The sequence below is a fragment of the Haemaphysalis longicornis genome, unplaced genomic scaffold (assembly GCF_048455015.1).
Source record: "Haemaphysalis longicornis isolate Haplotype H1 unplaced genomic scaffold, Haemaphysalis longicornis Haplotype H1 scaffold_2, whole genome shotgun sequence".
NCBI lineage: Eukaryota > Metazoa > Arthropoda > Arachnida > Ixodida > Ixodidae > Haemaphysalis > Haemaphysalis longicornis.
The window spans coordinates 79554432-79626520 of NW_027526295.1; positions in this window are offsets into that span (position 1 = coordinate 79554432).

The following is a 72089-nucleotide window of genomic DNA, read 5'->3' on the forward strand; positions in this document are numbered from 1 at the left end:
TGGTAGGGTTGGGAGAGGGGGCAGTTGGCGAAGAACGCTTCGAATTATTAACCTATCACTGCGCTTCTTAAGTTGCGGAAGAACAATTCATAGGCATGGCCTCTGTTCAAGTAGGAGTAATTTTTGAGTGTTTTTGATGCAGAAAGAGTTCATAGTACTCTGGACAGTCGTATTTTAAATAAAGGCGTGAACAAAAAGTAATTTTTTCTAGATAGTGCTACGTTTCTGAGAAGAAGAATTGTAAAAAGTATAAGGAAATTTTTTGTCTGGCTATGTGGTCAGCAAAATACCATTTTTTTCTTGTTTTCAAAAAACGCGAAGGCTTCCCTATTTCGTTTTCCACGGACGCTGCGAAATCAAATTGCATATAAATTACTCCTGTTGGCTTTTCTACAGACAGTGCTTTAGCAATATGTTTGCATTCCTTCTCGCAGCAACGTGCCACGAGCGCCATGGACACAATCAGAAGCAAGGGATTTACGGGAGGCGTGACCCTATCCAGCTCTATGGGGGCCATGATTTACGACCCAGGACCAAAGGAGCAGTACATAGTTAAGGGATTCGGCCAAAATTGCAGTTTTGCTATTCTGAGACATGTTGGCATTGTTTGCGACGTTTTGACGCAGCCAAGAAAACCAAACACCACTACGAAGTCGACGCAATTTCTCTTCAGAGGGGCAGGCGCACGCACTTACTATTATGTGACGGATGACCAGATCGACAAGGTAAGGTATTCTGCGTATTGTGTAGTCTTGCAGTACCGAACAATGACACGGAAATTTGTTTTGTGGTGTTCAGTTATGTTGTTAATGAGAAACAAGTGTAGGTTGCCGATTAGGAATGGGTCTCACCGCAGTCCTTGCAATAATAAAAAAGCGCCATAAAAGCGTCTGCGTAGCCCATAGTTTATACTTACCGAGCCCACTAATAAGGGCACTCGAACAGTGCATGTAACTATTCCCATTCGCTCAAAAGAAACAATTTCGGGACGTAAAAACTCACTCATATTGTTACACACTATCTAGCCGATTAGTTTACAGCTGTTGTGCTTAGTGGACCGAGGTGCAACTAGTTTAAACAAATACTTCTCGTTTTGTAGTGGTACCCAGGTTTACTTTGGTATCAGACGTACTGGTGCTCAAAGCCATAAGTGCATCGACACCATTTGTAGTGAAGTTACTCGCCTGGTACGCCACTGAGTGGAATTTTATGCTGCTTCACCACTTCATGTAAATCCAGCACTTAGAAAAACACGCTTTGACGCTTTGGTGCGATGGCGAACTCTAGTATGCAACATTCACTCTTTTGTGTAATTTGCACAAGAGCACATCACTCCTGGCGCCTTTTACATAGCCCTAAAAAACCTCTGACCAGAGGTTCAAAGACTTTCATATAGTTGGTGGGCCAGTAATAATCAGAAAACGAAAAGTTTTATTTCCTCGGCGTGTGCATGGGACGTTCTCGACACACTTCGTCATGATTACCTTTCTAATGCGAAGATGTGCTTCGCAATAAGTTGCGAATGTTCTCTCAGGTTCAGTATTCCATTTTAAAAACGCAACAGTTTAACCCTTCCGTAGGGTGTCCCCCGCACAGAGGAAACCTCCATTTGCAAGTATTTTGCCTCGATTAACACGCGGACGCCACACTGGAATCACGGCCAGTGCCGCGTTGGAAAGAAAACAAACGCGCATGGTGGTGGGAACTGAACCTGGTTCCTTCCGTTCTGAAACCAGCAACCATCCGATTTAGCTAGTGGAGAAAAGCTGCGGCTCTGCGTTTTAATGCAAAGGAGCGAGTAAAATTTCGGGATGAAACCGGCCCTTGGAGACATTCTCTCAACCAAGTTTTCTTTCTGCAGACAGCTGTTTAATGAGGCCACCCTTCGAGTATTGGTCGAGTTCAGAGGCTATTCTTGTCTTTTCGAAAGGTCATTGCTGAGCGCGTGGTTTCTGGGAAAAGCTTTGGTGTAATTGTGTAGAGGCGGACAGTCCAAAACGTGAGATCTAGTACCTAAACTCATACCGTACATTCATGTGCGCGACCTAGCTTGAGGCGAGTATTGGGAAATCCGCTCGTTACGTTGCACCGTATACCTAATTCTAAACCATAGAACAACCAGCTCAATAAAGTGCGGTGTGCCGCAATTGTGTAGTTTTCTAATGCAAACTTACCGCACGACGCTGCGTGGAAATATTTCTGAAGGAGTGGTACTACGCTTTTTGAATTATCAAGCTTTTACACAAACTTTTATTTTACCATGTTACATCATTTTTACATGGGCGGTTTTTAAATTTTTGAGTGCACTCAAGCTTTTACAGAAACTTTGATTTTACCACTTTACATCATTATTACACGAGCCGTTTACCGTAGTGTGTTCAAATTTAACATTCTACCTTGTGTCTGGCGCATTATAGGGAAGTTTGGCTGCTGCGCCAATAAAATTCAAATTCACTCATTTAATTCGTTTTGTTGTCTAAAGATAAGTCTGAAACAAACTTCATGAAAAAAGAAATATTTGTAGTCCATACTGATTCACGGGCTAGCGTGAATATATGCTGATTCACGGTAGGCCAATTAGCGGAAAAATGCTAGCGCAGAAGTGTGGCACATGAGCCACTTCATAGCTATTAAAATCCCATTCAAGAAAGCCCCTTCCGAAAGCATTAGTATTCACGTTACCAAAAGTATATACTGTTAAAGTACGTAAAAATCGTGCAAACTCTGTTATAAGAGTTTTAAAATTTGATGTCACAATACCGCGAGGATAATAAACGAAACTATCTAAAGAGTACATGCGGTTTCAGCGGATACAAAGTCCGAAATTAAACATAACTGGTTTTCTTGTGGACGCTACGCCTTTGCTTTTCCTACGACGAAATCATTCTATTGTCCCCCGTTTTTAACGGGAGGTAGGACAAACAATGACCTCGTTCTTTCTGGTGATATGTGCAACCGGCAAAGTTGGTTACGTTAAGGCAGTGTCAATTGCTAGTCTGTATCTAAAAACATTTCTTCTATACAGATGCGCAGACTAGAATTATTGGTTTCGTAGGAGGCAATAGTATACTTGCATCGCCACCACATACGAGTATGAAGGCTTTGAATGTTTCAAAGTTTCACAGTAGGAGCCGCACAATCGTGTGCCAAAAAACATTTTTCTTTTTCTTAATTTAGGCACCGGAAAGCGCTATTCGCAAAACAGAACGTGTTCATCTCGGAGACCTAGAGTATCAAGGGGTGTCAACAAGCGGAACAAGCTCTAGCATAAGCTTGTAATTGATATAACGAGGCAGTAGATGTCCCAGGATTTATTAAGACTACTTAGGGCGTATTGTTTCCCGTTGTTGGAGCGGTAGGATGAAGTGACGGTGCATGCTTTGTGATCTTTCCGGGGGTATCCTTTTCTTAAAGCAAACGAATAAGCGTCGCCATCCGCAAACAAAAATGGTACTAGGTTGAGCACCCTCGGGCTCCGTACGTGCCGTCTTGGCGCTTTCTCTAAAGCTGGAGACTGCTTTGCGATATAAGCTTAGCTTTACTAAACTTTTCATTGAGTTGAAATGAAAATCTTCTCGAATTGACTCAGAAAAAGTTATTGCGTATTCAAAAAGTGTGAATGCGCTGTTCCGTAGAGGATTTCTTGTGCTTTTGTTGAAGAGTGGTCACGGTGTCTTGAATGACGTTCCGTCGAGTTCATCACGGTGAATTTTTGGTAAGTTTCAGTTGCGTTTCTACTGTATTTCGTGTCCAGTTTATTCGGTTCAGGTGCAGTGAAAGTATTTGTTTAATGTAAAAGCAACCATTCGTAGACTGCTGGGAAGGGATCATCTGGGGATCTAAAAAAACAAAAAATATCGCGAGACGAGCCGGATGCTTCGAAGGACACTATTCACATCTACAGGGCTATAATTCACACGCACCACTTTCTGCAGAGAGTAAACGTAACTAACACGCAATCAGCAAGCCATAGCTGACGCGACACAAACGCAAACGTAATTGAAAGTCGGGAAGTTAGTGGGTATTCGTTTTGGAGTGTAACAACGCAAAAAACTTCCGTCGCATGCCCCCGCGCGAGGGACGCGAGTAAATGCAGAGCATTGGGGGTGGTCACGTGGCGTAGGTTGTGGTAGTTGGCGGTCCGTTGCCCGAGCGAAGGGTCCGCGGCCCGACGTTGACGTTTGGCCGCGGCTTCTCGTGCGCGAAGTTCGGCGTCGGCAGCGCGCTTCAGACGCTTGCGTTCGGCGTCGGCAGCGCGCCGTCTCGCCACCTTGTCTTCTGCCGCCGTCGATGAAGAGGATGGCACGATGTCTTGAACTGGTACTGCAACGCTGACTTTGGCTCGCGTCGCGGTACTGGTTGAAGGTGCTGCTTCCATCGCTTATGAACTTCGACGACGACCAAACTCGAGAGTAAGCAGAACAGAGCGCATGAGTAGAATGGAGTGAGCCGCGCCGATATCCGCTTTATATTCGTAGCGCGCGCAGTAGAGGGAGAGGAGCTAGCACCTGCTGCTGCAACGCCTCTTTCAGTGCCGGAGCACGCGCATGCGCGCCCGCACCTGTTGTTGAGAGCGAAGAGAAGCGGGGGAGGGGCGCACGTGCTGGCTGGCTGCGGACGCTGATCGCCAACGGACGGGTGACATTGTGAGTTAAAGAAATGCTCTGCATTTAAAAACTACGAGTGACACACACTAAAATCGCAAAATGGCGGGCGCTGTTTTGGAACAAGTCATTTATTACAAAGAAGCACAAATATATGGCCGACACGTAAAAACAAAATTTGAAACACCAGAGAAACCGGGTAAAGGCGTGTGAACCGCTCACATAGTTAGGTGGCATCCAAAAACGACTTTTTTCCTTCTACGGCGTCAGAAAAGGCTGGCTTGCCTATTTGGCCCGACTCTGGTTAATATGGAATGATTATACAACTTTTCGTGTTAGCTGGTCTTGGTTGGCGAACAAAACGTCGCGTTCATTAAAACACGGCACGCAGACACATGCTAGGCGGTGGGAGGATGTGTTCCTGATAGGTGGGAAGATGTGCCCTTTGTTAAATTATTCAAATGTTCCTGTAGACGCATGTTGACACATCTGCGAGATTCCCAAATGTACACTTTTTCGCAATCTAGGGGCAAGCAGCATACAACGCCAGCCAGACAGGACACAAACCTGCCACTGTATTTTATTATGACGCCTCTTATTGATTTCCCCGGCTTCTGATCGATCATTCTTAGTATCTCAAGGCAAACAGGAATAATTCCTAAAAATGATTAGCGCAAAAATAAAGACGGTACCCAACAAAGGAAACTGGACGAGCGCTAACTTTGACTTTATTTACCGCCGGAGCCGGTAAATATAGGAACAACTGGAGCATGCGCAGCATGCGCCACACTAGGGTAGCACAAGTAGCAAATCTGTCAACCACCGAAACGCTCGAAAAAAAATTTCTCTGAGTTATAAAGCTCCACCGAAACGTATCGCTGAGACAATGTATCGCCTTTTTGCTTGATATAAAAAGCTTCCAAGAGTTCCCGTGCTGTCAAATCTCTGCTCCTACCAAGTATCTTAATCTACCCCAGAAGTGGCTCACACTTGCAGACATGGAAATGCGCAATTGTGCATTTCTTTTGTTTTTTACCGAGAATTTATGTACCCGGGCTCGGGCGTTGATACATCGGCCAGTATGGCCAACACAGACTTTTCCGCATTTAAGTGGAATGTGATACAGGAATAAGGCAGAGGTGGCTAAGAAGACCCCTACCTTCACCCGCATCTTCCTGCCACATTGTCTATACGATGCGATAAGTTGTGCACGTATGGACTGACGTTTGTCCGGGTTGCGGTAGAAACGTTTCATTACCCTTTCACAGTTTTGCGTATTGCTGTACTCGGGGTACCCAGCTGCGACTGATTGCATTTTCAGAAAACTGCCCATTATTATTTACAAAATACAATACCGGACACTATAAGGACAATTTCTTTGCACGTATCTTCTTTTTTTGCTTCCTAGTCAATATTTGTAACTAAACTGGAAAGTACAGAAAACGGGAACTGCTTTTTAACGCTATGGGCGAGGATAGGCACGCGCGCTGCGCTGTGGCTGAATTGAGTGGTTGACGCCATTATGAGAATCGTGTACAGTAATCTATGGCGAAATACGACCGACATTCCCTCCTCTAGACCTGTGGTTATCGCGACGTTCACGCAAACCCTTTGACACTACCTTTACATCGCTGCCGGTGTTGCACAACGCGCCTGGCTGACGTCACTAGTACCGGAGGGTGGGGGCACCGCAGCAACCGGTGGTTCGTTCTCGCCAGGATGGAAGCGTTGAGCGTTTCTGCTCTGCCTTACCTGAAATCCAGTCCACCCTCCAAACTAGCGGCACAGAATAGCGAGGTGTTGTCAGATGCCGCATAACATGGGGAGAGTCTCTCTTGACTTTGGGATAGTCTCGCGCCGCGACGTTTCGGAAAGCTACTCTAGGCCTGGAAGATGCGGCACGTACGAACGGACGCTTCCGAGGCGAGCTAATAGACTGCAATCGCGACCGCACGCGCTTCGCCCCGCTGCTCCAGTATTCCATCGGTGAGTCGAGCCTTCTCGATCTCTAGAGCTGGGTAGTGCGTCGCTGCCAATGTCTCCGTTACGGCGTAAGATTAGTCTGCATGCTTTTTTTTGCATGCTGCAATAAATGCCGCCCAGGATGTTTTGCCCTTTTCGCCTCTTGCATTTCTCCTTCTCCGTGAACAATGGACCTGTTTGTAGCCGGCTCTCGCTAGGCATGTTTGCTGAGCGCGGATGGTTGCGGGGTGGAGAAAGGGCTGTGGGATGTTTAACCCCCAAAAGCATGTGGACCTTAGTTGGCCTAAACCAAAACACAGTGGCGAGAGTTTGCGAGTATCTGGTACCGCTGACTGGCGCTTCTTCGGGGCCGCTGAGCTGTCACGTTCATTGCCCTAGAGAGTGCAAAAAAGCGGTTACGGAGACACAAGGTTTTCTCGCCCGGTACCCTGCGGCTGAAAGACGAATTGGTTGGCCTTAGGGAGACACTTGGCGGCTCGAGGGGCGAACAGTGAAAGTTGCACCCTCTTTCTGCGTTTTTTTCACAGTGTAGGTTTCATAGCGCCATCACCGGAACTCGATTCTGCGCTGGTCCTCTGGACAAGTCGCCACGGAAGAACTCTGTGCCAATGTAAACGGTGTTCTTGGCCACATTTCTCAAATTCTGGTTTAGGACAGCTCGCCAACAGCTAGTAGTAATAAAATTAGATTTGGGTTCTAAGATTTCACTGTGGCACGAGCAATTTTGAGCAGCTTCTGGATTGGAAACGTCCATGCACAATTCGGACTAGCCAAGCTGACTAAAATAATCTAAATGAGTCACTAAGAATACAGCAAAGCGCCAACAAAAGCTCCACACTAAAAACAATCATTGTGCGGACCGCAACAAAATTTTCGTTAAGTTGTATTGTGCAACTCAATCAGCCTTGAATTTCTAGTGGCATTTTGTTGAATCAATAGAGACTCAACAAAGTGCCTGCAATGAAGCCTCGTCCCTACAGAGTCACCGAAATAGCGAGCAAACATGGTACGGTAAGGAGGCGCAGCGGCAAGGCGTGTTAGGAGCTGAATAGTTGCGAAATATAGAGGGAAGGCGTAAAATCTGCTGAGGGAGGACAAGTAAAGCCTAGGTGAATTCCGTCTATGTTGACTTGCTGGTTAACCTTCGTTGAACTGTAATTCTGCTCTGCTTTGGCCGCTGCGGCCGCTTCCTCCATGGCCGCTTTCTCCCCAGACGGTGGTTACCGCGAGTAATTTAGTGCTGCTCGACGGTATTTATGTACTCGCCTTCATAGACACTGGAGCCGACTACTCAGCAATGAGCGTACCATTTGCATCTGAGATGAAGAAAGTTAGGACCAGATAGTACGGTCCACACATACGCACAGCAGGATGCCATCTGGTAACGCCAAGTGAAACATGCGCATCCCGCATCGCCATACACGGCATGACGTAACCTGCCCCGTTCGTCATTTTGCCTAACTGCGCCCGCGACGTAGTTCTCGGAATGGCCTCTATGACGGACAACGGTGCAATAATTGATCTGCAGACCAAGTATTATATAACGTTTTCCTCTGATCCCTCCATGACGCCGGAACCAAAACATCGTGCTTCTGTAGGAATCGCCGATAATCACGTAACCCTGCCACCCCGCGTAAGCTTGATAATCACTGGCATCTGTGAAGATGCTGTTTCTGACATCACCACAGAGAGTGACCAAAGTTTGCTTCTCGACCGCAGGGTCTCACTCGCAAGAAGCACTGCCGCTTTGAGCAATCCAAATCTCAAGTTTTTTTACTAATTTCACCGAGGAGGACCAGCATCTAAACAGCACGCCACAGTTGCGTTCCTCGAAGAAACACAAGGACCAAGTGATCTCATCGCGGTCGCTGACTTTAAACGTGCACCGGAAGATGCTTTCAAACATCCGAATTTCTTCGACGTGATCCCGGCGCGACCGCAAGAAAAACGGTACAAATTATTAGCTTTGCCGCATCTCTACAGCGAATGTTTTTCATCGAACTGGAAATTGCGTGGACTAACCTGGCGAAGCACCGAATTTTAGACGAAGATGGAGCCAGATCTACCCTACAGTCACCGTATCGCGTGTCTTCACACTAGCAGGAAGCCATTCGCACGCAAGTCCAAGACATGATCAGCGATGACATTAAACAGCCATCGAAAAGCCCCAGGGCTGCGCCGGTAGTACGCATGAAGAAAAAACACGGCACATTACGGTTCGGCGTTGAATCCCGGAGACATGTAAAAGTCACCAAAAAGGACTTGTACCCCCGCCCATGAATTGACGACACCCTCGATCCCCTCTGCCATGCGAAGTAGTGCTCATCGATGGAACTGGACAGGCAACTGGCAAATTGAATTGTACGAGAGAGACCGAGAGAAGGCTGCATTCATTACCCCGGGAGGCCTATACGAGTTTAAGCTGATGCCTATTGACCCGTGCACTATACTAGCAATATTTTAGAGTCATGGACTGGCACACCTTCCTCGTATAGCTCTACGACGTTAAGGTATTAGCCGGGAATTTCGACGAACAGCTTGCGCGGTTGGAGCCTATTAAATTCAAGGCTATTCTTACGTCGTGATTAATGCTGAAGCCTGAAAAGTGCCGATTCACGCACGATGATCCCCAGTTTTTGGTCCACGTCGTCGTCTCCGCAGGAGTACCTCCTAACAGGGCGAAAACTTCAGGCCTAGTGAACTTCCTTATCCCGAAAGACAAAAATAGCGTGTGAAGATTTCTGTGCCAGTGCGCGCAATACAGGCGCTTCCTCCAAAACTTTGCACGCCTTGCACAGCCACTCACGCGCTTGACGAAAGAGAGCACCCCTTTCAGCTGTCAAAACTCCGAACAAAAAGCATTCTGCAAGCTGGAACAGCGCTTACAAAGCCCGTCCGTTCACGCTCATTTCTACGAAAACGCCGAGATGAAAATGCACACAGAAATCCCGTCCTCACCTAAAAGCAAAGCGGTTGCGAGAAAGTATTTGCCTATGCCACCATCTTATGTCGGGGAAGAGAAGAACTACTCATACTCTGAGAAATCATCATAATCACCATCATCATCACCAGCTTATCTGCGCCCACTGCAGGGAAAGGACTCTCCCACTAATCTCCCATTATCCCGGTCCTGTGCTAACTGCGACGAATTTATCTCCGCAAACTTTCATCGCAAGATCTCATCTGCCCGTCTAACTTTCTGCCGCCCTTTGCCACGCTTGTCTTGTCTAGGGATCCAGTCTGAGAAATAGTGCGTCGTTATTACAGTGGAACCTTGATGTAACGTTTCCCGGACCTACGCCGACCCGTTTTTTTACGATGGATCACTCTAGTCCCGGCAAACTCCCCTAGAAACAGTGGATTAATACCCCCGATGATATGACGCTTGGGGGCACGAGGGCCGCTTCATACTACGGGCCCTGGCGCGGATAAACCTGCGCTTTTCCGACATTTTACACCGCTTGGCCGCCTTGTACCGACCCTCGTTATTCTTTCTTTCTTTCTTTCTTTCTTTCTTTCTTATTCGACACCAGACATGTTACAGTTGTCCAGAGCACAGTCAAAAAGCCTCAAAGGATTGGGCTTGGCGAGGGTCTGTGCCCCTTCGTCGTTTCTTTGTGTACTTCTTTATTCTTAAACGGACACTGAAGTGAATTTGTCAAGGTCCCGTTTTTGCTTGCACTGCGTAGACTGGCTCAAATTAGCACACTTTTCTTCGTTTATCCGGTTGACAAGTCGGTAAATATTTTATAAAGCGGGAAAGAAGAAAAACTATCATGCGCGGTCTGTGGTGGCCGCACCAACTAAATGCTGTGAGTCGGGAGGAGGGGGAACAGTGATTGGACGATGTCCAAGGTTAGCACTAAAAGAAGTTTAGGTTTCGGTTCTGTAAAATAACATCCTTGACATACGACGGCATCGTTGGATGGGCATTCTCGATATCTCAGTAATCGTCGTTCCGCGCTTCTGCCATGTTGTCGTAATATGCCTAAGATAAACCTCCCAGGGCGGCTTGGAATCGTATAAATCACAACCGATGTCTACGCAGTGCATGAACGCCCTCCGCGTCACCGCAGACGCTCAAATGCCATGCGCTTTTCCCGCATATTCGGAGCTTGCCTCACGCATGCCCGTATTGTAAAAAGCGTTTTCCCACCAGGCCAAGGGTCTGCTGATTCCGGCCTGTGCCCACTGCCCGCAAGCCGTCGGCGCTTGTGGGCAGTGGGCACGCCAACGAGAACTGGCTAGCGCGTTAGTGTCAGTGTGTGCGCGTTCTGCGAACTCGCTCGTGGAGTAGTGAACGTTACGGCCCAAAAATGGTGAACTCAGGTTAGAAAACATCAGCCGCAAACGAAAAAAATCAACTTACAAAAAAAAGCATGCACCCTCGGGGATTCCAAATTGGAACTTGCAAAACAAAAATTCTAGCGCTTTAAACCACTCGGCCACGAGCCAGCCTTGCCGAAATGGAATATAGAAGGTATATAATGTACAACCAGTTTACACTTTTATTTAGCTTTAGCATTTCAAGTACATTGGGTGACTATTTGTTGTATAGCGCTCCTGCAGTAAGCGTGTCCCAAACTTCAAGAATATCTCACGTCTAGCAATTGCATTTCTTAGATGGAAAAGCGTTCGCAGATGTGTGGTCGTGCTGCTAACCGCGGTGCTTATTCACCCAGTGCAAAAAAGTGCTTCCGGCTCAGAAGTTTTGTGCTGTACGGTAAAAGTTCCAGTTGATTTTATTTCCTTAGTACCTATATTGTCTTCGCTGACTCTTCTCCCGCCTTCAAGTGGCATTAGATTTTCCTACTAGCGTAAAGTCAGCGAAGCGTCGCATGTGCACTTGTGCAGCGCTTCTGTGGAGCGACCCGGACTCGGAGCTTGATACAGTGCACAAACTAACAAAGTAAAGAAAGGCACATTCTTTCTTTCACAAATGTGTTGTGGCTTAGTTTCAATTGATCGAGCAAATTGCGGCGACCCGTCGGCGGCCGGCGGACTAAACGTTGGGCCGACTGACTCGGTCGCGCAAGATCGGCGAGCCGTGCAGTAGCGCAGCCAAATGCGAGCTCATCTCCTGCTGACGTCACACAAAAACGCCACAGAAAATGGGCGAGCATTTTCCGGGCGAGCATGAACAGCATTTTCGAATTGATTTTTCTACTCAATAAATTCGCGCAAACGCGCTCAGAGTGGTCGAAACGCGGCCTATGGACTCCGGACTACAGTTTGCGCTAGGAATCCCGCAAGGTTTACAAATCACTTCAGTGTCCCTTTAACCCCGCTTTGACACTGCTTGATGGGCAAATGTCTTGCAGGCGGGCCAGACCACTTGCTGAAGAGACGCAAGCAAGCAGGCGGGCAAGTGCCCGCCTGCTTGCTTGCGTCCCTAGCTAGTGAGCGGAAGTTAACCTTAGACGGCCCCACTGGTCAGCAGTACGCCAGCGCCCCAACGGCGAGCAATCGAAATTCACGTGGCAGCGGACCGTGAATTTGAAGCTCGCGTCGAGCCGCCGACTAACGCGAAAACACATACGACACAACCCCAAGGCGACTACCGACATCTCTTATCTCGGCTTATCAGTCTTTTTCAAAGCCGCGTTGTCACTCCGCTCCTTCTTTTGCTAGACTGCCACAATTCACGAGCGTCCGCCGCAAGGGTTGGAACACGTACAAGTTGGCACCGCCATTTCGGTCCACTCCATGGGAGCCGCAGCAAGTCACTCTAGTGAGACCGCGCTATAATTTTTGTCGCAACACGGCTTACTCACGAAGTTTGAATCACCTTATCTACTTCGCGTTGCTGGGTCTTCTGGGACACGAAAAAAAATTCCCCCGCATTTCCCCGAGGGGGAGAATGTGAAAGTGCGAATGCACGGTTGTCGGCCCGCTTGCGGCGCTTGCGCTCGGCCCCCGCAGCCCACCGCCTCACCGCCTTCTCTTCCATCTCTTCCATCGGGTTTGTAGTATCACGTGTACACCACGCAGTTATCAAGCCGCTATAACGCCGCTGAGTCGCCAACGCACGCTTCTGACGACGTAGTTTGAATGCGTTAAAGACATAAGGCGCGTCACTAACACTGATATCACCGTCGCGTCCGTGGCTTGGTCGGTAGAGCGTCGCGCTGCGGCCGCAAAGTCCTCGGATCGAAACCTGGCGCCGGATGCTGTTTCTTTTTTAAATATAGAGGAGCACTGCGGACGCCGCCGCCGCTGGCGGTGGATGGTTTGGGGTCGCTTATAAAGTGCATTCGCAATTAAAAAAGCCATGTGTTGTGCATTTTCACCAAATAGCGACGGCTGCGGGGCCGTTCAAAGGGTGTCCCACCATATAAGGCAAAACCGTTTTAAAGCAAAGCTTTTTACCTCTACCCCCCAAGGGTTCTTTCGCGACCGTTGGTGTCACCAGAAAACTCCAGAGAACAAATAAAAGAATTTACTGGCACCGCCGGGAATCGAACCTGGAACTAATGAACTAACAAAGCGAGAGCCCGTTGTTTTACCGATTTAGCTACGAGCGCACGAGAAGACGGGAAGACAGGTGGTGTACCCACCAAGCACATCTACTGGTTTACCCCCTGCGTTTTTGCTGAATGCTGCGTGAAAGCGTCACGCGACCACTCACGCCCGTCTAGCGGCCATGTGGCCACCTTGCTCATGTGCTAACAGTTACAAAAATTAAAAGCTCACACCAATGCATGGCATCTCACTTCTAGTACGCCAGTGTGCTAAAGCCTGTGGCCTCCAGTGTTCACGTAAAAAATCACAGCTCATTGCCGTCCGCCCTCACGCCAAATCAAGGAATACATTCATATACTCCTTGATGGCCAGGCCATCACTCCAAGCCCAAGCATCAAGATCCTTAGCCTACATCTCGAGGCTAACACCAAGAGTGACGTCTCCTTGCAGCGCCTCAAAAACAGCATTAATCAAATCATACACATGATCAGGCGAGTTGCCACCAAGAAGCGAGGCCTAACGGAATCCGGTACCTTTCGATTAATTGAAGATTCTCGAGAGGCACGTCAACCCCCTGTCTACTTCTCAACAAGAAAGACATAAATATGCTTTATATAATGATCAGAAAGGCGGTTGAGCAGGCCATTGGTCTTCTCATTAGTGCGTCCACAGAGCGGCTGCATAGCAGGGGGCTCCACAACATGGTGGAAGAGCTGATAAAAGTCCATCTTTCTAACCAGAAGGCCCGACTCAGAACTAGGGTGGGTAACCACATGCTTCAACAGATTGGCTGCGCGGCCCTGAATGTCACTGCGCTTGACGTACTCCCAGACTCTTGGCGACTAAAACTAAAGATGCTCCCTTTGCTTAGAAATATGAACCCCTCACATGACGTGGGTCACCGAAAGGCACGGGCTCAAGCGCTAAACACCACCCTCAGTGGGGATCATGCAGTTATCTACACAGACGCCTCCAAACATCGAGGGCAGCAATACGCCATCATCGTGGCTACCTCCAGAACTAACCTCCCTGCGTGTACCTCACTTAGGACCCAAGAAATGACGGCAGCAGAAGAGGCAGCCATCAGCCTGGCTCTCACTCAACGAGGGGTTCGGAGGGTAGTCGCCGATTCTCAGCAAGCCTACTGGAATTACCAGTCTGGTTGGGTGTCCTGACCTGCACTGCGCGTGCTAAAAAAACACTCCCCAAATGGTTCCATTCAGCTCATCTTAACACCCCCTCACGCTTCAATGGAGGGCAACAAACACGCCCACCCAACAAGCCTGCGCTTTTACCTCCCGTGCTATGGAGCTGCACGAGGACAGTCACCCGCTTGTCACGTTCAGGGAGGTAACCCAGCCTTCTGAGACAGACCGTACCTTCGCCTTAACTGACCTTTCCAGAGAACAACAAACCACCCGTCCGCTCATACAATCCGGGCTCCTTCCCAGAGCCAACGCGTCTTCACTTAACGCATCCGAATCGCTACGACACTGAATGCAAATTTTGCTCAGAAGTAGGAACACTCCGCCCCGTAATTGGGGTGTGCGACTTTAGCCCTGAGCACCCTCCTCTGTTTCCGTCAACTACCCAACAAAAGAAATGGGAGATGCTGCTGTCGAGGCCCTCTCCACCTACCCAGCTTCAGCAGGTGGACAGAACACAGGCCGCGCGGACTGCATATGGGCCCCACAGAAGAAGCAATCACTCCCCAGGACTGCACTCTGGGCCGTTCAGAAATCTGAACAGAAGTATTTCTTCTTCCTCCTCCTCCTTCTCGGCCGCAAATCTCGTCGCCTCCGTCCGCGGTGCAGAGACGGAGAAGTCAGATCGACTAACACCGGGTTGGAGCTTACTTAAATTTGTTTAAACAAGTTTTCACTCTTGTGCTACACCAATACAACTCAACCAAACACCGTTCATGCATCATGCATTGATTTAACCTTACCAAGAATATCTCTTTGAAGTAATAAATAGTACGGTTAAGTGCTTTTCAGTTTTCTCTGGTTTTACGATTTGTAGAGCGATGTGAGTGAATCTAAGTGACCTCGCACAGGTAATCGTTATGGGTGCCGTTTACAGCTTTGCTTTCCAACCACATTCACGGGGTGGATTGGCGCGAGCTTTTTTCATCTCCGCCTCGTACTGTCGTCATTATCGTTCGTTTCGCTTGGCCTTGGCAGTTTCACACTCGCGTTTTCCCCTCTCAATTTGCTCGACCACGTCGGCCTTATCTCGCGCGCGCAAGGAGCGGGGCTGGCGGGCTATAAATAGCGCCTGACGTCACAGGTGTCGCGTAGCGCGCAGCGCTTGGCGGTCGTGCTAGCTGGACGCCATAGATGCAAGTGGTGCCCAACATAGGAGTGTCTTTTTTTAAAACTTGTCAGTTCAGCTAAAGGTTCGCAAATCACACGAGAAGGCGCTAAATATAGTAGTTTAACTTAGTTCTTAACCCACCTGTCGCGTGAGACCGCCTACTAGGCCCGAATTTACCTGAAGCCCGTTCGTACGACACCCCGGTCATAGAACGCTTTCTCATTGTCCCTTAAAATTCGTATTACCGGAGTTCCACTGTATAAGGGCCATTTGAAAATATCCCTCCAACGTGTATCGTAGACCATTCCAGGTTGTGACAGACCACCATGCGCTGTATTGGCTCGCCAACTTGAAGATGCCCTGCTGCCTTCTTGGCCGGTGGAGCTTGCGCCTGTAAGAATTCGACGCTAAAATTGTCTATAAATCCGGCAGAAAACACTCCGACACCGACTTCCTGTCTCACGTCCCCGTCGATTCACCACCACTAGATGCCGATGAAGGCAACGCGTTCTTCAGAGTAGTGACGGAGAGTGACCTAGCTGCCCAGCAGCGTGCCGAACCTGAGCTACGCGTCATGATCGACTACGTCAGCCGTTCGTAGGGCATTCAAACGCACCTTAGCTGAATTCGTCCTCAAAATTTTGCTTATCGTGATGAGAAATTTCAACCCCCGAATGAGAACGAATTTTCTTGTCATCTCAGCAGAATTTCGGGACAAAATTTCAGTAGCGGGCCACGGCGACCCATCTTCAGTACATCGCGGCACAGCTCAATTTATAGGAAAAATGAAGCCGAAGTACAACTGGCCCCGCTTTACATCCCAAGTGACCAACTACATCCGGAGCTGCGGTGACTGCCAGCGACGACAAACGCCGCCGATGAGACCCGCCTGACTTCTACAGCCGATCGTAGTCTCATCGAGGCCGTTCCAACAGATTTGACTGGACCTCCGTGGCCCATTCCTTACGTCGTGATTCGAGAACACGTTGATTTTAGTAGCGACAGACGACATGACGCGCTACGCAGAGACTGCCCTTCTTCCTAGGTGGACGACACAAGGAGTCGCGCAATTCTTCATACACGAAGTGGTGCTGCGACACGGAGCCCCGAAAGTCCTAAGCACGGACCGTGGAAGGGCCTGCGGATCTTTTGAAAGGACTCGTACGCTAAAGCAACACGGGTCACCGATGAACGACGGACTACCACCCCTAAATGAACGAAGTAATTGAAGGTCAGAAAAAGACGACCGCGGATGTACTATGTACGTTTAGGTTGAACATACGAGTTGGGACGACATTCTCACGTATGTCACGTTTGCGTACGACATGGTTATCCAGGAAACTACGCAGATAACACCCTTCGATCTTAACTACGGAAGACGGCCAACTACAATGCTTGACGGCACGCTTTCACATGTAGAAGTCGGCTACCTTACTGCCGACGTTCAAGAATACCTTCAGCGGTTGGAGGAGGCCCGCCAGCTCGCTCGAGTTCGTGCAACAAACCAGCAGTTGGTGGATGCGAGACGCTACACCCTCCGATTGCGAGACGCCGAATACCACCTCGGGGGTTGTGCGTGGGTCTGGATTCCCCTCCGACGATGAGGACTAAGTCAGAAGCTTCTGCGTAGGTGTTTTGAACCCTACCGGCTTCTATGACGTGTTGGTTAACTTACCTACGAGGTTATCATCGAAGGTGATTCTGGAACATCACGACGATGCACAGGGCCCGAAGTCGTCTACGTTGTTCGCCTAAAACCTTACTACGAATGATGACGGACGTTTTCTCCGTCTGTCCGGACTGTCCTTTTATTTTAACATCGGGTCTAGGTACTCTTACAAGGGGGAAATGAAAGAACCGTGTATTGGTTTTGTTTGTTTTATTTTTTCCGGCCTATGTTACCTGTGCGCCAAGTGAAGCGATTATTCTATCCTTTATTTTTAAGCAGCACGGGTGATCTCATTTTACAGGGAGAGTGTTTCGCCCCAGAATAACTCCCCGAGAATAATCTTCTTTGATCTAAATTGTTGTCGATGTAATTCGACGGTTGGAGAAACACTCGCGCCGAAACAAAACACGCGCAAATCTGGCGCCGCGGCATTTCATTCGCCACCACTCACCTGCGCACGTCACTTTGTTGACTGCTGCTTCGCCGCCTGAGTATTCCTTCAGTTGTTAGGGGAGCACAACTTCGCTGCGATAAACTTGTTTTTTCTCAACCAACTGCGTCATCTTTGGCTTCCTCACAAATGAAAGTTGCAGGTCATTTTTTGGCCATACTTCCCTTTCGTCTCGTCGAAGCAAAATAACTGTCGGCGTGCGGAACTCACAGCAAAGGGTGCAGTAATACAGTGAGTCGAAAGTTGCCCGTCCTTGTGCGCAGCTACGTGCACCACGGCTTCATACGCGGAGCTGGAAACTTCAAGCATGCCTCCATAGTTCAAAACTACTCAGTTCCCTCTTTATAGGATATCATTCAGGGTATAGAGAACCAGCGCAACTACTAGTTTAACCGGATAGTTTGCCGAATTGGGGTGGTATAAAGACATACACGGTCGCGATAGTTTCTAAAGATTTTGTGTTACTCCTGTACGCACCAGTTTCTACAGGCATTGCTAAATCGGAAAACGTGAGCATATACTATTAGTTGAATATTGAAATGAAAGTTTAAAAATGCACACAACTGTTATTTCCGCGCGCATACGTACCCCAAATAGCTTGTATTCGGAGAGATGTTTCATGTTTTCACTCTAATTGGAAGCAGTTAATGAAATTCGTCGGACACAATGCCGCGTATTTGTTTCAAGTTTGTGAAATAAAATTGTCCAGGTTGCGCAGATCACTGATATCGTACCATTGTTTAATCTTTTCTGGCCTGTTGTAATCTTATGCTTTATTAATTCTTGCGAAAGCTCTCCTTAAGTTGCTTGTATACTTTTGTTTAATTACATACTGTTTACTTATATACTTATCTTTGGGCGAAACCATGAAACGGGATGTCGTGGGGGAGAAAACGTTTTAGCTGATATACTTACCTAAATATATTTTTAGTCCTTACTGCCTGTTGTGGAACCTTGATTAGAGCCAGTCTCAACTTCCTTTTTAACTTGTGTTGCCCCAACCCATCAGTTTCAGGGGGGATCTGCAGGATGACAGATCAACACACAAGTATACCGCAACCAGCAAGTTTTGCTGGCTTCAAAATGCCTCTGCAATGCTGTTTGTAGCAATCTTAATTGCATAACTCAGCGCAGTGAGTCGGGAGCTTTCTCAAGAGTGAAGTGGGATCGAATGCTCGTAAATTGCGAGTTTGCTCCGTGACATGCACAAACTCGTGGAAGGGCCGCAGTTGTAAGTGTGCATCAAGTGTAAGCAAGTATTAAACGTTTTCTGGAGCTGAACAGCAGACAAGCTTCACCATGGAACCAATATGACACTGCCTGATCTCACAGCAGAACGAAATTTGGTTCTACCTAAAACATATCCTTTGAGCGGCTGTTGTCTCGCTCACAACTAATTCAGCCACGCCTTTATTACCTTTCAGTGGGAAGGAAGCACGTACCTGAATGCGTCGGACGGATGGGCGATATTCAATGTGGAGTTGGACATGTACGGAGAGTGTCAAAAAAATAAAACGGCGGGTGCTCTGGTAGACCTCTTAGCCAAAGCGGTCAGAAGTCTGCCCTGACACGTGGGAATCCTCGGCTGGACCTCCTACTACCGGCACATACGCCGCTCCAAGAAGACAAGTGCGCTTTAATAAAGAAAAATGTGAGTGTTCGTGTTTCGAGTTCGCTTAAACTGGACGTCATGTTTTTAGATAGTGGTAGTCGGCGTTGCAATAAAAATTTGCGATTGATTCCTGTGAACAGTGTCATTTGGCTTACCTCGTTTTGTATACTGTGCATTGTCTATATCTGCCCAGCCGTAAATGATGCGGAGCCTCAGGTGAAGGGAGGACCGTCAGCTGCAGCCACACTTTTTAGGCAATCTGCTTCTAGTTCTGAGGCCGTGGGTAGCTCATGAGCGTGTTGAAACGCGCGAAATAAACGGGTTGGGCTAAATCAGAGCACTTTGCAGGATTCTGCAGTGAGGGAAAAACTAGCAATAATTCAACCTAAATAAGTACACCGATATCCGTAAAGGCCGTTACATTTTGCGAAGGAGTTTATTTTGGAAGAAAGACCCGCTAACGTGTGCTGGAAACTCCACTTGCGTGATGAGCCTTTGTTGGGGAACGCCCAAAAAATGTTTGCTGAAATTAGTTTGGCGGAGCAGCCTAATCAAATCTGATTTACTATATATGCAGGAGAGAACGTCACTTCACTCAGGTAGGGAGAAATGCCACGGACGAACGCGTCTAATGGGACACTGTTTCAGCTACATTTCAGGAGTGTGGCAGTCTCAGAGCCGTCGTTCACAAGCCCCATCAGATTCTGGTGACGTTCCGGAATGTTCTCGGGAACACACCACTTATCTTCGTTTGATTCCGCCGTACTACCTCACTACCCGACTCGTTCATGCAGGATACTAACCACTTTTTGGTTATTCTAGTTATGGTGTTGGAGTAACACCGCTGAACACGTAGCGCTTGCCCACACAGGAACTGCGTGTGCGCGGCACGTCAGCGCTTGGGGCCCACGATACAGTGCATCTTCACCCATTAGAAAAACAACGAATAACAAAAAACTGAAGATAATATCAATAAAAACTTTCAGGAACTTGTCAAAGGCACTTGCAGAATGTTCTTGTCGGGGGACAAACGTTGAAGCAATCCACTTTGTCTGAGACGCCTTCTCGGTGCTGGTTTGGACGAGACACTTATTGGGAAGCAGGCTTAGCAGGAATTGTGGCATCTGCAAGCCGTCCCCCCTCGTCATCTTCATCGTGATCCTGGTCGTCGCATCGGAAGTGGTCCTGGTGGTGCTGCCCCAATAGGTACCGGCGGTGGCGCCTCAACACCATGCCGCTTTATGCGATGACAGCATATGACCTTGTGTAACCACAATGTTCGTTGACTTGCGCTGTTGTCGCGCTCTTGCGCCCTTCTTGATCCGGACCGATCTCCTGGGTTCAGGGGTACCATTGATCTTCTAGAATGGTCCGTCTAAAGGTTCCTGAGTACTTTGGGAGAGTAGTTGCCTAGAACGTCGAGAATTGTTGTGTAGAACAGTCGCGCCATTAGCAGCTCAGCAGGCGACGTGCATGACAGCAAGCAGCCCCAACCATAACTCTTACTATGCCTCAGTCGTTGTCATACGAATACGTTTATTTGTCCGAGCACGCTTTCGGCCAGTCCGTTAATACGTGGACATCCCAGACTAGACATGACTTGCCCAAAGTGGTACCCCGGTTAGAGAAACGCGAGTTCTGGACTGGAACATTCAGGAGCATAGGCAGAATAAAAGTCTTTGGGTATGCCGTACCTGGCAAAGACTGACCTTGCAACGTATGCAACCATTTTTGCCTAGGTGCCTTTGAGGACTTCGACTTCGGGAAAGATTGGCAGGGCGTCGTGAAGACATAGGTACGACATCCTGCCGCATTCGACCGTATGTTCATTCCGACGCCCCACAATGGTTCATTAGGCACAGGAGCATCTTTGAAAGCTCACGAGGCTGGCTGTATGCATACTTTTGCACATAATACGCCTGGATGAACGATTGCATGTCTGAGTTTATTCCCAGCCAAAACGTAAAACCTTGTGCCCTCGCTTTGCTCTTGTAGGTTTCTGTGGCCTTGGTAAATAATTTCTCGTGTCTCACATTTTATGCTACCGGTTACCCCCTTTGGAGTCTTTCATCAAGAGTGTCTTTACCTGAGATAGCTCCCCCTCGTTTTCATGCCCCCTCCAACCAGATCACTTCTAGATCACTGAGCACATTTTTCAGCTGCTCGTCTTGTACCGTTTCTCTTGCCAGCTGCACCCATGTGTGGTGTCACCAACGAAGGACAAAACTACGCTCGCAGTATGTACCTGTACGCCATCGCTGTACATGTGGCACGCCGTGGTCTACGATCTGGCACGTGACACCACGTCGGCCAGGAGGAGCTGCTTACCAGGAACATATTTCAGGTAAACGTCATTAAAACGGTCAACCGTAGACGAAAATTCTAAATCATTCGCAGCCAAAGACCACGGCCATCGCCTTCCTTTGAACTTCAAAGTTTCGCGGCCGTGTTTCGGTAAGCGCTCTCTACGCAAATGCAACAGCCTTTCATGTGTAGTTGCAACATTGCAACCAGGCGGCACCGGTCGTGTCTTGCAACGCATCACAAGGCACTTTTGTTGCTGTGGCGGGATCTAATATCGACACGAACATATGTTTGCTTAGGCAGTCACACTGGTCTTTCCATTTTTTTGCATGGTTTTCCGTCCCTTCAAAAACGGCACCTTGCCTAATCAAGCTCCTGGGAAGAGCTTTTATCTCAGGTAGGAAAGAAAGAAACCTGGTAAAATATTTGACGACGCGTAAGATCATTTTCACCGCTAGCTTGCCCCCTTGGGTCGGCGTGTGCAGGATGCAGCTTATCTGTGCGGAGCTCGGCCTGATGCCTGCTTTATCGACTTTATCTCCTAGAAACTCGATTTTCTAGGGTACTGCACTTACCCGGGTGGAACCCGGGTAAGCGCAGTACCCGGTTTAAACCGGTGTTCCGACTCTCAAGTCAGTTAATTCTCCATTTTCGAGGCCCCCGTTCATGGGAAATATAGTTTTTCTTTTCTTAACTTTTCTGTATACAACAGTAAGCGTAAAAAATTGACACCAAAGAAAAAACGACGCGTTTAAAATATGCGCTAAAAATTGCACAGAAAGGTTCCAGCACATAAGGTATGAAAGAAAACCAGACCCCCCCGGTTTGTGGGGTTGCCGGCAGAACAAGAAACACAAGACGGAAATAAAGCATGCGAACTGTCCCATGAGAATGGCAGTGGGCAACTCCAAGGGCGCATCATTGAAATGCATTGAACGAATCTCTGCTCAATTTATATTGAGAGGAGTAATAAAGAGGAGGGTGAGAGCATAAGGGGTTGTACAAAAAAGCTGAGAATGGCGCTAGAGCCCGTCTGGCGAATTGGTGCACTGCACTTCGGACAGGTTTTACGTTGAGTAGACCTGCTTAATTTTTTTTTTTTTGCTCTTTCGCCCCGTGCTTTCCATCTAGGTATCGCCGTTAGCGGTGCAAATGTATGCGTTCAAGCTGTGGTTGACTCCTGTGCGCAAATTTCGGTAATTATAATTCTTTGCGATGGCTCACAATATCCGCACCGCTTTCCCTTCGTGTGTAGTGCGCGTGTCCAATTTGGGCACGCCACCAATTTTTGGTTAGTTTACCGCTCGTCTTATAATCGCAGATGACCAAATCCTTTAGATATTTCATGTCCTGCCAGATTATCGCCATGACGTCCATCTCATACTCGACTTCCTTACTAAAACATCTGGGCTCATCGACAGGGTAACATCCGACTGGTGCTGCCAGTTTCCTCCCATATAAGTGAGGAAGTGCAATGCCGCCTCTGCTGAGAAACGTTCACCCATTTCTATCAGAACACTGTCACATACGTTATTTTTTCTACTCCTGCAGTTCCCGTTGCTTCGTATGTCCTAGCCTCGATCACTCATGTTCTGATGTTACGTCAAGGGACCCCTCCTTATTTCTTTATATTCACGAACAATCACGCCACCCTTCCGCTTTTGCACGTTACTTCAGTCCAACAAGTCATCCAGGAGAGAATGACCTTGGCATTTGTCTTCAACACTGTCGAAGTCTGAACGGTACCACCGATCGGCGCCCAGCAGGAAGGCACGACCGCCGGGCTCTCAGGCTTTAAGAGTACTCCGTTACTGTCCATAAGTCCGGGCGGTTGCCCCTGTATGCCGAATCCTTGTCTCCCTATCCCATTTATACCCCCGATGGAATTAAGTATGAGGACAAAGGCTGATTCATCTCACGCCTGCTCAACGTCGGGGACGAACATTGTCGGGATGAGTGCTTTGTGGTGGCGGTGAGTTATTAACAAAGGAGGGAGAGAAAAGGCCTGGGATATTGTTAAACTCAACAGGGAGTTCACCCTCATACAACGCAGTCCAGGGAAGGAGATTGGGGTTTCAAAGGATAGGAAGAGAAAAGGGGGAAGAGAAGAGCGGTAGGAGAGTGGGGGATAGTCTATATCGCGTTCGTTTCGTTCATGACTCGATGGCTGCAAACGCAGCGCTATACCTGTTGTGACCAGGAAGTTGAGTAGGTGGTGGAAGACCTCCTGTCGAATGGCGTCCGGTCCCGTGGAAACAGGAAGACTTCTAGCTTGTGGCTTGGGGCACCGATTCGCTGGAGTGCGGCCAGGACTTCTGCACTCGTGGTGTCGTGCTGGCGGCAAGAGCACAGTAAGTGCTCTAGCATCCCGGGCTCTGGGCAGTCGGCGCAGGTGGGGGACGCTCGGCGGCCTTGGTGGTGCAAGCGCGCTCCCACGTTGCAGCAATTAAGCTGCAGGCGAACCAGGAGCGACCAGGCGTCTCTGCTAATGCGTCCGGGCAGGACCCGTGGGGCCTGGCCACTGACTACTCGAGCATCTGGATGTATGGCCCCCACCACTCATGCCAGGATAGTCCTTGCATCGTCAAATGATATCACATCCCCGGAGGCTGGGGCCCCTGCCTGGCGAGCAGAACCTTTGGTCAAGGCGTCTGCAACCTCGTTGCCCATGATGTTCACGTGCGATGGCAGCCAGTGAAATCGCAGTGGACACCCCTGCGCTTCCGCCGCATGAAGCGTGGCGGCAGGTGCTATATTTAACGCCTACGCTCTTCCAAATGGGATGCTTTACTTCGCCTATTTCTCTTGAAGGGAGGGCCTTATACCGTCGAAAGCAGATGGCCCGAGCTCTTCCTTGTACCTGAGAACTTGCGATTGTTTGTCTTCGACCAACCTTTCGATGAACCAACTACGAGCCATCAAGGCATTCCGCAAACCAACGACGGCATTGGGTGCCAGCTCTTTCGGCCGCACATGTACCGATCAGTGAGCCTCTATGTCCACCTCATGGGATCCCTGCCAAAGACGGAAGGCCTTCTTTGGCCCCAGCAGCCTCTGCAGCCCTTCGACGTCCACAATAAACCAGTTTATGACGTCAGACTCGATTTGCTCGAACATTTTTCTACTGCCACTCTGGGAAACAAATGGGTTTCTTTGCCACTGACTATGTAAACATCTTTGCCTTCACTCGGGCCCTTCCAGCCAGTTCTCCTATAAACGTTTCCGACTTCCTCTTCCACTATGTTATTTCCACCACGGAGCCACTGACCAACTCCTCACAGATAGAGAGCGGTTCTTTTAAGCTAACGTTATCGAGGTCACCCTTCGTTTGTGCTGCATTAAACATAAGTTCTCTACTTCGTATCATTCTCAAATGAATGAGCTCACTAAACATTTCAATCATGCAATCACCAACATGCAGTACATGTATGTTTTTCTGGACCGTCGCGACTGGTACGTATCCCGACCGAATCTGGTGGGACCAATTGTGACTGTACCGATTGCAACCCTGCACATCTGTTCTGTGGTCCCCTGCATGAAACGCCGGTATGGCACTTTTGCCCCTGGAGCTATGTTGCAGAGAACCCCGCCATTGTGAAGCGACGCTTACGAAGCGGAATCCCCGTTGAGGATACATTGCTAAATGCGAGGGCGATGAAGAGAGCGATTGGTGTGGCGCCTGCAGGAGATGTAATGGTCGTCTGCTGTGTCTCTGATCCAGTGCTTTCTTCACACATGTATGTAGTGGAAAAAAGAGCCACGTTAACCGCGTCTACTTCGACTGAATATGCTGGACATGGAAACGAAAGAGCGCTAGATACGGCTGATTCTAATTGCCGCACGGGTAAATGTGCGCCAATTGACGACTTCAGTTATTCGTTTACAGTACGTTAGACCATTGTGGTCACAGGATGTATTAGTGTTTTTTAATAACTTTACAGCCCTCGCGAAATACATGGCCACCTTGTAATTCCAACTTTGTATTAATATTAAACCACTTGATCAGCCCTCTTACCTCAGAAAACTCCCTTTCCCCCCACATCTCCACCCAGAATCTCATTTCACGAGTGGTACTTTAAAGAGTTGGGCAGTTCTGGGAGCCGCCTGATAATCCAGGCGGGGGCTCAGCTACGCCAAAATAAATGCACAGGGCTAAAACCTCGCCTCAAATTCAATTTCTGGAATTCGAATGCCTCCTTTGAACATATTTGTTCCCTCTGTGTAAACATTATTTGTGTTAGACGAGCGGTTTTCTTATGATTTTATTAATATCTACCTTATCATTGAAACGGTGTTCAAGTTTACCTAAACTAGAATGCAATAGCAGCAAAAAGGTTCTGAACCCCTAAGACAGAAATACTACGGAAAAACATTCTGCTTCTAGAACCTGACGCTCACATTTATTCCAGTTTTTTTGGAATCAAAATGCCACCAATATGTCAACTATACGGACGTCAGCCAGAATCAAGCAGCAATCTCGTCGTTGTTTCTATTCGGTACTTGAAGTTTAGTTACGTGCTTACGCCGCCTGCGTTCAAGCGCTCTACCTGAGTGTAACCATGCCCTTCAACAAGGTAATAAATAAGATCTCTACTCACGGCACCGTAAGCAAGCTAGGCCGCCAAACGAACTCTAGTAGCAATACGTGCGACGTAGTGCATTACTTTTTGTCTTTGGAAGTGACGTTTGAGGGGAGAACTGGTATTCTTCCTTCGATAAACCCCTTTGTATTGTGGCGGCACCCTGAAAAGCTCCAAGGGTGATGGTTTCTCGGTGGAGCCACCACGGATGAGTGTTGGCCACGCGCCGCGAGTGTTGCGCCAGCCACAATTTGAGAATAAACAGGCACATCAGTGTGGGGTCGACGGTGTGGAATCGTTAGGAAATGTCCCGTTTCGAATCTCTGCGGCACCTATAATGTTATCAATCACAAGGTATTCTTAAATGACATTACTTTCGTTTAATAACGTTTGATATTGTGTAAGTTACTCCTTGATTGTGTAGAAATGTGCTTGGCCGCGTTACCGCCCTTTTTTTGTGCTGATCAGATGATAATAAATGTTGAGTTCCAAAAACGTAGAAGCTGATTAGCCGAGGAAAACACTTTGTGGGGTGAGCTGCCAGTGCCCTCACCCACCCGATCTAAACATCACCTTTCACTTTGCGCATGCACTCCTTCCACGCTGTACCACTGCCGAGTAAACTGAAAGCAACGAGGACCGACGAAAACATTCGGAAGCTATTTATTGTCCCATGCTACCCTTAACACCTGCTCAGCTAAAGAAGATCCCAAGTATACAGAAGCACATTTTATGTCCCCTCTCTTCGTTTCGAAGAAAAATATCAGGATTCGCCTTCTCGAAGCCACTTTGCATCCCTATTGTGAGAGGCGCACAGAGTTGTCAGCCTTCCGGATTCCTTGCGACTTCTGCCAGAAGAGCCATCAGATAGGAAACGTTTTTGCCTTAAACTGAAACGTAATTAAGAGACATCTGTTTAGAAGCATCAATGTGCAAAGTTTGGCGTGGTGACAGTTGAGTCGCTGAGCCAAAATCGGGCCTTTTGTTCTTAGCAGTTAGGCGGTATTGTGTACATTACTAAACCTGAGCCCGATAGCCGTTCACAGAGCGGGAACTTCATATTTTACAGACTTGTGCGGATAGACGAGAGATCGAGCCACTACATACGTTTCGTAAAATATTCACCATCGCCGAAATTCGGCTATGTTTGCTGCCACAAAGTTTTTCGTTCCCTTTGTATTCACCTAATCAGACACAGACGTTACAAGTCAATACTAAGAAGTTTGCACCCCATGGCCGTAGCTAGCAGGTGTGGAATATTGGGGACTCTGATATTCTGCTCTAAGTATGAACCACCTGAATTGCAGGGGCTGCGAAAAAGCTTAAGCCTTCTCCTGAGAAAGATAACACTCTTGCAGGAGAAGTAAGAGAGTAAGGAGAAGTGTGTAGATGTAAGGCATTTCTTACGCATAAAATACTTGTTAGCGTACGGTAAATCCTGCAAACTTTCTCTCGATGGAAATTTTCCGGAGCCCGGAGAAATAGCCATTTACCGGATCATCTATGTATTACACCGATAATAGTACAAACGTTTCCAGTGCTGGATGGTAATGGTAGAAGATACGCATATCGTAGCAAACTAACAGCGATGTTCGTGTGTTTTTGTTGAGTATTTTGAAACAAAAAACCCCGACCCACGAAAGGTTAGCAGCTTGAATACACCGCTACAGCTCGAAAAAAATTTTATTTTCTATTACGAGCACAGGCGTATGAGAACTGAAGAGACCAACGTTCTGCGCGCGTTTTGCATATGTAAAGACATTCAGTTTATTTATTCAGTTGAAAGCTGTGCCGATCCTAGGATTCGTGTTCGCACGTGTAATCTTTGTACTACTCGCGCTATTTGCAATACCAGCAAACCACCTCACGCGGGAGGCGGTCAGTTTCTCAAAAACTATTCCACTTCCGATAGTGCTGACGCCTCTTATATCAGCCATGTGGAGCGGAAATTGAATTGAAATTTCGACGAACTTCGGTTCAAGTGCCAGTGCTATGACTCTGCCTTCACGTGCTGAAGACAGCGCGGCAAAGCAATAGGTTCGACAACTTGGACCCCATTACGAGCACGAAGACTTGTGCCCAGAGGCACCGCGTCCTGCTTCTACAACTCATTTAACATAGCTGTTAGTCATGTACTCTTTGCGTTTGTGGTACGTACTCTATACAAAAAACTACTTTCCAGGAAGTGTAATCTGAAGCCTGTTGGCTTTACGCTGCTCAGTGCATGAAAATGAAACCAAAGCTGTCAGATTTGTGATTTCTGCAATGCTTTTTTATCGTTCTTTTTGTACGTTAAGGAAAAATGAAATAACTATGTTATAGGCGTGATAGAGCGATCTTGAGTAAGGAACAAGAACAGAAGTAAAGAGATGCTTGGCTTGTAGCATCCTACACAAGCAGCACAAGCAGGAACCACCGAGAAGAGTTTTTCAAATACAACCAATTAACAAAGAAAGATAAAAGCAGAAAAACGGAGACAGAGTGCTTTTTTTTGTTTTTTCTATTATCAAGGAGAGCTGGTCACAACTGAAGCTTAAAGGGGTCCTAAAATACCTTCCGCCGATGTGTGGATGCACATGTAACCAAATAAAGCAATGTATTAGCAATCTTCTCCCGCAAGAATTTTGTTAAAGCGATGAGTATTAGCTGAGAAATCGTAAATCAAAAACCGCGCATTATCGTCGCGCCGCTTTTCCCCCTCCTTTCAACTTACTCTCCGCTGTTGACGGCGAGCGAGCCTTCCCTCCCATGATGCTGCGCTTGTCGGCGGTGGCGTACTTCCGCTATTGCGCTGCTCACACTGGCGTCTGCTACGGGCAAGCTTTGTTGACAGCATGAATTCCGCACTCCGCTCAAGGCTGGAAAAGCGAACGAAAAACCTGGCCGTATGTGTGCGGCGGCCTGGCCTTGCCCTTTCGCGGTGTACGTTGCTGCAGAACTTTGCTATCGGTGGCACGTGACTTTTTATCGGCGGCGAACTCGCAGCCGCACGGGGAGGATCGTGCGCTCGCTCCCTTGGATGCACAGCGCACTGTTTATCCAAAAAGCGCCGTATCAAATGTGGCCCCGGTGGTGCCGGGCGTATTTTGTAGCGGTGGTAATTCCTGCCGGCGGCATGTGAAAAAGACATTTTAAACCGATACAGAACCCGTGCACAAAACGCCTGTTCAGCTTGGGGCGACGCGTGGTGGAGCGCGGCAACGTTGGCAAAACATGCTCCGTCGCGGCTCTGAGCTTTCTAGCGCTGGAGCGAGCACCATTTTTTTTGACAATATCAAACATCGGTTGCCCTGGCAACAAGGCACAAACCGCTCTAGAAGTCAGTTACGGTTGCGTGATCCCAGTTCAGCTTGGGGCCTCACCTCGCGGCATATGGGCACTGCAGGCATACTACTCACTCCCATTTGGAAGTGCGAGATGCGTTTGGCATTACAGCAGGCGATGGTGTGTGTGTGTGTGTTGTGGACGCCTTTGTTTCGCGATGAAATGCGACGTTGTGCTTCTGCGGGTGGATAGCGCTTCCCATGGTCTAGATTACCTTTCTCGAGCGGCGTATGACTCATCCTCGCATGGGGTATTTGCAGTGTGCGTGGCTAAAAGCCATCTTACCGCCAGAGTGAAGTGACTCGCTGTTCATCCCTGCAAACCGCGCGCGAGGTGAGTGCCGAATTTACGAGGGGCAGAGGAGGCAACCCATCGTCTGTCAATCGCGGTTCGGACTTGCAACGCATGTTGTGACGTTGTGTTTGTTCGAAACGCATCTCTGGATTGTTTGGAAGTTGAATAAAATGTATGCGTCAAACCCGGGCATTCGGCTGAGGGCGTTCTCTGCGATTGCAAGAAAGAAGTGCCACGGGGCTTCAACGCTTTCTTTATGGAACATACTCAAGTAAGATAATATCCATGTCGTGTTATGGCCCTGTCGCATTCAATACAAACGGTTAAGCGTTTGTTTATACACTTGCCAAGCATTCGGGCACTACGCTGGCAGATCAGCCGGCGAGCCGACGCTGAGCAGACGACTCATCTTTTTGCCGGAAGTGCGTGAAAAAGCCACCCAATAGCAGGATGTCTAGCTCATGACGAACATCTGGGAATCGATGACGTAGACCTGTGAAGATGGCGGAGTCCAAAAACACGGAGGGAAGGGTGAGAAAAAAGCGACAAACTTTGCAAGAAAATTGTGAGCTTTTCGCTGCGCGTAAAAGAGTAATACTTGGATAAAAGGATAAAGGATAAAACTTTATTTCCGACAAGCGGGGGGCTCGGAAAAAAGTGAAATTAATTCACTTGACAAAGTCCGAGCCCCGGTTACAGACAGCAACGGGCATCACAAAAGTACATCTTTCCAGAGAAAATCGTTTTTGCGGCATCATTATACAAAGTTTTTAGAAATTATTCCGCTGTAACGAAAATTTTTTTTAATACAACGCTGTTTGCATGCTCAGTGGTAATCTCATTGGCGACAAGGTGGTTTAACAAGGAAGGCAAAGTGTGTCGAATCATGTTGTTTCCAAAGGTAGTACGCGAAAATGGTACAGTCCATATCTCTTGTGAACGCGTTGGGTATTTGTACTCTTTTGCTGTTAGGTTCGCAATTGATGTTATGAAAGTGTCATGATGATGTAAGTGAGATTGGTATGATTTTGCTAGGTTGAAGTTATAAAGGCTGTGTACTGATATCAAATTGAGTTTGTTGAATAGGTTTTTAGTATGTGCATTATGCTCTACGCCAGCGATATGTCGTATTGCTTTTTTTTGTAACACTTGCATTCGGTTTAGGTTTGTTTTGGTTGTGTTTCCCCACACAAGAAAGCAGTAATTTAGTTGAGCCATAAACAACGAGTTATAGATATGCAGTTTAACAGCAGGTGGAAACTTGACACAGATGATGTTGACGACCCGATCTAACGATTGCGCTAGACAATTTAGTGTGCTCAAAACGCCTTTCAGGGCCCCTTTAAGGAAAGAGGCTCAGCTGCGAAGGTTCCTGGCACAAGGCTGCTTCTCGTAAACGATTCGGCATTGAAAGTAACTTTGGTAACTGCCTGTGACGGGGTACATCGAAAAGATGTAAAGAAGGGTCGCTTGTTGACCGGTTAAAGTTTCATAAATCATCTGTTTGATGACTGACTACTGTAATGGGCGAATATGACAAAGCAGCAAGTTGGGCTGGTTGGTTAATTAAAATTGTGAGAAAATGTTTGCGAAAAGTACAGGAATTTCGACGTTCAATTTTTACCCAAGTTTTCTGCTTACAAATCAACGAAGTATACAGTCGAACACGGATATATCGAATACGGATATATCGAATTTTCGGCTATATCGAACTCGTAAATTATCCCTTTGAAAATCCTTTGTAAAAGTATAGAAATTCGCACGTTTATATCGAACGATATTTTTACCCGCCATCGGATATATCGAACGCCGCGCGAGCTGGAAGGTGCGCTTCGGCACTCGCTGCGCCCCGCGACCTTCGCCACCTACGCGGCACAGCGCCTCCGCCGACACCCGAAACGCTTGAAAAACGTGAGGGCTCGGCGGCTCGGACTGCGCTGTTGGGCGCCGGCGGCCTCCTCTTTTCGCCTTTTCTTTCTTTTTTGTTGTTTATGTTTTGTGAGTTTTGATCAGCGTGGGACGTCGAGCTGGGCAAGTCGGGGCGTCGCGCTTGCCTTCTTGTGGACAACTGCTCGGCCCACCACACCATTTGCGAGCTCAAAAACATCGGGCTTAAGTTTCTGCCGGCCAACACGACAGCGAAGCTGCAACCGCTCGACCAGGACATCATCAAGTCTTTCAAGGTGGGCTACAGGAGGCGACTCCTTGATAGGATGCTGGTCAACCTCCGCATGGGCACCGAGCTGAAGGTTGACCTGCTTGGTGCCATTCAAATGCTGACGGGCGCCTGGCGAGACGTGAAGACGGACACAGTGGCCAACTGCTTCCGGCAGGCAGGCTTCGGGACGGCAGAACTTGCGGAAACCGGTGAAGACGGCGACGAAGAGCGCATAGACGACGCGTTTCGCGAGTTGTCAACACTCTTCCTGGCTGCCGTTCCACCCGAAGTGTCTGCGGACGATTTCGTGTAAGTGGACTGCAATGTTCAGGCTGTTGCGAGCCTAGCTGACGAGGACATTGTAGCTGAGGTCGCAGGGATCCAGGATGCCCAGGCCGACAGCTCAAGTGGCGACGAAGATCGTCCGAACGAGGCGGCGGCTACACGCGCGTACTCCACCGCCGAAGTAGCGGCAGCGTTCGGCTTGATTCGCCGTTGTTGTGGCGACATGGAGGGAACCGGGCTGTCGCACCTGGACAGCCTCGATGAGATCGAGGCCAGCGTCTTCAACTTCATTTCGAAGACGAAGAAGCAGGCCAAGATAAGCGATTTTTTTCACGGAAATAAAACATTATGTTGCATCGTGTGTGCGGAATTAGTTGTCATTCTTGAATGCGCCGATTGCAGGGGATCGTCCGCCACAGGTAAGGACTCGGGGCCTTTATTTTTTTATATCGAATTTTTCATATATCGAACTAATTTGCGATCCCCTTCGAGTTCGATATATCCGTGTTCGACTGTAATTCATTATAACCTATGGATTACAAGTGTATAGGAACAGCAGTTTGAAGAAAAAATCCCAGGTACGGCTGAATAAAAAACGCCTATACGATATTTCAGACATTATCTCCAGAATATTGCCTTTGAATTTTGTGGCATTATTTTTAAAATAGTCTATTGTGGAAATCCTAAAACGCATACAACTCTAAACACTAACCCCTCAGCTAGGCTTCTCTGAAGGTACTATGCCATAATGTTTTTGCGTCCTTTATAGCGCCTAATTTGTTTATTAGACGCCATTGCTTCACCTACTCGCTAGCGTACATGTACCCTGCCATTCGTAAATCGTGCGGCGGAAAACGTTACACAAGAATAATTTAGTTTGCCAAAATTCGAAACGAAATTTCCACTAGTTTTCAAGGCGGTGCCAGGCCAGCAGTGTCAGCTGAGTCGGCTGCGCAATTGTTGCGTTTGCTTGCATGCTCCTGCTGAAGCAACCTTTTGCAGTTACCAGCAGTGTTCCGTGTTTATGCTACTCGTGAACTTTCCTTTGTCGACCACACGCAGGGAGAAAGAACGGTAATGGTCGTCATGAGGTTTTACCACCCGACCTGGCGATACTGTCCCACGCCGCGACGACGGTCGCTTAAAAGAAAGCCGATAAATCGGCTTGTTTTGGCGGATATAATTTTGTTTAGCCTCTGCAACTACTTTAAGGGCTATTTCATACAGTATGCAGTCATTTAAACTCGCCACGAAGCGACACAACTAAGTACAACCAACTTTCACTCTGGCTTGTAATCGAAAACACAAGGAGGGCAGCGAGGGTCGCCTTCTTTTGTACTACCCAGAGGCGTCGGCCACTAGGGGCGCTGCATGTCGCCAAAACTCCAGAGCAGGAGGCCTATAGATAGCGTGGTTTGCTCTGTAGCGGCGCGTGTACAGTTTGGCGTGGTTGAGCCAGCTTTTTGTTGGGTGGTTCGCTGAGAATGGCTCCTACCACACAGAGAGAGACGGGAGAGAAGGAGGAGCCGCAGGGCTCGTGGGGAGAGTCAGTGGCGGACGCCGTTGCCCAGGAGGCTGCTGGTCAGTTGCAGCCCGCAGATCTCGCCTCAATGACGAGGCAGATGACCGTGATGTTCGCGGAGATGACCCGAATGCTCGGTTCGGCGCCAGCGGCCCCCACCGCGGGTCCTGTAGTGCCAATCTCGAAACCCCGTTTGAATATCGAGGTTCCCTCCTATTTCGGCTACGGAGACGTCAAATCCGTTTACGAATACCTGCAGCAACTGGATTCGTACCAGACTGCGGTAGGCGCATCGGATGATGACGTGCTGAGGCAGGTCCTGCCCGTGGCACTAGTAGGAAGCGCTGCGCGCTGCCGGCGCTCCAAACCGCCTTTCGAGTCGATGGCAGATTTTAAGGACCGCTCCCGCGCTCAATTCCTGCCACCTGATTAAGAACACCGCATGATGGACGAGCTTGCCCTTCGCACGCCGCACCCTGTGGAGAGCCTCACCCACTACGTGCGGGCGATTCAGGAGCTGTACGAACGGGCGGACCCGGAGGCAGCCTATGCGGTCAAGGTAGCGCGCGTGCGCATACAATGCCACCCACGTTTCGGACCGTATTTGGAGGGCCTGAGTTTGCGCAGCCTCGAGGCCCTAGCACAAGAAGCGCGCGTAATTCGGGTGGCCTTACGTGCCGAGCTTCGCTACAGGTTGCCGTCGAGACCCGAGGAATCGCTCTAACCGGGTTTCGCTTGGTCCGGAGAGCGGATAACGGCCCCACAAACGCCTCGGTCGGAAGCAACGCAGGCGACGGAAGCGGGAGTCAGGACGAAACGACTCGTTTGTGCTGGTTTTGTCGCAAGCCTGGCCCCTTTTCCCGTCAATGCCCGGAGAAAATGCGTAGTGCGCAGGGAAACGCGGACCGCCGCCGGCGATGAAAAGCCGTAGCTCGTCGTTGCCGACGGAAAGCGAGAAGGGGTGCACAGTCGGAGGGGGTGCGAGGGAGTCGCCTGACAACCCCGACGCTCGCGCAGGCGGCCAGGTGGCCCCATCCGGATTTAGGGCACATGGGGACCCATCCTCGTTAGCCCCATTCATGAGATCGCAATTGGGTGGTCGCGAACTTTTTGCACTGTTCGACACAGGCTCGACGGTGTCTCTAATGGGAGACGAAATGTTTGAGGCGTGCCGGGGAAGGAGAATCCGGGTTAGGCCCGCCAAGACGCTCTTGAGCTTTGCAGCGGGTTCGGCAAAAGCAGAGGGAGCTGTGAGACTCACGCTCGCTTTTTATGGCAGAAAGCGCAGACAGCGTTTTGTTTGCTTGCCGGGTTTGTCTGTTCCAGTCATACTGGGGAGAGATTTCGTCTAGAGGCAGGTTGTTGTGATCGACATGAGGAGGAACGGCTATCAGTACGGGCCGCAACCCCCTTTCTTTCCTTTCGCGAACGCGCCGATGCACGGTTTACAACCGCAAGGGGCAAATAAATTCTACTGCGCTTCGGAAGGCCAGGGGGAGGCGTCAGGCACGGCCGCTCGTCAGGCAAGATAAGCACTGATGTAGAGGCGATCATGGCATGTTTTTCAGTATCCGATGATCAGCGCCGAATGTTGGCAGAAAGTTTGCTTCCCTAATCGGAAGGAGATGGCGAAAGCGCGCGCGCTGAGTTGTGCGGTTTAATGGGCGGCGCGCGCCGCCCCGAGAAGGGGAGGAAAGGCCGAACGACGGAGTCGAGGCGGCCGCAAAGAGAAAGAGAAGCGGCATCTCGCAGCGGCGATTTCTCGCCCCCCGAGAACGGAGGCACAAAGGAATATGTCGTGTGTCGTGGGGGGAGGTGGTGAGTAAAGGGGCCTTTCTTTTCAGTCCGACAGAGCCCGACATGGCCGACTGGGCCTGTCGGGCTCTGTCGGGGAGGCCCTGTCGGGCCAAGTTGGACGCCGAGGCCGAATTCGCTCGGCGAGCGAATTCATCCGGCTGAGCCGTCCGGCTGGGCCATCCGACTCGAGTTGGCTCCGCCCATCGGCCTTCGGCAACATGGAGGCGGCGAGCTGCGGGGACGGTGTACCAGGTGTACGTCGCACAACTTGATTGTGATATCAAAAACGACAACGACTTGCAGAAGTTACGACAGACCACCGAGGTCCTGAGTCGGTACTGCGATACGCGTTTATCGTTGGTCTATTTCAAATGTTCGCGCTTTGTGTGGAGCCGAGGCAGAAAAGACACCAGTACCAGCGTCTGCAGAGTGGTGCGCCGTGTTTTCGTTCTCTATCAAGTGTGTAGAGATACGCTCATCGCTAGCGCGAGACGACCGATAAGTCCAAATTCATCGTGGCCCCGCTCTAGCGCGCTCCGAGCTGTCAAGGTCTGTCTCCGCGCTTGGATCATCGATAACGTTCAAAATATGGTCACTGTGAGTGAAAGCAACGCGCAGTGGCGGTCAGCGCTTGTGTACAGTGCAAGTTTTTTATATCAAGTGTGTACGCCGTGCTGTTATCTGTTCGATGTGTCGAAGTTCGGCTCTCGCGATCAGCCGTGTGTGGTACGTCGCAGTTCTCCCGGAGTTGAATGTGTGTCTGTGAAGCTGCGGCGCCGCTAGCTCCGATACTGCAAGAAACACCATAACTTTGCCGTTGTATATCTGCGCAGTTGCTAGCGATGTGTGGCGGTGTTTGTGCGTTTTGAAATGTGAGGGTGTTCCCAGTGCTTTAGTACCACAGGTGGACTGCAGCGTTCCCAAACCAGCGTCGTGAGTGCTCCGCTAGTTCGCCTATTCTAGTGGCCGCGTGAGGTGGTGGCAAGTGTGCTTTGTGCAGCAACTGCAGTGTGTGTCCAGGCTGTGCTTTTTTTTTCGCCTTCAGCACTGCCTGGTTACGTGATGTGTGCTTCATGCGAGATGCTGTTTCCGTTTGGGACTAGTTTTCGTGGTCATTTCACTTGCAGCTGTTGCTTGTTTACGTATGCCGCGTATATGCGCTAGGTAAAGCTTCCATGCACCACTATCCGAAAAAGTACCCGTACTAATGAAGCACATGGTGATTGTAATGTAATCATGCAGTCATGACATATTCCTGTGAGTAGTGTTTACACACCGGGTTCACAAAATGGTTTCTATCATAAACCTTTTCAAATGCCCATTCACGCTTTTGTTATAGTTGTTTTCTTTAAGCCACACCAAAGTTGGCTATGTTGTGGTCTTCCCTGAACTCTTAAAATGCCAGCACTTTCAATCATCAGTGAACATTCTTAAAGCGGAGTCGGGGGTAATTCGTGTTCCGTGGGCGGCACACCTGACTTCTTTTGAGAATCCCTTTTTGCTCCGAACATATCCAGTATCGTTCAGCTTGATTAAGCTCGTCGGATATGAGGGGTCCCAATTTGCTGCTTTGTTGTTTGGTTCTAGCGATGAACTGAAACACCCGAGCTGCGACTCTGATTAGCATTAAGATTTTGCCGTAGTGTTCCAGATCGATCACGCCCGACTCAGTAGGTGGCGATGTTGCCGCTGGCAATGATCTTGTTTTCTTCCTTCCCCTAGTTCGATTTCATCGTATATCGCTTTCGGAACCACTCATTCCCAGTATGCATGCGGGACAAATCCACAGTGCTTTGCTCCGCTACAGTGCGTTTTTGGCCAGCTGCATGGCTGGGATGTCGCAAGCTAGATTTTCTCTTCCCGGATAATGTCTAAATACGCACTTGTCCGCGAGGCGTTGAATTTTAGTGACTCAGTTGCGTGCGAACTGCTTCCAGCAGCCAACATCTTCATGAATCCAATAGAGTGCTGTTGTTGAATCTGTCCGTAGGTAGATGTTTGATGGCTGTTGCTTGAGGGCTTCCAAAATATAGCCACACAATCGACCAGCGAGCAGGCATGCCATCAGTTCCAGTCTCGCCAGTGTAATTTCCTTGCCTGGTGCAACCCTTTGCTTACCAGAGTTGTCGATCTTGTACCGTTTTCACCCTCCAGGGTGAGGTAGGCAACTGCCTCATATGGCATTGGACGGGTATCAGCAGAAATGTGAAAGCAGTCCGTCCTCCCTCCATTTGTTTGCGACCTGTAGTACCGGGGTACTTGAACCTCAGGAAGATAGGGGGGGGGGGGGAACAACATCTTTACTCGCCGGCTAAAAGGTCACGGTGGCTCTCACTCCCTCGCTAGGAGGGGGGTGCCGGCCGCGACTGCTGGCGTGTGATCGCCGCCAGCGCAAACTGCGCGGCGGCTTTCTGTGCGTCCTTGTCCGTCTTGCGCACCGCACGCGCGAGATGAGGCGGTAGTATATTCGTTCCCGCTTCCGCATCGTTGCACTCCCACATCATGTGGGTCATGGTCGCCCTCGCAGCCCCGCACACCGCACACTGGTCCGTGATGTATCGTTCGGGCGTGACATGCACGGCCCACACCGGGGTCCACGTCGCTCCCACTTGGAGTTGTCGGAGGAGCGCCGCCTCCTGCCGGGTGAGGTCCGGGTGCGGTTCAGGGTAGCGTTTACGTTGCTCCCTGTGCCATTCCAGGACCCCTCCATACGTTGTAATCGGGGCGGGCTCCTGTTCTTCCACCCCCTCGTCTTCTGCGTTGTCGTTGTCGTCTCTGGCGTCGTTGTTTTCTTTGGCCGCACGAGGTGACGCGGCGCGCCGGCCGACGGGGCGTCCGGTTAGCGCCCTCGCCGCCCTGTCCGCGTCCTCGTTGCGGTTGCGAACGGGTCCCACGCTGCCCATGTGGGCCGGGAACCATCGCAAGGTTATCGGCGTCCGCGAGTCCAGGGCTCCGCACACCCTCACTGCGTTCACACACACTTGGTTCCTTGCGAAATTGGCGATTGCCTCCCTCGAGTCACTTAGCACCGTCGTGCATCCTCTGGCGGTTGCCGCCAGCGCTATGGCCGTTTCCTTCGCCTCCGTGGCCGTCTCGACACGCACGCTGCACGCCGCGACGACTCTGCCGGTGGTTGCTTGCACGACCGCCGCCGTGTAGGCATGTCGGCGGTTGTCGGGGTATCGGGCCACATCGACGTACATGGCACCGGCGTCGTCATCGTACGTCTCTGCCAGGGTGCGAGCCCTGGCCAGGCGACGCTCATGGTTCTCTGTTGGATCCATGTGCCGTGGGATCGGTGCGACGCGGATGCTGTCGCGGGCCTCGCGCGCCAGCGGCAGCCGCCTCTTGCTCTCCCGCAGCCTCGTTTCGATAGGGAGTCCGTCTAGCTACCTTCCAGGCCGCCGTGCTGTTGGTAGGTAGCGTGTTGAAGTCGATGGTTTTACGCCATACTTCGTGGAACAGGACCTTGGCATGGACAATGAAAAAAAAAAGCCCCCCCCCCACCCTCCCTTCCCAGTGGTTCATGTTGAACCTCAGCGCAAATGACAAGACGCAGTACGATAGCAACAGGACACACGAAGCGCTGCTTTGTCCTGTCTTTTACGCTAGGGTTCAACATGCTTACCAACACTTCCAAGTTTTCACGTTGCGCCCTAGTGGGTCACATATCCACGCCGTTGTTTGTAGCATGGGCCAATTTCTGAATGGTTCTATGCCATGAATACAATCCATACATGGAGAGAATGTTAAGTGGTCGGCACACGGGTCCCATGTACGTCGCAAAACCTTCAGCACACCCGACAAATAACCGAGATGCATGGTAGCCCGGGAGTCACGTTGAAATCACTGGCATAGCATTTTACTGCTTCAAACATTTCAGTTGCATTTTTGTACAGCTTTACGGCAACGTTCTCGCTTCCAGCTCCTGTGAGCACGTCATCCGTGTATGTCTCACAGTTTGAGCGTACTGGTCTTTGTTTAAGTTGTGTTGAAGCATTTCGGGAAGTAGAAATGGGTTAGCCATCACTCTGAAAGGGATACGGGTCATACAGCAAATCAAAACTGGTGAAAGTGGTACACGCGGTTTTGGTATTGCTTGAAACCACAGGAAACGCAATGCATCTTTGTCCACCGGTTTTATGCCAACCTTTAAAAATGTTTGTTTGATATCCGACCCTTGCGCCACTTGGTGTATTCGGGAGTTCAGCAATAGGGTGTATGCACTGGGCTTTTGGCCGTGCAGCAATGCTACCTACACGACGGCCCCGACACCATATCCACAGTTGCATTCTGCCGGGCAGGCAGCATGTTTCCCGATGCAAAACGTGGTTTGCGGCGTGGTGTTGGTAAGAACGTTCGCGTGGGCAGTGTTTTTTCTGCGTGATTCGTGGGTTTGCGAATGCCTTGTCACAAGGAGTAGTCAGCATTGTTTTTGTTTCGAAATTTCGGACTGTGCTGTTCACACTTCCGCAACCGCAAATTCGAAAGCATGCCGCACAACAAAAGCAAGCGTTTCGCTTTTTTTTCTGTTTTGAAGCGGTAGCTGGAGCAGTGCTTGAAGACGATCTGACTTCAGGCAACAAATTTCCAAAGAAGCTATCGATGATGGGTTTAATCAGTACCGAATCAGGCGTGCCCATTTTATTTCAGGTGGAGACGACGGCCGTCAAAGCTTTCACCTTATACCTTGCACATGCTTGTACCACGATGTGTTAAGGTAGCCGGCATGCTTTACCAATGAGGCTAACCCGACTATGCATCCAGCCGCAGCCTTGTCTACTTCCAGTGTTTTTAGGTGAATACGTGTACATGAAATGCAACCTTTTTTCAGGTAATTGTGGGCATCCAACTCTTTTGTCGTCTTCGAGTGCTCTTTAATGACCAAGCGCGTTCTGTGCTTATGCACTAAAGCTTGACGTCGGCTATACAATTTGACTACTTCAAGAACAGCGCAGAGATGAAGACTTATGGATTGACAAACTAGAGCAATATGGTTTATCGCTTGTCTCTGCGCTATTTTTGCAGTATTCAAAGCGTGTTCCATAATCTTGTTTTGCTTATAATTTCCACCTCGTGTACATAAAAAAAAGCACTTGAAAACTATCGGTCGAACCTTTGTCGACGTGGCTGCATACATATGTCGCGATTGCTTCCACCCAGAACCTCTGCGTAATTGCTCACCGTCATTGAGAGCTTAGGTAGACGACAGTCATATGTTCAACACACCAGAACACTGTTGCCAGACCACCTCACCGTCTCTCGCACTCCCCAAGAAGCGCGCAGCATGCCTGGGTGGCTCGGTAAAGCCAGTGCCTCGTCCCGCATGCCGCCACCATATCAAATATCGTTGCAGCTTTGGGTGGAAACATTTTCCTAACTCGAGACACGGTCCTTTGAAGCAACCCAAAAATAAGAAAATCAATGCATGGGGATCACACGGAGATAGTGCAAAGCGGACTACGTTATCAGCGCCTGTCCAACGGTTAGACAGGTGCGGACAGTGGTGCAGAGAGCACTGCGCAATGTTTCAAGCATGTGACAAAGTGTGAGGTGAAAGCTTCAAGGCCCGTCGTTTCCACTTGAAACGAAACGGGTGCAACAGGTTCAGTACTGATTAGTCCCATTATCGATAACTTCATTGTACATTCGTCGCATGAAGGCGGACTGTCGTCCAGCGCGGCTCTATCCTTGGCTCCAAAGCAGCAAAAAAAAGAGCGACACGCTTGCTTTTGCCATGCGGCCTGCTTCGGATCTTCGGTTGTAGCCAGCGTGCACAGCGCAGTCTGGAATTTCTACGCAAAAACAATGCTGACTACTACTTGTAACAAGGCATTCGCAAACCCACAAATCGCTCGAAAAAAACGCTGTCCACATGAACGTTCTTGCCAACACCACACTGCGAACCACATTTCACATCAGGAACGCCGCGGCCCATGCGGCAAAATGCAACCGTGCAGATTGCATCGGAGCAGCTAAGCAAATAGCACCACCACGCATTCGAAAGCCCATTGCATACACTGATAGACTGACTAAATCGGAGGTCAGGTTCAGTCCACTTTCAAAGTTGTTGAAATATTTCGGTGAGTTACTGTGCAATGAGGCGTCAAAAACCACCTGAAGCATGGGAGAGTAACGTGCAACAGCCTAGTGCAGCATGTAGTAAACGGCATCAGCTTCACTCGTACTGTCCGTACGTTTTGCTACCCCTAGCTGGTCATACTTTCTGATCACAGTGTCGGTAGTCCTGACACAATTCTGGGGAGTTTAGAAAGTGCCTTATCAAGTGGTATAGTGACATTGGCTTCCAAGGAAGCGCCGTCTTCTAATGTCCATCCATTTGTTTGATGGTCCCGCCAAACACAGAAAAATACATTAGAGGCGTGGAAATTTCTGAAATTTCAAACACTTTGCCAATGCTGTTTGCTATTCGATTTGCAGTGCACTTTTATCATTCAAAGTGCTGAATGTTTTCGAGTATTGAAAATTTGGGAATAATTGAGCAGTAAAAGTTGGCTTTGCCGCATGACGTTCAAATTTTCTAGCTTCACTGCATGGCATGCCATCTTTCTTTGACTTTTTTGCATGACGCTGAAGTTGTGCAAAAAAGCTTAACACGCGGTCATACTATCACATTTAAAAATAAATGAACAACTGTATACCAACTGGTAGAGGTTTCAGAAGTGTTAAAGGCATTGGCGGTCAAGACCATTGCTAATGACATCAAGGTTTTCCTGGCTTTAACCCACCATTTGCTCACTTCTCATTTTTCTTCAACTCAGTTTTTATGTGTACCAACTTTCAGCCTTTTGTCCACCTGCTTGAGGGTCTAGCTTCATTCAACAGCAGAAGATCAAAAAATAAACTAAAAAAACCACTCCACAAAGTGAACACCCTTTTCCAAAACGCTTATGCAGAGGCTGGACGGGCTGCAGAATGCAGAACGCCCTTACCCTATGAAAGAGAACATGTGTCATTTCTTGTGCTACTGCACGCAGCATGTAACCCAACATAAAACAGCGAAAAGAACTCTTGTGCGATTGCTACGAAAAAACTTTTCAGAACTGAATCACTTTGGTGAACTGTAGCAGTCATGCTGACACTGCGCTACGGACAAAGGCTCTAGATTGGTCGACGTTCTATAACTTTGAGGTCCTGAGATCTGTTATCCTACTACTGCCATTTTTTCAAATGTTCCTGATTTATTTCATTCTCCCTCTGATTCATTGTTTCTACGTACTCTTTCCACATTTTTTTTTCATTTACTGTGTTCACCCTATCTGACGCAGCAAGCAACGCTATTTGTGGAGCTAATGTCTTCAGTATTCATTTCCCAAATCATTTATCTAACATCGCTATCATCATCTGGAAGGCTCCCGCGCAATTACAGCTTTCAGCCCCATTTCATGCAGCAATGGCCTCGTCTGCCTTGCGTGGTTCTTCGACTACACCATCCCTGTTGCACTAAGCTCATGTGCTTGCGCTTTGTGCATAAAGTAACCGACAGGTGTCCTGAGCTCGAGAATGCCTAGATTGGGCTGTGTGTCGACCTGCCATTCCAGGTGCAGAGGCACAAATGAACGGGTGTAGCACTTTTGTCTTCTGTCTGGCGCCAAGCGTAGGGAGAAGTGGAAAAGGGCACTAGAACGGTCGGAAGCTGACTGTTTTAGCTGTGATTGTAAGAGCGTTTGATTTGATGAGGAGTACTTTGATGGTATTGGCATTATAGTAACTTGCAGCTTTATTGGCAGCGGGCATGCGTTTTTGCAAAAAGATAAAGCAAGGCGCTGCAAATGAACTGTTTTCTACCTCTCAACTGGTTGCATTGATTTGATTGATTATGGGGTTTAATGCACCAAAGCTACACTTGGACTATGAAGCGCGCCGTAATAAAGTGTTCTGGATTTAATTTTGACCTCCTAAATATCTTTAAAATATGCCAAAATCTCGACATGAGCATTTTTGCTTTTTGCCTTTATGGTCGGGTCCCAGTCAGGCTGCACGTGCAATCAAAGCTCTTTTGGAGTTTCTTCGGAGCACAGAACTGGACAAAGTTTTGTCATTGAAAATTTTGGCCGCATCAAAAGACACCTTTTCGTCTTCACTTTTTTTTTTTTTTGTTTGTTTGTTTGTTTGTTTTTCTTCTCTCATTTAGCGTAGCAACCCAGCCAGACGGCTCGGCTAACATCGCTCGTCTCCATTAAAGTTATTCTCTCTCTCTCTCTCTTTAAGCCATTGTATTGGTGTTGAGTGCGTAGAATTTTTACTGATTGCGGGAACATAGTGTATGTGATGATGCTCAAGTATCAATTGATATTTAAGGAACCCAGGAGAAGAAAAATATGAATGGTGCAAAATGAAAGGGTTCAACATGCATGGGACTACTTGATCATTACGAGTTGTGTGCCTATCGATGAAATGTCAAAAAACCGTGCTGCAGTTTAGCGTCATCTAGTGCTGATCTTTTTGTTTCAAGTCTGCATAAACTTAACTTATTGTTGTATGTAGTGTTGTTCACTTAACCTTGTGTGTTTCAATTCTGTAACACTTAGTACATTTGGTAGCATTAAACAAAGGAACTCATTTTGTTGTGCCTTTACTTGCCTAACTTTGGCCGAAAGAGGCTTCATATCAAAACAGAAGACCGCGTTATAAGTGGAAATTACGGAAATGAACTAGATCTTGGTAACTCATTGAGGCATCACTGCTCTTAACAAAACGTAGCCAGTTTTGTTTATAACTAAGGCTTATTAATTAATGTATCTATAAATCTCTGGGGCCTATCTGTTTTTGTACATAGCTGTCTTGTTTTGAAATAAAATTAGATCGGCGAGTTTTACTTTGTGCGGGGTATACACGTGGTGTTCTGCCGTGAGTCTTCTGCAATTAGTGTGAGGCCAATTTTTCTTCAGCACCTCCAGCTGCCCTTGTCACTAATTTTTTAAATTTTTATTGAAGTGCATACTGCGAACCAGAGGCCCAAGAAGGAAGGGCATAAAGGTGTGAACAAGATCATAGATACCAGCAGTTCAGGATACTACATGTGGCAGCATTGAGAAAGAACAAAAGGTTAAAATAAACTAAACATTTGCTTCTATGTATTCAAATTAATTAAGACATATGTTCAGGCGTATTTTTCCCGTCGATAATACATGTGGGAAAAAAAATTTCAACCGGTGTGTAGAACGGGTGAAAGAATGAAAATGGTAATGATGAATATTATTTTGATGTATGTCGTGGTCTTGTATCTGGGCCAAGTTTGTAGCCTAACAGCAGCAAAAAATTTAATTAAGGCATTAAGACTTCTTTTTTCCCTAGTGTTTCAATCGCACCAGTTTGCATGAGCTCATTAACAGAATCCATGTAACCATAGTTAGAATTCTGAACAGTGAACAAATGTAAGATGCAAAAACTTTCTCCTTGACTAATATTTGAATCCCATAAGCTTATATGACCTCACAAAGAGAATTTGTGCAACTATATTTAGAATAAATAAAGTCAACAACCTTTCTTAGAGCCTTTTCAACCAATTCGATATTATTTCCTCTATAGGGGTCTGAGACTGTGCAGGCATACTGAAGTTTCTATCAAATTAAAGTAGGGTACAAAAGTAATCTAACTTTTGCTGAAGTATCAGTGAGTTTATGCTTTATAAAACCGACTTCATGACAAGATGAGGAAACATTGGTTTTTATATGTGACTTCAGCTCAAGTTGTAGTTTATACTATAGCTAGACGAGTACATTTCTGAGCTTCGGGCAAGTTTTCCTGAAAAAGGGTAAAAAAGTGTGAGTGGACTCTTTGTCGATGATATGAAGGGAGACTGCAGTCATCCGGTTTTAACCCCATAGCCCACACATGACTCCAGGAGGGGATATTATAAGAAATAGTGAAATTGCCAGTATATAGCGAAATCTGTCTAGACTCATTTACAATGGAAATAATTCATTACAGAAAATTTAAAGGAAAGACCAAGGGCACTACCATGGGGACCATTAGAAGTAGGAGAAGAGTGTCAGCTAGTCACTCCAATCCGATGAACAAGCAGTAACCCAGGCTGCAAGAAAGGAACGGGGAGGGTGGGAGGCAGTATGTGAATTAATTTTTTGAAATTAATTTGGCCAGACGGCTGGTACCCACAGTAAGTGCAGGTGGTGGGACTGGCCTGCTCCTGTGAGGGATAAAAAAAAAGAACTTCCATTCTGCTGTATGAATCGCTCATGCGTTTTGGTATATGGCCACCATATGCAGACGTGTACGGACGCCTGCTTTTACAAACCCCGGACCAGGTTCTAAGCCTGTGCTAATTTGCAAACAAAATCTGTCGTGTCGGAATCAGCCTAATTACTGTAAACAAATGTGCTTGAAACATGCAGCAAAGCGTTAAATGTGCCTAGCTGTGTTTTCTGTGGAAGTTATTAGTAAAACTGTTCACCTGGATGGGAGCCTTCGTACAGTCGTCCAGAAAAGGTAATCTCGTTGTAGAACACAAGGGTCAAAGCCGGCATCGCCATTAAAAAAAAAGAAAACACCGCGGCGCCGGTCGGTGGAACTATTCCGGTTTTTGCCAGTTCCTAAATACGATCGCTGACTGTCGTAGTTCCACAGGCGCGTCATCGCAAAATCAGTACGTAAATATGTGTTTAAGAGATGCGGACATGATATTAAGGTAACAACTATGCTGCCGATATTCCCATACCAAAATTTTGTACCCTGCGTCGCAGAATTTAAAATACCAGTGCTCATTGCAGTTGACGAAAGAAGCGCTAACATTTGCAGCAACGACGCAAATAGACAGCCCGTGCGCACCTTATCAGAATGCGATGTGCTGAACGGCCGAGAGCTTGTTTCTGCGTAATCATAGAGCGCTGCTACGTACGTGGACGCATGTTACATCGCTGGGAGAGCGATTATGCTTTAAAGAACAGTCTTGCCGCATGAGATGCGGAAAAACGGGAAGATTTTGCGGCGTCGCCGCTTCATAATCCAAGCCAGAGTGACCCTGCCCGAGCCAAGCTGCAGCATCGCCGGGCATGCACCGGTTTATGGGAAGCTCTCCAACGCGCTTGCGTCTACATAAACGTTACGGCTGCTGGCTGATAAGTCTAGCGAGATCAACATTCGCGCCATGCTGAGGGAAATAAAGTCAAATTTTCGCAAATTACCACAATAGCTGTTTGAGCGTAAACAAAAAGTACTATAAGGTCGGACGAACCAATGACAATATTCGATTCAAATGACGTGTTTGGCCCGACACTGCTGTCGGGGTCCTGCTCCCGAACGCAAAAGAAAACGGCCGCCCAACACAAACTCGCGTGTCGGACCGACATGTCGGGTCCGACTTGTCGGGTCCGACTTGCCGGACGAAGCAGAAACCACCCTTAAGGAAGAGCTCATTGAAGCCCAGAAAGCAGACGGTCTGTGCCAGCCGGTGCTGAAAAGGCTAGCGAGCGGCGTGGCTTGCACCGCTAACGCTGAGGTGTTTGAAACGTATCTGCTCGGCGACGATGGCTTATTGCTTCGCTACATTCCCCAACTGGACGACGAAGAGGAGGTTTCATCCCCCTTTCGAGTCGTGGTCCCAAGGAAGTTGCGAAAACGGTTCATGCGGTACTTTCATGACTCAGCGCTTGCAGGACATGGCATCGGCAGTAAGACTTACGGCAACTTATGCCGTATCGCGACCTGGCCAGGCATGAGGAGAGACGTACTGAGCTATTCCCGCGATTGCCCTCTTTGTCAGGTACCGAAGCCGCGCTATAAAACCTGTGGGTTTCATGAAGCCGGTCGAAAGCAGCTACCCGCGGCATATTGTAGTGTGTGACGTAATGGGACCCCTCCCAAGATCCGCGCGAGGAAACCAGTTCATTCTGGTTATAACAGACCAGTTTTCTAAGTAGGTGGAGTTGTTTCCCCTTAGAAAGCTAGCGTCCGAGCGGATCGTAGAGAAGCTGTTGGAGACATTCACTCGTTTCGGCTTCCCCTCCGACCTGATCACTGACAATGCTTCGTATTTCACAAGCAAAGTCTTTTCAGACCGTTATCGAGCGGTGCACATTCGGCACACGAAAACCAGTCCTTATCATGCTCAGAGCAACATCACTGAGAGGGTGAAGCGGAACCTGAAGTGCATGCTTGTTGCGACAACCAAGGAGCATGAGCACTGGGACGCGCGTTTGCCCGAGCTGGCTTTCGCGACTAGGACTGCCGTAAATAGGTCAACGGGTTTGGCACCAGGTTACATAAACTTCGGCAAAGAGATCACTTTCCCACTGGAAAATGCACTGCTGTACGCGGCGGCGGGTAACGCCCCTTCTCTGTCGCAGTACGCGGCTAGGCTCCGGAAACGCCTTTTGGCAGCGCAACGCAGGGCTCGGGGGAATCTCGACGTGGCGCGCATTAAACAAGCCGACCAGTATAACAAAGGCCGTCGTCACGTTGTGTACAACATCGGTGACCTAGTTCTCAGCAGAACGCACCCACTCAGCAATGCTGCGCGCGGCTTCACCGCAACGCTCCCACACAAATGGCAAGGGCCATACCGAATTACGGCGCAGACAACTCTGCAGACAACTCTCTCCCTCTATCGTTATAAGAGAGTTTTAGCTGACCGTTTCTGACGGTCCGCTCCGCTCCGATAGCAAGCGGGAGCGCCATTGCGCATGCGTGGCACGCTAGCGCGCTACCGGCGATACCGGAGCGGGGCCCCGCTTCGCTAACCGGGGCCTCTTGGCGGACCGTCGCGGCAGCTTACGCTACCGTGCGGAATAACAACATGGCTGCCCCCGCGATGCGAGCGCGCTACGGCGAACTTCGTTTCTTCAGTTGAAACACGACCGACGAAGCAGCGACAGCGCTTCCGAATAGGCAATGGTGCCACACACCTCAAAGATCTTCAGAACGGAAGCGAAAAACGTCGACCGAAGCGCGGGGCTGCTTCTATGCAGCGCCGAGAAAGACAGCCTTGGCTTGGCTATTCCAAAGTTTATCGGCTTGTTTATTGATATTTAGAAAAATCATACCATGTCAGCGACTACATTATACAAAAAAAAAGGTTAAATAAGGCCAAGAAACATGGTATTTTGCTTTGTTTGGGCGACCAAATACAAATTCTTATGTTTCCTTTAGGATGAAGTTTCTGTTTACACGCGCGCGCGAAACGACCAGTCACGCGAATCATTCCCTGTCGATGAAGATACGGTTATCGCTTAGCTAAAAGCCATTCGACTGCTGACGCTCCGGTTGTGCTGCGCGGCACATCGGGAGCATAGCGGAGCGTCAAAAACGGTTAGCTAAAACTCCCTATAATGGGGCATTAACTAAAAAAAAGTTCAAACAGTAGCCTTCGTGAATCACGTCGAGAGCAAGCAGGAGAATAACGGCGGTGTTCGCTGCCGCTGAATCACTTGGTTTTGCCGCTTGCTCGCCCGAACGGGAATGGTCCTTCACTCGCTCGGTAACAGGGCATTAATCACCGGCCGGGGCGCCTTTGTAAAGAGCTACCATGCGTGAACTCCTGCTTGTGCGTGTTCATCCAGCAGGTAAGATCATCCAGCAGGTAAAATACGTTATAGTGTGCATATGTTAGTCAGGTTGAAATCTGGTAATATTGAAAAAAGGCGCTGGTGTTGAGGCCCCTTTCCACTCTGGCAACGGTGTCTTACAGCTCATTTTACAATAGGCAACAAAAATCCCCTAGTCAGTGCTGTCACCCAAGGTGAATTCAACAGAATACACAGAATACAAATTAAGACAATGTTCAGATTACCCACGCAAAAGCCACATCGTGACGTAAAGATGTAAAAAACGGCGTGTCACGAAGTTCGGTTGGCTGAGATAATTAATAACATCATTCATTAAAGTTATTACGAGAGTTGCGGCGAACCCGGGCAAATGCTAGTTCACATGCTAATTTTGCGCCTCCTTAGATATATGCCTAACACTGTACAAGGAATAGGAGGGAGGGAGGGGGGCGTACGGTCGTGAGATCTGCGCCGCTTTGCGGTGTTCTTTAGCCGCGCAGTCACGTAATTTCGAAATTACGACCAGCCCGCTTTTACAAGACATCGTGGCCACTAACGCAATATTTTGATCTGCGTTAGTGGCTTGAAGAGGCAGCCGCTGAAGAGGCACTGTTTCGTCCTTGCCACCAACGTTTACCGGCACATACCACAGTTTTGTTATTGCAGTAGTTCCTGCTGTAAAACCTTTTGTGAATATTGAAAACAACCAACACTTGAAACTTCTCCAAGTGATCCCCTGTGGTATGACGTGAGACATTTTTGCATCTTTTTGTGAAAAGAAATAAGAAACGTCTTGCCTTTTGGGAGTTTCCAATGCTCGTGCAGCAACATTTTAAGAGCGAAGCTGTTTAGCAAATCGTGGTTTTTTGTGTCCGCAGTTAAAATACCATGATAGCCGACCGCACATGTGAGCACGAGCCTCGCGGCAACCGCACTGCAGTTAACAAAGCGAATAAAATGCCTAGGGTTCGTGTGTGCAAGCCTCGCTGCGACTACCTACCATCCCTTGTGCACGCTTGTCAAGCCCAGCATACGCTCTTAGGGAGATTGTCCAAGATGGCGGCGACTACCCGGAAGTTAAAAAATTAGTGCCCTTCCACTCTGTAAAGAAGGATGACCTGCAAAGCGGGACACAGTCCACGGAGTGCACGAAACAAAAGACGTTTATCGTAATTTTCGATGCAGCATATTTCCTAGTCAATTAGCTGAATGAACCTCTGGCGGATACAAACTTTGTTCTTGCAGATAAATATGGAACTTCCTGCACCCCTCCCGCGTCGTAAGCATCTTACTGTTTGTGTACGCCCGAGTTCAGACTGTGGCCGCAACTACAGTAATAACTTTAAAGAATGACGTCATTTCCCGTCTCAGCCAATCGATCTCTGTGGCGTGACATTTTTTACGCCCTTTTTGCGTCGGTAATTTTACATACCCTAACATACACCCAATCCGCTCTACCACTGGGGATTCCGGACAAGTCCCATTGGGTCGTTCAACGTCCGCGTTTAAACGTCGCACCAGCACAACGGACATGCCATTCATCAGTACGGGCATGAAGCCTATAGACCCGCATGCACGCATTTTCTCCTCCCGCCCACTATTTTCTACTACAAACCTGCGCACGGATAAATCGGCAACCGGTCATGTGCGCGTGCTTAGAAGTGATAGACGCCGTCGATAAATCCGTGCTTCTGTCTATTTTTCGCAATCATCTGATAACCACACTACCACCGTTAGCTGCGGGTGCGGTACTTTCCAAAGGGGCATCGGTGGAGGCGAGGTGGGAAATAGTTGTGAAAGGGGAGTCAGCGGTGGTGAGCAGGGGCCCCGCAGAGGCGCCGAGAAATCGACGACATCGGAATAAAAATTGGGCGGGGTTAAACCTATACTGCTTTGCAGTAAAGCAGCTTACTGTTCACTGGTTTGCTTGGCTGACCTCAACTGAAATTATGCCACAGTATTTGGAAAACGCAACTACGGTCATTGTGTTAAAATTTGTACCCGCCTGGGTCCACAGCTAGCATTGTCTTCTTTAAGGAGAGCAGTAAAATACCTATCAAAAAAGGGGTTAGACAAGGAGACCAAATGCCTCCAGTGTTATTCAGAGCACGTTTAGAAGATGTTTTCAGAACATTGAAACGGGAACAGGTGGTCGTAAAGGTTCATAACGAATACCCCAGGTCCTTGAGATTTGCATATGACATTGGCTTGCTAAGTACCTCGGGGAACAAATTGCTAAAGCCTGATTACCGCACTAGACAGGCAAAGTAAAATCGCGGGCCTGAAAATTAATATGCAGAAGACTAATGTAATGGTCTTCAATCTAGGGCGAGCGCAGTGGCTTGAGGTAGGTGGCGAGGAGCGGAAGTGGTAAGCGAATATAGCTACTTAGGCCAAATAGTGACCCCGGGTTCCACCCATGAGGAAGAGGTAGTTAGAAGGATAAGAACGTGGTATTCGGGGTGCATTCGGTAGGCATTCTCCGTTAATCAATGAAAGCCTACCGTTGTCCCTGAAGAACAAAGTCTATGATAGCTGCATCTTACCTGGAGCTGCATCTAACCTACCGTTATCGCCTATGGAGCACAAACTGGGAGGCTCACTAAAATGATTCAATTAGATTAATGAAGACTCAGCGAGAAATGGGACGAAAAATGATAGGTTTTACATTAAGGGGCAAAAAGAGAGCGGAGTGGGTCAGGGAACAAACGCGTGTTAAAGACACAATAGTAGCAATTAAGAAGATGAAATGGGTGTGGCCAGGGCATTTAATGCGAAGACAATATACCTGTTGGTCAATACGGGCAACAGAGTGGATCCCTAGAGAACGCTAGCGCGGCAGGAGGCGGCAAAAAGTTGGATCGGCAGATGACGTCAAGACGTTTGAGGGGATAATTTGGTCGCAGTTATCATAGGACCAGGATAATTGGAGATCTATGGGAGAAGCCTCTGCCCTGCAGTGGGCGTTGTTAGGCTACTGCTGCGGCTGCTGCTGTTGATGATGATGAAAGAGCAAAAACACCTTTGACTATTATTAGTATATTACTCTTGCACAATTCTAAAAACGCCACCCTTGCTGACAGAAGGCTTTTTGTAAAACCCTAAAATGCAGAAGAAACAAAACGAACAATAATTGTCGTCATTGTACTTATGGTTGAATCATTGCACTGCACTTGCGCACCCCTATTTGTGCACACAGTGTTCATGCGCGTTCTCATCATGGTCTACAATGAAGAGGCCACGGTGATAACGCGGTACCCGCACACTCTGACAGCTAAGTTATCAAAAGCCCGCTATTTACCCAGCCATTTTTAAAGAATTTGTACCCTCCGTTATGCGGGCTCTGAAGATTTGGAGGAACGTACCCGACCGGGCGAGACACAACGAAGCCGAGTCTTTATGATAGAGAAATAAGGCGTAAAAAGCCTTCTCTAGCAGATCAACGCGGTTGTCTCGTACAAATATGCTGCTGGAATATATGTACCGCCATAATGGACATACACATGAAGTTTGAAAAGTGCTTCGGAGGTATCGAATGCGATTCTGGACCGGGCAACGAGACGTAGGCCTGCGCGGGAACAGAGTCTAAGCCGATTATTCTTTAGGGGAGTATGTACGCAATCAACATTCACATGGATGGGTATACCATTATCCCCTCTAAGCACATCAAGATACTTGGCATAACGTTTCAAGCAGACCAGCCATAAACCCATCGGAATCAACAAGCTAAAAGACACCATAGAGCAAGTAATCCGCATGATCAGACGCGTTTTCACCAAAACACCAGGCATGAGGGAAGCGGAAACGGTTCGACTACTCCAAGCAGTCATCATATCCTGGATCACCAAATCTATACCGCACGCTGTCCACAGCACAACGCGAAAACTAGATACTGAAAGCCTGAAAGTCCACAAGCCAGCTATCAGACTCTCAGGAAGCACCTCCACAGACCACCTCTAGGTGGCATCCACAACACCGCAGAATAATGAATCAAGCACCACCTCTCAAGCAAAGAGTGATACTGAAAGCCATAGAAGTGGGCATAGCCATTCTCTCGGCTGAATCTTTCAGTCCCACTTAAACATCCAGGTCATGGTCTAAGCATTCCATAAACAATCTTTCAGTACGTCATTGCCTTCTCTTCCCTCTCCCCCCCCCCCTCTTCAGCGCGAAATCCAGACTGTGCACCACGCGACGAGACGAGAGGCTAGAACAAATATCAATTTTCACCACTTTTGTTATCCATAAACTAGGGGAACGCACTACCCTCAAACATCGTGGCTATTACAGAATCCTCGCTTTTCCAATCTTCATTACTAACTTACTTAAAAGTCGACAATAATTTGTAGTTACCATTTACATTTATTCTATAACGTACGCGCAGAGGATGTTTATTGCTATTTCTTGTAATATGTTTCCTGTTATGGCGGACTGCTTACTGTGTTATTAGTAATGTTGCTTGTGCTATTAGCCATTTCGATTACTAGTCTCAATATGTGACATGCTGTTTTACTGATACTGTAGTAACCTCCAGTATGTAATGCTTTATAAATAAATAAAGAGCAATGTTGAAGCAATACTGGAACAAACCCGGCACTGACTACACGGATGCTGCCACACACCCTGGGATTGAGGCCGTGACCGCTGTTGCAGTCATGAAGAAACACCAAACACCACGCTTGCCTCAGTCTATCGCACTAGGAACCACTGCATGCGGAGGAAGCGCCCATCGCAGTCGCCATGAGGCGAGCCACAGCTCCTGTCATCCCCGACTCGCAGCACGCATGGCACCATTTCAGCAACGGAAGAATTCACCACACAACCGTCAAGATTCTTACTGAACGCCCCCAAACCATTCCTTTAGGTCTATCTTGGCCCCCTTCATCTCGACGCTTCGAGCAACGAGACCGCCCATGCACTGGCTCGAGAGCTATCCCGCCTAACCGCTGTTGCAGAAAGTAAGCCCGAGCCCACGCACCCCATCGTCACGTACCAAGAAATCACGCAAAACTGCCGAAAGAGCGACAACATTAGGCCCCCGCACCGAAACAACGCCCAATAGAGCTTCAGGGACTCTTACGTGGTGTCCAGACGAACACCTTCCCCAACTCCACCAGAAGTCACATTTTGGCTCCTGTTTGTTTCGTATCGCAGCGCCGCCTTTGGAAGGCCCCCGGGACCCTCTATCACATCGTAAGAGGCTGCAACCAAGCCCCACTTATCTGCCTGAATCCCTATCCCACCCACGAGCATTGCAAGAGAGCCTTGGCCTGCTCCACCCTCGTGGATCAGCGTGAGCTCGTCTAGAGGGCTGTTGACGGGGCCCGAGCTCAAACTGCCCTGGACTGACGAAGCCACCCCAACGACTCCAATTATTCTTTTCTCAGTAAAACAGTTTATTCTCTCCCTTGAAACAGAAAACAAGGTACAAGTTGAGGGTTTGTGCGCGTGTGCATGCGTATACGAGCGCCTTGCGTATTCGTGTGCATGCCTGTTCGCTGGCGTGTGTGTGTGCGCGCGCGTGTATGTGTGTGTGTGTGTGTTTGTGTGTGTGTGTGTGTATGTGTGTGCGAGTGCGTGCGTGTCCGTGTGCGCGGGTGTGCGTGTGAGTGTGTGCATGTGCGTGTGCGTGCGCGTGCGTGTGTGTGTGTGTGCGAGTGCGTGCGTGCGTGTGTGCGTGCGTGTGTGTGTGTGTGTGTGTGTGTGTGTGTGTGTGTGTGTGTGTGTGTGTGTGTGTGTGTGTGTGTGTGTGTGTGTGTGTGTGTGTGTGTGTGTGCGCGCGTGTGCCTTGGTGCCTATGTGCCTATGTGGCCGTGACCGGTGACGTCAAAACAGCATTACTGGTGGAAACGCTACACACAGGGCACAGGTGGTAGCGCCGTGCAAGTACTATGCGGTATAAGTGAAAAAGAGCATGCCTGGCGAATGGCCAGAAATATTCCTCACCCTTTTTTAACCCGCCCCTTCATTGTTTCCAGTGTAAATACATATCAAAGAAAATAGTCGGGCATTTCCTGTTTTGTATTTTTTGTGGCTCCATAATAGGTTCACCATTTCACAACTACTCAGGCTTAAACGTAGGCTTCTCAAACTAACTTTGTTTTCTCATGTATGGTGCAGATATTTTGGGGAGAAAGTATTACCAGCACATGAGCCTGTGAATGGCTTTATTCAAGATTACTCTCCTCGTCTCTGCGACATTCAGCTCATTTTTACAGCATTTCGTTGCAGAGGCTTTATCAAAATCTTTAATTTTCTTCTTTTCGCACTGTTTTTTAAGAGCCCTCCCGGATACCTGTAACGTTGACGTCGGAAATAAAACTTCCAAATAAAAATGTTGCTGGAGAGCAACCAATCAAATACTACTTTTTAAAATTGAAAAGGTTGCTTAGCGTGCACCCGAGAATTCATAATACGAAGTGCTAGCTGTTCGTAAAAAATATTCATGAAGTTGTTTCCAAAGTTTAAAATTAGGAACGTTAGGAAGATTTCTGCTAAGCGGTTTTTAGCAGGGGAAAGTTTGGTTCTCAAGTCAATTTTGTGCCACCCAATCCAAATGGTGGAAGCTGACACAGGCCGCAGAGCAAACGTATTGCTTGTTCCGCTTATTTCCACAGCAAATTCGACAAGAAAGCGCATTCCTCGAATAGCATGTTTGAATGTTGCCTCTAAACACTCGCCATGCGACAGATTTGCTTGAAACGTCCAAGCCACTCTGAACAATATCGAGACCATTGCCTCTTCTCCCTTGCAGTAGCGTCGTATGGGACCTTGAATTTTCGATGGATCTTTAGGGTCCTCTTCCAGCGAAATGTCTCCCCGTGTAATTGGCGTGTCGTTCCAACCAGTGCTGATGATTCCTGAAGTAGGAGCACCGGCAGCTACTTTCAAAATGGCGTCCTCCATGACATTGTCAGTGATGAACCAGTGCGCTGAAAAGGGAGCGGAAAACCAAGTTAATAATTTTGTGTCTAACCCCTCCAATGTTTCTAGATCTTTTAAAACGTTTTGAGCCCTACGTGTTTGCACATTTCGGACTATAAAAAGCTTTATAAAATGTCAAAACATCTTTCGTTAGAGCAACATATTTAAACAGCGAAGCTGCGTCGACCTTGTGGGCCTACAGCAATCGGAAAAATGCCGGCTTTATAACGCGAGTGACCCACGTTCGATTTCTATCACGGAAAGCATATTTTTGATGTGTTTGATGCGTCTGCGGTTATCATCATCATCCTCTACGTTTTGTAAGCCCGTTGTGTGAAGTGGGCTTTGCTTGAGTGCGTTTTGTTGCAACATCGAATGTGATTACCGAGGCTTAGACGGCTTCGCTTTAGAAATTCCGCAATAACATTTCAAACGCATTTTCCGTGGGTCATATTTTCTCAGTTTGGTTTCATTCCGAGATGATTGTTTTTAAGCGTGTGGGATACAATTAAAGTTGAAAACACGGAAAATTGCAACTCTCTAAATATTGGAAAAGACGTTTCTGGGCCAATACAACTGATAGAAAAAGAGGGATTATCAATTGCAAGCATTTTAAACAGGTTATTTTAGAAGTTACAAGGTGCTTGGGGTGCTTTCTGTGTTCGACATGGTGGAAAACATCGTAAACCGCGTTTATCATGCTCTGGAGGTGAAAACGGGCAAATTGTTCCTTGATGCTGTTAGTGTACACCGAAGTATATTTTCATCCTTCCGCGCCTGATTAGAGCGTTCAACCGATGTATGATGACCATATTAAGCCGATGTTCACTCGTTTCACGGCAAGCAGTTGTTTTAATTGCGCAGGCATAACAGGAGAAATGGGTGCGACAAAGAACTAACTTTTTCTCCTCGTCCGTCGTTTCTGCGACTTCTTTAAAGTGTACACTGCATAACCGTCAATAGCATCCACTTTGGTAAAAAGCATTATTGTTAGTACATTTTAACGCGGGGTACCAATAAGAAAACTTGAATTAAGATTTAAACTCTGACCTTCCGCACAACACCTGTTCGTTTTGATATGCTGTGCACCCTCTATATAAGACTTCATGACAAGAAAGTTGCTGTTATGTGTACGTGGTAACACGCCAGTGCTTTAAATTTGTTTCTACAAATATCTCGAAAGACATCTCGACGCACAAAAAACTATCCCCCCACAGTCCCGACGATCAGGATACGCCTTAAATTCAGAGCACAATTTATTGCAAATAGTGAAAGAATAAACATTCTCGGACAAGAAGCAGATGAAAAACTAAAGGGCTAGTTCAAGCACATAAAAACGTTGCATCCGTACGCAGCACACGATACTTCCGTATTTTGCGCAGCACTACGAGTTTATTCTGTGCGAGACCTTGTCAGGGTTATTTCATTATGATTTTCTTGAACTTGGTAACACAAACTTCGCATTATCAGTGTCTGAGTGAAATGTTAAGATGAACTTCACGCAATCTTGAAATCCATTTGAGATAGTTTCCTACCCATGAGAACCTAACACAGTTCAAGGTGCGGTGCAAGGAAGAAAAAATAATTGAAGCTGGGAGTAAAAAGTAGTGTTCAGCCATATTTATGTGTGAAAAATGCTTCTAGACTTGTTCTGCAAACAATTCCCAAATACAGGAAGCCCGCGTTTCACTATTCGGTACAACAAAATCGTAAAAAATTAGAAGTGATTCGGGTACCCAGACCTCTCCCATCCGAATACTAGATTTTCACCCCTTCGGCTTTCGTATTGAATGCTACAAAAATCATGAAATCTTACAAAAAAAAAACAAGCTCGGGAACACTCACCTGGACATTTCCGGAACCTGTATGCCGATGTTGTCGATAGAACTGCACCAATGACGAGTACGATTGATACCATGCCGGTGACAGTCCTGCAAAGTTAACTCCGATAGAGACCCCGTTTTTTAGAACATGTATTTTTCTAGTATTACGGAAAATAAACTGTGGTCTTCATACTGATCAGCTTAGTTTTCACCATTATGTTGTTTAAATATACTGTAGGGCATGAATATTTCGAGCAGATTAAAAATGTAGCCATGAAAAATAAGGAAATACCGCCAAAACAGCCGTGCATTTCAAGTAATATCTGAAATTACTTTACCTTCAAACCTAATCTTGCATTTTACAAGATAATCAGCATTTAAGTTGTGCAGCGCTTGGCCATTAAAATATTTACTCCTGGGTAGGGACGACGACTTACTATGATAATGAAAATTATAGTTCTAGGACTTGCAGATGGTTTTCACGTATAGCCATTTACCGCCCCCAAGTGATGCCTGCCCAAATGATATGTGACTTACTGGAAAGTTGCCGGTTATTATCACCAAGGGAGAACCTTTAGAGCGACGTTAATTTAGGTACAAGAGTGTTCACTCTTGTTACCTTCATAAAAAATGACCAAAGAAGTGGTAGGCACTACATGGGCTTATGGTTTGATTGATCGCTAAATTTTCCCGAAGGAGGCAGAGTATTGCCAAAATGTGCAAGTAATTTTAGTTTGCAGACTATAGGCATCAATTTAAAAACTTCTGTATCCAAACGAAACTGCATCTGTATATTACAAGGGGAGTAATTTAGCGAGCAACAACAAAGCAATTCGATAAAGGCTGTATTATAATTATTTTTCATTGCCAATCAATAAGTGCAATATCCGTTCCTTAGGGCTTACGTTATAGGCATGAAGGTTACATAACTTTTTTTCCCTTCCAGCGCCAGTATACTAATACCGGATTAGTTAAATGGTCCTAAGAATAATATTGTAGCACTTACAATTGTTTTTCTTTACACCACTGCTGGCTGAAGGAATCAAAGGTGAGACAGTGGATAATTCTTCAAGAGCGCTTTCAGTATACTCAGGTTGTTCTGCATCCTAAAAAAATTCTTTACTAGTCCTCATAGATAGCTTTAAATCACAGATGCTGAAAAAAGAGAAAACGACTGCATCAAATGCCCACATGTGAATATGTAAATAATATCGATTTCCAAGAACTAAACTGCTCGTTTTGCACATATTAAGTTGCGTTTTTACGCCCCGATTGAAAGCAGTGGCGATCAAGGTTCCTTGCGGTTATTTCGCTGGGAACTGGAGGGGGTACGTATGTGCTAGGGGGTTACGTTAATGCAGAAGGAATTACCTGAATAGCACAGATATTACATTAAACTGCAATAAATTGCTTGCGCACGGGGTCAACAGCGTGTCACAAACTTTATGTCAATTTGGAGAACATCTGTGACTGTTTTCCTTCTTGATGGTCGCGGATGTAAAAACAGTCATGGAACGTGAACAGTTCGCTCGAGTATTGTAATTTTCGGCACCACCTTTGCTGCAGCCACCAAAACACATTCCTACGTGGATAGACGCGCCCTCATCCATATAAAATCTTTCACACTGAGAACAACGCAATCAAAAAGACTTCGAACAACGCAAATGCTGCTACAAATTCTCCTAAAGGTTAGCCATACTCTAGAAATGAATACATCACATACTTCAAGTCCGGGTCAGTGCTTTATAATGGACCAGGTTAATAGGACCGAAACAGCCGTGTACCACGGGAATGCCGTTGCGCAAACCTGTTCAAGGCAAATGGAACTTCTCAAACGCAACCGGACCATGAGCAAACACAAGATAAAAAGAAGGAGAAAGTAGCAGTCATTCCATGCGTGCACCACTTATCTCATGGCTTAAAGCATATAGCGGGAAGATACAGTGTAAATGTCGCATTGTCAGCCCCTCTCAAGCTCACCCATATTTGCCCGGCCATACAGAGAAAGATAGATAACAAACCGAAAAAATCAAAAACAGGCTGCAGCATTAACCACGATGATAAATTTGTGCCCTGTCGTACGGGTGTTGTGTACCTCCTCCCACTGATCAGCGCACTGCCGAGCATGTGGCCGCAAGCCGTGTTTTGATGAATGCGACATTCTGCTCACACATAAAGACCAGCTGACACGAGAAGTTGTTGAAGCTAATCATATTAGCAAAAGGTGAACCGGATGTGTAAGCCAGCCTTCACTGATGCTGCACGAGGAGGAAAAGGTTTTTTTAGGCGTGGACTACATTAGGACCGCACAATGTCCGTCCGCGTCAGTGCGCATAGCATTTACAATTGCAAAAAATCACACAGGCGCCGGCAAAATTCGAGCCTGTGTCTGGTAGACCAGACAGAGTTAGGGTCAGTCGTCTTACCCATTGGCCTACGACCGTGAGCTAGTACACAAGAGTCTGCGCTGCTGAGCTCGAGGTCACGGGTTCAATTCCTAGCAGCGGCGGCCGCTTTTTCTTATGAAGGCGAAAAGCAAAATCACCCGTTTGTTCTAGATTCCGGCGCACGTTAAAGATCCCCATGTGGTCAAAAGTAATCCGGAGCCCTCCACTACGGCGCGCCTGATCGCCTGCGTTGCATCGGCGCCTTAAACCCTACAATCAATCAAATCGATAGTACCCGAGAGTCCGTCGGCTTACTACCTCGTCTGTAACGGTGCGGAATACCTTAGGACCTCCCAGTGTCGTTCCGCGTCCATCCGAGCGCACACCCCCATCAAGCGGAAATCAAGTGAAATTCGATTTCGCCGTGAGTTCCAGCTTCATTTGGGGGATAATCGAGGTGCAACTCACGGCTCGAATCGAGTAACGGTCGGGGCGCAAAACGGTTGTCACTTGGGTCGCAGCTTGGATGTCATTTCGAGACCTCGTACTCCGCACCCGCGCCATCATCTGCGGAGTGGAGATGCTGCAATTTTTTTCGATGCCACCTAACTCTGTGAGCGGTTATCAGGCCTTTACGCGGTTTTATCAGAGGTATCAAACGTTGTTTGTTTCCACTCCATCAGATTGCACGTGTCGGAGTAGCATTTGAGCTGGGGTACGCGCAAATTTTTCCACCACTGTTTCACAGGCCTACCCTGGTTGCCAGACCAGGAATGCACCCCGCTAAAAGAGCGGCGGCAGGTCGTCGCCAGTTTATGTGACAGAGTCGCCTAATGTACAAAACATTTTTTTCTCTCTGTGTTGGTTCGCTTCCTCCTTCCCGTAGCCATCGCCCCCTCCCGTTCTTTTAGTCATCCCGTCGCTGCCGATTCCTCTTCGCCCGACTCGCCGCGCGGAATATGCGGGCGTTTGAGGGCTGCGTGCGCACGGCATTTGCTGTGTTTATTGCTTGCTTGTTGTTGTTGTTTTCGTCACATTCGGGGGTACGAAAGAGTATCGCGCGGCGTTCCAGCAGCGGCTGTGTTGCTTAGCTCGCATCGTACAATCGCAGGTACTACAAACGTATTGAGGCTCGTAAAGGCCGCGGGTGTGTCAGTCCGCTCTCGTTACAAGCCCCTCCGCGTTGGCTCCACGGTTCGGGCTCGGGCCCAGGTTCGTTCTTATTTTTTTCGCTTAGTCCCGAGGGGAGGTACTACAAACGTAATGGGGCCTCTAAACGCCGCTGATCTCTCAGTTCGCTCTGGTTACAAACCTCAGCGCGCTCGCGCCATGGTTTTTCTTTCTTGTTTTTTTTTTCGCTTCGTCCTTATGGGAGACTGTACAAACGTATTGGGACTGATAGATCCGCGGCCTTTGTGGGCCCTGTACGTTTGTAGTACCCACGAATGTATGATGCGAGTTAATCAACACAGGCGCGCTGGAACCGTCGCGCATGCCTCTTTCGTACCCGCGAATGTATGATGCGAGCTAATCAACACAGCCACTTCTGAAACCATCGTGCATGCCTCTTTAATACCCACGAACGTGATCGTGCCAAAGTGATCGTGCTCATGATCGTGCCCGCGTATTCGTCACAGCGACTCGGGCAAAGAGAAATCGGGAGCGATGGGACGACAGAAAAAAAGGGAGAGGGGGATGGCGGGAGAAAGTCGGAAGCGAACAAATAGAGGGAAAAATAGGAAAAGAACGCTTTTGTACATTAGGAGAAGGTGTCAAATAAACTGGCAAGCCCCTGCCGCTGGTCTTTTACTGGGGAGGGCATTCATGGTCTGGCAACCATGGTAGCCCCGCGAAAAATTGGCGGAAAAACTTGTGAGCACGCCAGCAGAAGAGCTACGCGTGTAGGCTATAAATTTGTGTTCCTTTAGAATAAAATGCTACTTGCGAGACAGCGCCCGTTTTGTGAATTTTCATCAGTGTCCCTTGTCGTTTATTGCGCTGGTACATTCCATCGTGAATACGTACCAACTCGCCCAACCTTCCATCTGGTTACTACAATTTGGTGCCCCCCCCCGAGAACTTGTGCCCGACAGCCTGGTCGTCTCTTTCCGCATTTCAGCACAGGACCACGTCGGGAAACTCGCGCAATCATTCAAAGTTTAAAAAGGGGGGGTATATGCCTCAGATAGAACATATCGTGTGCGTGGATACACACAGGCATAAAAGAATGTTTTCCCGCCGCAGAGAAAGATTTTTTGTGCTCACTTTTTCAAAGGTTCTTGGATTGACGTCTTCATCAGTGTTTCTTCATTCCAGCATAAGGAGCTTCAGCGTCCGCTTTTTACCGGTGTGTTTCACGCTTAAGCATGCGCATATCACCGGTATCCCCTTATGCATACACGGCGTGGGGTGGAGGGAGCACGCGTGCATGCGCAGACAGGCTTCACGCGCTCACCGATGACATTCCTGTTGTGTTGTTGGATGGTTTAAACGTGGACGTCTGACGACCAGATTCAACTTCACACCCGTATTGTATTGCATAGAGGTAACAACCAGATACCGATGAACAGAGAGGGACGTGGGTAGATTTTTCGCCAGTATAGATAAACTTCAGTCATTCAAATTTTCTTTCAGCTAATTAGCTACGCAGTATGCTCTATCGCAACTAGCAAACATAATATTTTGCTGTGTGGACTGGTGCTTTTGCTTCAAGCTTCGCTGGTCATTCTTCTTGACACCCTGGAAAGGAACTTATTACTTTCCAAGATTAAGCATGTCCATCCTTAAAAACAATCGCCAACATTTCATGGGCGGTTTATCTTTCGTATTGCTCCGTATAAGTGTACAATTTATTGTAAGTGTACATTCAATGGACAGGGAAACAGGATTGCGTCGTCACAGCACCTTGGCCAGCGTGCTCTTATGGTAAAAATGTCCCGCATATTTGCTCTTTGGAACAAATGACATGCAGGAATGATAGGATGTTTGCCTTCCTTTCAGGTAGGTCCGCCTAATCCCTTCCCTCCTACTCCTGAAGCTCCTTGTTTTTGCTCAGCCCTCTACTCTCCCTCTGCTTTCCCTCGTTCCTACTCATTAGTCTGTCTTACATTTACCCTCCTCTAATGTCCTGCATTTCCATCTCCTCTCACTCTCTTAGCCTGCACCTGTCGCCCCTTTTATACATCGTTGCCTCCAGCTGTATCTGCTTTGGCTTCCTCAGCACTGCACTCACCTTCGTCTGAATTTACCTCTACTCGAGAATATGCCTTATCATCATCTTCCCCCTAACCGCCATTTTTCCTTCTCCACCCTTTTTGTTGCATTTGCATTACTGTCTTTTACTCTTCTCCACCTTGTGCTCACCGTGTACTGCTGCGTTCCTCTGATCACCTTTATTATTTTGTATCCTCAATAATGCTACTAGCAAATACAATATCTCCCGCCTTCCGAACCCTTGCATTGCTTCCTCCGATTTATCCGGTCTGCCATATTCGCTCCCTTTAAATAGCATGACAACAACATTTGCTCCTCCTCTCAATCTTTCAGTTCCCTCCCGACTAACAGTTTCCATTTAACTGACAGACCTATGGACGATCGGCTAACCCCTGACTTCCCCAACTTAACCCCTTCCCCCTTCACAACACCTGTTTCCCTTCACCTGCTCTGGTCTTTTTTCTGTGTCCCGTTTTTTCCTTCCCTTCCTCTTCCTCTTTCCCCTACATATCTCTTTTGTGTCGTGTTTCTTTTACAATTCAGACACCATTTACAATTCTCATTTTTCTGAGCTTCGTTTTACTGTATTGCTGTCCCCAAACCAACAGATTTATCTCTACTATTTTTTAGGATTTGCACACTTTATTTCCCATTCCTGCTTCACTTTTTGTATTCTTAAACCTTTTTGTTATGAATTGTGCTCTTTTTATAACCAACTTATTCAGAAAAGCTCTTTATGGTCACCAAACAGCAGACCGTTTCCGCCACCCGCCGCGGTGGCTCAGTGGCTAAGGCGTTGGGCTGCTGAGCACGAGGTCGCGGGTTCGATTCCCGGCCGCGGCGGCCGCTTTTCTGATGGAGGCGAAAAGCAAGAACGCCCGTGTGTATGAGATTTCGGCGCACGTTAAAGATCCCCAGGTGGTCAAAATTAATCCGGAGCCCTCCACTACGGCACGCCTCATCGCCTGCGTTGCGTCGGCGCGTTAAACCCTGAAATCAATCAATCAATCAAAGGTCGTTTCCGCCACACACCAATGTAGACACGAATTACACGCGAGAGTAGCGCCTCCTTGCGGCGCCCACTCAAATCCCCGAGATTACAAAACTGTTAGCCACACCTTCAGCTTATAGAACAATTATACAAAATTAAGATATGTCATGCAGTCAAGCTAGTGTATTCTAAGGCGGTTCATATTTCCACTTGAATAATAAATTCGTTGCAATGAGTTTGTGTGTGTAGGTGAAGATGTCTTTAAGGGAGCGTTGTACGCTTGGTCTTTGTACGATAAATATGGCGCAATCAGTCTTGCACAGTAAATCTCGCGCATCTTAGGAGGGAGTATTATTACAACACATTGTTTAACTCATGCTTTATTGAAATTATCCCGAAACGAATTGCATGAAAATTTTCCGTTGAGACGACCATAACTTCACGCGGAGTTTTAGTTACTCTTCAAAGCAGATAGTTCCCAGTCATTTTGTAAATATCGAGAACAGGTCAAACACATTGTAGCGCAGGTTGAAGCTCTGCACCAGAGCTTTTCTGTTCATCCTATTCACAGAGTGGAAGGGCAATGAATTTTGTTCTACAAGGTGTTCACTACTTGGATCCTTTGTCAAAAATTCCGTAGGGGTAAAGGTAAAAAATGACGAGGCTTGCCGGTTGTATTCCCAGCTCATTGAAGTTGCAAGCTCAGACAAAATGACTTTTTGCTGATGTATGCGAAAGATACTCTCCTATTTAAAACACCACAGGGCCTCCGCTTTGCTTTTTGCACACTCGCTAACTCCGCGTTGCACGATGCAATAAAGGAGTTTCTGATGGATCATACTCGTGACGGGGAGTGGCCGTGCATTATACGCTAAGAAGACGAAGTCCCAAGACAAAGCGGGTGCGGCTGGAGTATAAAAAGAAGACGTCTGGCAGGAGACCGGGCAGTGAAAGGTCGTTATTGTGTCCAATTCATTTGCCGTTTCCCGGCACAATCCTAGGTCTAAAGCGCTGGATATGGGGGCCCCAGCACCGGTCTCTTACGAGTACAAAGTTGTACACATAAAAATATTTTCTGATGTCGTAGAGCTATCGTTGAAAAAAAAAATAGCTGTTTGCACCGTTTTGATGTGCCCCAAAAAGTGAGCTCTTCTTCGAACATTTCTTTTTTTTTTGGTTCCTTCCCACTTAAGAGAAATCTTCCTGATATGGGTCACTTGCTGTGTGCAAGCAATACTGGGCAACCTCGTTGAAAAGAATGGGTCTTCCATTTGCGACGGCATGAGTTTATTGAAAGTTTTTCGGTGACGGACCTTAGAGAAGATCGTGGAGTTTAAAAGACCTATAAAAGAAATGACCTACACTACTGTTTCAACGTTACTGGGTGCTACCCGAAGTTCATTGCGAACTATGCTGCCAACGCCAGACCATTAACTGACCTGGTGGAATCAACAAAGGTAAACAGGGTTGCTTGGGATGAGACTCAGAAGTCGGTGTTCAACAGCCTGAAGCAAAAGATTTCTTCAGCTCGATTGCTCCGAGACCTGACGAAAGTCCACCATTTTTCTTCAACAATAACCGAGACCTCGGAACGTACCCTAGACGCCCCTCTTCTAGGTCATAATAGGGGCAATCCTTTGCACCTCGTTGGCTAGGCTCTTGCCAAAAACAAACGAACTGTCAACCCCAAGTGTTCAGCTTTTCTGTTGGTTATAGCGTCCCGTATACTCATCGGAAACGCGGGGGGAAATCACCGGTTTTTACTATGCCTAAAATTGGCCAAGCATTTCCGCAGAGTTTGGCACTGTAGCTTGCCCTTGTACAGAAATATTGTTCGTGTTGGTTCCATCGATTGCTGTTCCACTAAGTATCTTTTTTGGCGGGCATATGGCACTTGCATGTCTCTGTAGTTCCGAGTTTTGTTATGACAGCGCGTTTTTTTGTATCTAAGACGTTTTGGGGCTGTACTTTGTACTGTACAATAGTTGTTCCTCTAACAACTTTCCCAAGCAAGGGGTAATGTGATGGCACATACGTGCGAAGGGGAATGACCATGCATTCCATGCTAAGGCGACGAAGCTCCCAAGACGAAGCGGGTGCGGTTGGGCTGGCCAAAGAGGAGGTGTGGCACAAGGCACGCGCAGAGATATCGAGACCGAGAGTGGAACAGACGCATGGCGGATTGAAGAAGTAGTGGCACTGCGGCAAATGGCGTAAGACTCCTGGTCTCCGTCACAACGCGAGGCACGCTCGTCGCCAGCCGCCGCCACGGTTTCGGGCGTCGTCAACAAGGCTCTGGGCATCGTTTCCAGCACTACAAGCCGACAAATACCAGGAGACATTGTTGTTACACAATAGTACAGTACACAAATTTGGACAAACAACTGAAGGTTACACACTACCGATATTAGAGGGAAAATATGCTAAAGAGAATACCCCAAGCGGTGCGGTAAAATGTGTGAAACTACAAGGTCCGCAAACGTCCCGCGAACTTCTCAGGAAAGGTACGCGTTCACAATAAGTCGGTTGTGCACGTGGTCGCATACGTCGCTTTCGTAGCGATGCTCGTGCAATCCCTGTTGACGCGTTGCTGCAGGTTGCGACGCCTGAGAGGAGCACAGGCTGGTCAGTAGAAGGGCTCGGCTCCGCCTTGCGCATGGTCACGCGCTGTTCGGCACGCAGGAGCCTAGTAGCTGTTAGCGCAGGCCGACTCAGTGATGACTACGACGCCCAGAGCCTTTGCGGCGACGCCCGGGACCGTGGCAGTGACCGGCGACGACCTGGCCTCGCTGTGGGACGTAGACCAGGAGTCTTACGCTGTTTCCCACAGTGCCGTGCACCGTTTCATCCGCCTTGCATCTCGTTCGATGCACCTGGTGATGGTGATGTTTGTACCAGTGAAATGGCTCGTACCCACTCAAAGGGAATGGCCAGGAAATGGGCTACTTACCGAAATGAATTATGTGATATTTGTAGGGAACGAAAAGTATTTAAATGTTAGAATAAATAACCAGTAGATGACTAGCGAAATAAACGTAAGGGGATTAGAAAAAAAATAAAAACCGTAAAAACGAACACCATTGAAGGAAAATTAAAAGTAAGAAAGACGAAGACAGATTGTAGTGCAGACGAAGCAGTGAGCTAGGCGTGCATATACTTGCAGAGGAATTCAGCAGGGCCAAATGACGCACGTCCTCGATCTTTGTGTCGCACCCGCTTGGTCTTGGGAGCTTCGTGTTCTTAGCGTAGAATGCGAGGCCTTTCCCCATTCCAGATATGTACATCACATGGTTATGCTGCCCGACGCAACAGCAATGAGGGAAAAGCAATTGGTCATAAGAAAGCAAACCCACATTAAAATAATTACAAAAAAATATGCGTGCGATGAGTTTAAATTGCCAAATTCATAATGACAATGCATTTGTAGTTCCTGGCACGCTCCACTTGTTTACGCGAGAACCTTTTCAGCCCTCTCAAGACACGCGAAATTCAGAAAGCCCTCTTTCGACGAATTAGCGACGAAAGCCCTGGCCGATTCGTCGCTAATCTTGGAAACCATCAATGTCTGGTTAAGACACTCAGGGAATCAGCTATCTGGTTATGACACGGTAAAAATAAGACATATGGTCAAGACAAGAATCAGCAGTCTGGTTAAGACACACCCAGATAAAATCACATGGAAATATTGCAGCGTGTTCTCCTGTTGATTATTCATGGCACAGCAGGTGGTCAGAAACTTTTTGCCTATTTGATGTACCGGCGATACGTGCTCCTTGTTGCTAAAAAAGCATGTATTTTTTTGCGTACAACCCAGAAGTCCACATATTTGTTGAGTAAATTCTGTGCATGCAATAGTTGTACATCAGAGTTAGTGGCCAAGAGGCTAAGACTATTCTTATCGAAAAAGACCCTTCTTGCCACTGTGTGGGCAAGGCATGGCGAACACGGAATGCCAGTGTGCCCTACAACATCACTCAGCTTATTTTATATTGTCGAGTAGCCAAAGACGGCCCCGTTGTCTTCAAGGAAAAGACGTTTTAGACGCACGACATATTCCACCACACCCGTCATACTTCTTAGGAGACGAAGCACTGTTTCCAATCAAACGCGTTTTCGAGTTTCTCACCGACGTAAAATTTTTATACCTCATTTCTTATCATGCATGTTGACAACCTGGCCCTTTACACCAGTCATCTTCATTACGTTGTGTTTTACTTTGTTTATTTTTACTAAAATGATCTTTTACTTCCATTTCACTTTCATGTAATCACTTTTGTTTGGCGCTCTTTGCCCTTAGTCGGCCTTGCGCCATTAAACTCTAAACATCATCATCAAAAGACGTTTTAGGGGCGAACATGTGCTCCCCTAACAACTCTAAGAATACACACGTGGTGAAGCGGCAATCAACAAAGGGACGTGTGTGGGCGAGTGTCGGCGAATCGAATCCCGCGGCGTCTCCTCTGCAGGCTTTTATCTTTCGGCGCGAGTGTTTCTCGAACCGTCGATTTACATCCAGAACATTGTAGATCAAAGAAGAGTATTCCAGGCCATTGACGTTAGGGCGAAACGCTCTCCTTATCCGAAAGAGATAACCGGTGCGGCATAAAAATAAAGAATGGAACGTGCGCTTCGATTGGGACACAGATAACACAGCCGGGCAGTAAAAACAAACCATACATAAAGAAAATCAATGCCTGATTCGGCGCAATACATTTCAGGAGCGCGTACAAGAGGCTCAACTTGAAAATCAAATAATGGGTAACATTCATAGAATGCAAACCAAGCGATCGCAAATACAGGAAGGAACAACGAGCGCGATATGTTGGGTTAAGCGTTGAACCTCTTGGCGTAATTGGGGAGTATATGGTTCGTAATAGCGGCTGCATAGACGTAGAGGTAGGCAGACTCGCAGGCAACGAGAAAATCAAATATGAGAACGCATCCCCATTCCTATCACGCTTTTGAAAGATGGTACAGATATGTGAAAGATGCCCCAAGATTAGGCGACTTCATGCCACCGCGAAATTTTCCACTTGTTTTCCACAGACACTAGGCGCTAGATATCTTTATTTTCAGTGCCTAATGGGTGGCGCACTCAGAAATCAGAAATAAGAAAATCAGAAATCTTTATTTCATAGAGAACATGAGTTACGAAAAATAGGTAAGAAATCATCTGGATCCATAGCGGACATGGCTAGTAATGGATCCATAACATAATACACACAAAAAACACAATCCAACACAATATTAGAAAGATAAAATACACTGTGCACGAGAAAACTATATTGTGTAAATTTAACACGGTGAAGCGTAAAGCTCAGACATTAAGTATTTTTTTAACGAATGAGTACTATGTGTGTTTTGTTTCAATTCGACTGGTATTTATTTAATAGTTTGGCTCCCAAGAAGGAAATGGTGCGGCGACCATATACATTGTCTATTTTTGGTAAATTTAAGTTGCATTCATGGGCGTGTCTGGTATCTAATTTGGCTTGTATGAAATTGAATGACCGGTTAGCTGTGTTTAGCATGTTTTGGGCCAGTAATGTTGTCTTGAAGTCTCTTGCTACAATAAATAGCATGATTTTAGGTTTTGAAAAACTCTTAATTTGTAGACAAGTTTCAATACATTTGCAAATACATCGTATTGCCACTCCAATATTTAAATTAGCCCCAATTTTTCAGCATAAAAGGATGCACGTCTTTGCAATACAACTCATATATTGCGTGGTTTTTCAATCTTTCAGTGACTTGAAAACGTTGGGTAGAATTCTAGTGCAACAAAATTTACGCGTCTAGAATGAAATCTCAGGTGCTAATATACGAAAGGTGGTATTTTCCTAAATGCGTCCCGTACCGCGTTTAGAGCTAGGTCATCAAATATTTCGGTTGCAATATTGTTTAAATACACGGACGCCCACAATTTAGCTATGTACTCAGCGATAAGGTTGTAGGCGTCTGCAAAATTGGTCTGCACAGATACACTACGCTGACCAATCCAATCAGGAAATGTTGCGACCGGCTTTAGAGAAAACGTGTTTGCTAGGGTGATATGCAACTGAAATTCCACACTAAATATCAAACCACTTAGATCAAACTTGAAGGTTCCGTTACTATCTGCGACACAAGCCAGCCACGTCTCACAATGCCAGGATGTTTTGAAAGTTGCTAAGACCATGGAATCGTTTCCTCGGCAGTAGCGCTGAATGGGACCCAGAACAGCCGGTGCGTGCGTAGTATTTCGCTGTATAAGCAAATCTCCTTGTTGAACGAGCGAGTCATTCCGGTCCACATTCACGACCAGGCGGAGGGGTAGACTGGAAGCCAGTTGAAGAATAGCGACTTCTAGGGTTGAATCGGGGACAAGCAACTGACCTGGAGAGAAAAACAAAAAACCTAACGTCGAATTACAGCTTCCGCATTCAGCCACATTCATAAAATCTACGCAACCGTACAGCAAAGTTCTATTTTTGTGCAAAAGAATGAGTCCCCTGTTACAGGAAATGCTGCGTCCGGGGTCGCATAACCACCAAATAGGCTTGAGAGTGGCCTTTGTTACAACAACGATAAAATAAAAAGTGATTAATTTGGGTGGATAATTTTTAAACACGGACGTCACGAAATGCAAGCCCAAAACGCGTACTCAGTGATGTCACCGTTTTTTTATTTTGTTTAATGTATTGGCAATATCCAATAATATACAATACAAACAGGAGCAATCATACAAGAAGAGGCACATCACTGCATCTAAAATGGGGCGCCCACAAAAACTCGGGGAGGCAGACGCACGCGTCCTAACCATGCAGCCGCTCTGGTGGGTCACATTGGACGGCTTAAAAGCTCTGCAACTGCGCAGTGTGATGAGACTAAATCGCACGCGGAAAAGCACCGCTACAACAATACACGCCGAAAGAAGCCGGCGATAAAAAGAGAGACGCAAGCACGCGGACACCAATTATTCTCGCGTTCGTGGACAATAGTAAACATAAGTATAAATTGTAAACAAGACGAGTGTATGCAATACCTAAAACCCAAGCAATATACCCACAATGAAGTAACGAAAAATGGGTAAACGCAGTGAAGAGGAAGACAGAACGTTAGCAAGAGTTGAAATTATAGGGAACAAGTCTACGTCAAGGAGCGAAAGAAAAGAACCCACAGTACGTGGTTTTGACTTGAGGGCGTCGGCATGTCCGCGCCTTGTATTACATGTCCGATAGCTTCGAAATCACGTCTCGTAGCCCGTGGTAGTGTAGCGCGCTCCGAGCTCAAGTCACCGTCGTGGGGAACCCAGCTCTCGGGAAGAGCCAGCTGTCTTTCACCAATGCCCGGCGAGACGACTTCCTCACGCAGGGGATGTCCTGGAGGTTTTGCCAGTGTAGGACCACTTGGAGCACAACCGTGCATCTCGGTCGCGCTCCACCCTCCGACCCTCTCTCGGTGTTCCTTTCCACAGGATCGCTTCTCTGCCACCGGCCGCTGTCACTGGCTGCTTCCGATTGGATGGCGGACGGCGCGAGGTCGTGCATTAATCTCGAGCGCAGGCGCCTCAGCCAGGTGAACGACTTTGGCGCCGCGAGCCTGGAGTATTCGTCATTTTCGTGGTCTTTCGGCGTGTCTTATTGTGGTGGTCTTTCCTCCTATGCTATTTCTTCGCATCACAGTAGCCAGGCTGCACCTTCGGCGATCCTTTCTTGTAGTTTACAATAGGTGGAAGTAGTGATCTCGCTTTGGTCTCCAACTTGTAGATCTGCGCGAGAGACAAATGTTGACGCCTACGGGAGCAATCTGTGGGTGCTATGTTCAGAAGAAGCGAAGTCCGGTTTACTTCTGAGTGAATATGTTGGCGTGACGATGGTGAAGCTAA